The sequence below is a fragment of the Onychomys torridus genome, chromosome 14 (genome assembly GCF_903995425.1).
Source record: "Onychomys torridus chromosome 14, mOncTor1.1, whole genome shotgun sequence".
Lineage (NCBI taxonomy): Eukaryota > Metazoa > Chordata > Mammalia > Rodentia > Cricetidae > Onychomys > Onychomys torridus.
Window position 1 is genome coordinate 52,493,065 of NC_050456.1, and position 68,191 is coordinate 52,561,255.

The 68,191-nt window shown below is 47.0% G+C and overlaps 4 protein-coding genes across 5 annotated transcripts in view; 3 read left to right on the forward strand and 1 right to left on the reverse strand.

The window, feature by feature from the left end:
* Positions 1 to 2,757: 2,757 nt before the first annotated feature.
* Heatr4 (HEAT repeat containing 4) lies at positions 2,758 to 38,379 on the reverse strand. The gene is made up of 17 exons (XM_036205496.1): positions 37,323 to 38,379; positions 30,938 to 31,875; positions 29,471 to 29,661; positions 28,425 to 28,565; positions 26,880 to 27,083; positions 24,816 to 24,959; positions 21,411 to 21,572; positions 19,622 to 19,782; positions 18,921 to 19,025; positions 16,204 to 16,322; positions 15,177 to 15,357; positions 13,928 to 13,997; positions 12,804 to 12,993; positions 12,144 to 12,222; positions 11,732 to 11,891; positions 10,236 to 10,294; positions 2,758 to 3,103 (listed from the first exon to the last, which is right to left on the reverse strand). The coding sequence occupies exons 2-17, from the start codon at positions 31,825 to 31,827 to the stop codon at positions 2,951 to 2,953; spliced, it is 3,009 nt and encodes a 1,002-aa protein (XP_036061389.1). The 5' UTR covers positions 31,828 to 31,875; positions 37,323 to 38,379; the 3' UTR covers positions 2,758 to 2,950.
* Riox1 (ribosomal oxygenase 1) lies at positions 8,260 to 10,144 on the forward strand. The gene has a single exon (XM_036205493.1). It carries the CDS (start codon positions 8,297 to 8,299, stop codon positions 10,088 to 10,090), a length of 1,794 nt encoding a protein of 597 aa, XP_036061386.1. The 5' UTR covers positions 8,260 to 8,296; the 3' UTR covers positions 10,091 to 10,144.
* Positions 37,769 to 43,304, forward strand: LOC118595183 (acyl-coenzyme A thioesterase 1-like). Its single transcript, XM_036205495.1, has 3 exons — positions 37,769 to 38,366; positions 40,103 to 40,305; positions 42,573 to 43,304. The coding sequence occupies exons 1-3, from the start codon at positions 37,781 to 37,783 to the stop codon at positions 43,149 to 43,151; spliced, it is 1,368 nt and encodes a 455-aa protein (XP_036061388.1). The 5' UTR covers positions 37,769 to 37,780; the 3' UTR covers positions 43,152 to 43,304.
* An 18,238-nt stretch (positions 43,305 to 61,542) lies between these two features.
* The window catches only part of LOC118595718 (acyl-coenzyme A thioesterase 1), a 17,991-nt gene continuing 11,342 nt past the window's right edge, over positions 61,543 to 68,191 (forward strand). For both annotated transcript variants that reach the window (XM_036206476.1, XM_036206475.1), the window contains exons 1-2: positions 61,543 to 62,095; positions 67,080 to 67,282. In XM_036206476.1, coding sequence (XP_036062369.1) covers positions 61,558 to 62,095; positions 67,080 to 67,282 — 741 coding nt within the window. In that variant the 5' untranslated portion in view covers positions 61,543 to 61,557. The remainder of the gene's footprint in view (positions 62,096 to 67,079; positions 67,283 to 68,191) is intronic.

Here is a 68,191-nt window from a genome sequence, read left to right on the forward strand (position 1 = left end):
CATACCCGTGAACAACTTTGGAAATGAGAAAGAAGAAAGAGGTGGCCATTGGGATCTGCCAAGCCCAATCCTTCTCCCAGCCTTTTCTCCCTCTCCCCTCACCTGGAAGGTCCTTTCTCCTTGCTCTGCCTGTGGAAGTCTTGCAGTCTCAGACCTGACAGAAGCTCCCAGGCTCTCATGGTGTCCCCAGATCCCTCCTTTAGCTCATCTTCTGTGGCCTCACAAGTCCCTCTAGATTGAGTATATTGTCCTGAAAGACTCTTGTATGTGTGTATTATAAACCCCTTGTAAACTCCTTGAGAACAAGGGCCATTTCTTCTGTTCCTGCTTCATCTCCCATAGTGCTGATGGCCTAAGAGACCCTCTGTATGGCCCCGCTGCCTCAGACTGGAGAGTTTAGCTCAGCTCTCGAGCTCTTGCCAGCAACGCAAAGGGTGCACAATAAAGTCCTTTCACTATTAAACGACAGATCCAAAGATAGAGTGGCTGAGAAAGTACACAAGAAGAATCATTCATTGTCTCAAATCTCTCCTGGGAGCCAGAGCCTGGAATCCTCAGGTTAGATGTGGAAGCAACTTTGATACATTGTATGTGATGGCATCTTAGGTTAGTATTTCATTTTGATGGAATGTATAAAAGGAGCTGATAAAAAAAACATGGAGCTGGGAATGTTCCTCAGCTTTTCTTTAGCATGCTCAGGGTCTGGAGTCCTGGAGTAGTGGAGACCTGGGGTCCTAGGTCAGTACTACAAAAAACAAACAAACAAATAATAAGTATTTGGTTTATACTAAAGGATCAAAGGAAGTAAAGGTTTTCTTGTATGCCATTAATTGGTATTTCCTAAAGCTCTCTCCTGTCATGTTCATAGTCAAGAGTTCACAGTGGGGAAATATTGTTTTTCATATTTTAATGCCGACAGTGCTACCAGAAGAGAAAATGTGTGTGTTTGGGTGTGGGGGAGGGAGGCTGTCTCACATTGCCATTATTTCCTTCCTTCCATTCCCACTCCTTTCTTCCCTCCGCTCCTCACCTTTCTTTCTAACCAGTGCCTCAATGTGCAGCCCTAGCTGGCCTTAAGAGATCTGCCTGCCTCTGCCTCTCGGATGCTAAAATTAAAGCTATGAGCCACCATGCCCAGCCATCTGTCGTTTTTTCTATTGCTGAATGTTGCGGTGCTTTTTAGGGTATAAATAGCAGTCAGTATTTAGGGAAGAGAGCTAGATTCACACCTCTCTTGTATCCCGAGTTTCTCCTTTCCCATGGCTATTTTGAGTTTCAAGTGTACTTACAGAATTCCAACTTCTGACACAGATACAGATTTCAGCTGTGTCTCGAGGCCTAAATCTTTAAAGCATGACATATACTGAAGAGGAGTCAGGAGAATTGCTGACCAGCCATGGGAAGTTCTGGAGCTGTGATCCTAAACCTGTTCACACCCAGAAGCGCAGTGTGAAGGGGGTGTGTTGGCTTTTTATTCTTATTTTTTTGTAATGGGTCAGTGGTATTACCTTTATATTTCCCTATGGGCTGCAGTTAAGGAAACTTCTTAGAGCAAAACTGAACATGGAGACATATAGAGACACACAGGCACAGACACACACACACACACACACAGACACAGACACATACACACAGACACAGACACACTACAGACACACACAGACAGACACACACCACAGACAGACACACACACACAGACACACACCACAGACACACAGACACACACACAGACACACCACATACACACACACACACACACACACACACACACACGCACGCAAAACCACCTGGGAGGTCTCCTGAACAAACAAGACTCTTGGGTTTCGGAGAGCGATTGTGTATATCCTGTGAAAGATTCTGAGTCACACTTCTGCTCTAGGAAGATTTATCAGTCTGACATGCATATAGGATGTGACCTTTCAGGTATGCGGAGAAATATACTCTGTCACTTAGTGTGGAGCCAACATTGTTTAATCCTGTGAAAACAGTGCACAAGAAGAAAGCCAAGAAGCAAACCAAGCCTGGTGCCACATTTCTGTAATCCCGTCTATTAGGGAGGTCAAGACAAAAATGTGTCTTGCTTACAGAGTGAGGTCAACAGTGCCAGCTTGGACAACTGAGTAAACACTGCCTCAAAATTTCAAGAAAAAGTAAAAAAAGGGTCAGGTGTGGTGGCACAAGCCTTTAATCCTAGCATTTGGGAGACAGAGGCAGTCAGATCTCTTGAGGCTAGCCAGTCTACATAGAGAATTCCAGACCAGTCAGAGCTATGTAGTTAAGACCCCATCTTAAATAAACACACACACACACACACACACACACACACACACACACACACACACTTACAGTATAACTTAGTGGTAGAGAACTGTCCTCTAATGTATGAGGCCCCATATTCAATTTCTAGTGACTCCCCTTCCCCACAAAAAAGGATACTAGAGTAGACCAGGTATGGTAGCATAGACCTGTAGTGCCATACTCTGGAGGCTGAGGCAGGAGGACCACAAGTTCATGTTCAGCCTGGACTATATAGTAAATTCCAGGCCAGCTTGGGGTATATAGCTAAACTTGGTCTCAAAAAATAATAGTAAGCTGGGCATGGTGACTCACACCTTTAATCCCGGCACTTAGGAGGCAGAGACATGTGGATCTCTGTGAGTTTGAGGCCAGTCTGGTCTACATAGTAAGTTCCAGGACATCCAGGGCTATGTAGAGAGACTTTATTTAAAATAATCTAACAACAACAACAGTGGCAAAGCTGTTTGATAAATAGTTTATCTTTGTAAAGTGAGGATATTGTACAGTATCAATGGAAGACCCAGAGTGTAGCCTGTCCACTGCTGCTCGTACCTAAGAGTAAGAGATGCATTCAGCCTAGACAGGAGCAGTGTTCCCCGCACAGAGAGAAGATTGGTGCTGGAGGACAACCTCCTCTGAGTAATTTGCCCAGCTAGAGATCAATGTCGGATCCGAAGGGCCCTTTTTCAATCCTTTTTTCCCGGGCAGTCCGTAGATCCCTGAAAAACGGTGAGTGACTTCTTTGTGTGGGGAGTTGTACAATAGGACTCTGTAGCCAGGGATTTGGCACTTTGGGCATCACACTCTGCAGAGAAACATTAACATACAGTCTTGAGTGAGAAAGCAGACCAGTTGACCCAGGTTATTAGAGTAGCTAGACGTTATTCGAGTCAATAAGAAGCTAGAAGCCCCTCCCCCTTGACTCTGGCCAGCCTAGTGTGGAGAAGAGGCCTGGATTGTTCAGTTAACTAAGTTTGGCCATTTGCATGGCAGTTTGAAGGGCTGGCTTGCTTATTTATCCTTCTTTGTTTGATCCCTGGTAGCCACAGAGTGGACAGAGAGAACTGAATCCTGCAAATTGTCCTCTGATTTCTACAGGCCTGCTTGTCCTGGCTAGTTTTATGTCAACTTAACACAAGCTAATCATCTGTGAGGAGGGGACGTCAACGGAGAAAATGCCTCCAGAAGATTGATCTGTCTCAGCTGACTCCAGCTCATGGGAGCTCATGGACAGCTAGGGGCCTGCCTGGGACCAGCCTAGGCCCTCTGCATGTGGGTGACAGCTGTGTAGCTTGGTCTGTTTGTGAGGCCCCTAGCAGCAGGACCAAGATCTGTCCCTGGCAGGTGAGCTGGCTTTTTGGAACCTATTCCCTATGGTGGATTGCCTGGCTCAACCTTGATGCAGTGGGGAGGAGCTTGGTCCTGTCTCAGCTTGATAGGCTATGCTTTGTTGACTCCCGTGGGGGAGGCCTTACCCTTTCTGAGGAGTGGGGGTAGAAAGGAGGTCGGGGGAGGGAACAGGAGGAGAGGAGAGAGGGGAAACTGTCATTGGTACGTTTAAAAAAAAAAAAAGCTTGGGAGGTCTCTTAATGAACAGTTTTGAAACTATAAGCAATGAGCCTTCATGTAATGTATTTGCACATGTGAGAATTTTTTTTTTTTTTGAGACAGGGTCTTATTATTTTGCTTAGGTGGGTCTAGAAGCTGTGGACTCATGTGATCTTCTTTCTTCAGACTCACAAGTAATTGAAACTACAGGTGCACATCATAGAAATGAATTTTTATGTTTTTGTTCTTTTTTTTTTTTTTTTCCGGAGCTGAGGACCCAGGGCCTTGTGCTTGCTAGGCAAGCGCTCTACCACTGAGCTAAATCCCCAACCCCGTTTTTGTTCTTTAAGATACATTTTATTATTTATGTCTGTGTGACTATGCGTGTATATATGTGCACATGTGTGCAAGTACCTATGGACACCAGAAGAGGGCATCAGATCTGCTGCAGCTGGAGTTACAGGCAGTTGTGAGTCATCTAGATGAGTGCTGGGAACCAAACTCTGGCCCCCTAAAAGAGCACCTTTATTCTTAACTGCTGAGTCTTCTCTCTAGGCCTGGGTGAGTGTTTTGACAAGATAGCATCAAGAAGTACTTGATGAAACCTAATGGTGACTTTTGATAATGGTGGCTTGTCCACCAAAGTTTGTATTAGGGTTTAACAATATTAATTGTTGTTAGATCACCACGATATAATGGTTCCCCCATTCTTCTGTATTATATATCGATGTATGTAGGAACACAAAAATGCATATGTATACACTGGCCCATGTAAGCCCTAGACAAATCCTGATGAACGTCTTATTTTGTCTGGTTTCCTTCTCCCTAGTCCCATTCGTAAAAATATTACAGAGCTGGGTGGGGTAGCTCTTGCCTGAGAAGGCTGAGTGAGGTGCAAGGATCACCAGGAATTGGGGGCCAGCCTGGCTACACGCTGAGTTTCCAAACCAATCTGGGCTATGGAGTAAGAGTCTGTTTGACAGCACCCTCCCACCCCCAGTATATTCAGGCCACCATTTCGAGTCACTCGGTGGTAGACACGTATGGAAGTAGTTATTAATAGCCGCTTCTGCAGTGAGAACTAGGCAGAGCCACAGGGAAGGCGATGCAAGGGAAGATAAGTCAGATCCCAAAAGGCAACTCCCAGCTACGGGGGAAATGAGAAGACAGAGACGGCGGCTAGACTCTTTAGTTAAGGAAATCACAACGCGTTCAAAAAAGAAAAGGGTGAGGTCACAGGAAAGACTGGGAGGGGAAGATATCTGCACGGCCTGTGGAAATGACAAACTTAGAGTCTTCTAGTAGCTAAACACAGGCTCCTCAGCTATGCAGGCAGAGAAGCCCAGCATAGCCCCAGTTCACTTCCGCTTTGTCCTGTCACCTGGAAAGCATCCTTCTGAAAAGATAATTCATTCTCCAGTGTCCAATCTGACCTGAGCTTTGTCTGCATCTATCCAGGGGACCCAATGCCAGGATTCTTCCAGCACACTCGGCCTTTAGGACACCTGGGAAGGAAGCTCTCAGGGCTGGGGGTGGGGTGCGGGCGGGGTGTGGCTCAGGGCTTGCTGCTGCACAAGTGCAATGACCTGGGTTTGGATCCTCACCACCCACAAAACAAGCCAGGCCTGTAGGCCCAGCACTGGGGAGGAAAAGGAAGGAGGATTCCGGGAGCTTACTAACCAGTTAGTCTACCCAAGCCCTGAGCTCCAGATTCAGTGAGAGATCTTATCTCAAAAAATAAGATGGCGATCAAAGACAACACCGGACACTGACCTCTGACCTACACATGCACACACACATTTAAAAAAAAGGGGGGGGGAACCTGGAGAGGTGGCTCAGTCATTAAAACCACTAACTGTTCTTTCAGAGGACTCAGGTTCGATTCCCAGCACCCTAGCTATAACCTGGCAGCTCACAACTAAATGTAACTCCAGTCAGTTCCAAGGGGGAATCTGACGCCCTCTTCTAGACATGTGTAGTACATAGACATACATACAGGTAAAACACCCATACACATAGACTAAATCTTAAAAAATATTTGAAATTGAATTTTAAAAAGCAGTAACAGTGGCTGTTAAAGGGGAAGGCTGTTCCTCCCGAGGCCTCTTCTTCTAGGCCCTGCAACCTTGTGCTAAAGCACACAACTTGGCGGGGCTCTGGTTACTTTAGGCCCCCTCCTCTGTGCCGAGCAGTCCCTTCATGACCTTCCATGATGGCTTTGTCTGATACGGCCCTTTATTTGTTTGCCACAGTAGTTAGTAGGTTTCTTCTTCTTCTTCTTCTTCTTCTTCTTCTTCTTCTTCTTCTTCTTCTTCTTCTTCTTCTTCTCCTTCTCCTCCTCCTCCTCCTCCTCCTTCTTCCTCTTCTTCCTCTTCTTCCTCTTCTTCCTCTTCTTCTTCTTTCTTCTCCTCCTCCTCCTTCTTCTTCCTGGTTTTTCGAGACAGGGTTTCTCTGTGTAGCTTTGGAACCTGTCCTGTATCTCACTCTGTAGACCAGGCTGGCCTCGAACTCACAGAGATCCGCCTGCCTCTGCCTCCCGAGTGCTGGGATCAAAGGCGTGCGCCGCCACCTCCACTGCCCGGCTGTAATTTTCTTCTTGCTGTGACAAAACTACCTGAAAAGAAGCAACTTTGGGGAGGAGGGGTTTCTGTGGATTCGCAGTCCATCGTGGTAGGGAAGGCAAGAGCAGGAAGCAGCCAATCACACTTGGTCACAGGCAGCAGAGGATAAAGGCTGCTGTGGAGAGCACTTGCTTTTCCCCTAACCCAATCCAGGCCCCCACCCATTGGGTGGTACTGCCCACAGTTAGAATGGGTCTTCCTAGTTCAACCTAATCTAAACAACCCCTCACAGCTGTGCCCAGAGGCACAGTGTTCACAATCAGTGTTAACCATCGCAGGCCCCGATCAGTTCACTTAAGCTTCCATGGGTGTATGTAAAAATCATTTAAACTACTGAATTCCCACTGCCATCCTGCTCCAATCAAGAATTCTGTTCTGCTAGGCATGGTGGTGTACACACACGCACACACACACACACACACACACACACACACACACACACACACACACACACACGCACACACGCAAAGAATGCTTGCAGAAGCAGAGTCTGCTGAGGGCTGGAAAGAAGGCTTAGTGGTTAAGAATGTTTACTGCCTGATCAGAGGACCAGAGATAGGATTCCATAAACAATTATAACTCCAGCTCCTAGGGATCTGGCACTCCCTTCTGGTCTCTGTGGACACACACACACCCTTAAAAAAAAAAAAAAAAAAGCTAAAACCTTGAAAAACAGAAGGAAGAGGAACAATCTATTGGATATGCTTACTATCTCAGATTGATGAAAGAAGACCTGGAGATTGAGGCCAGGCTGGACTATGTAGCAAAACACTGACAAACGTCCTTTTCAGAGAAAGAATGTTAAGGGTCTCACTCTAACCGCAGCCTTCCAAGAGCTGGGATTACAGGCATGGACCACCACATCCAGTAAGGATTTGAATTGAGGAAGGAGAGAGAAATAAAATGGAGAAAGGCTTAACAATGAAGTGGTGTCCCCCGAAGGATTTCTTTGTGTAATAGCTCTGGCTGTCCTGGAACTCTCTTAGTAGACCAGGATAGCTTACAGTGATCCGCCTGCCTCTGCCTCCATTGTGCTGGGATTAAAGGCGTGCGCCAACAGTGCAGTTTTCTGCAGTGAAGAGAACCAGTAAGAATTGTGATTCACATAGAGTATCAAACTTGGTCTTCATTCATTCCGCTCGGAAACGGTCGAGGAACAAAAATTCCAGCCACAAAATTAACTGGAGGAAGCAGCGCGTGGTGACGCAGGCCTTTAATCCCAGCACTCTAGAGGTAGAGGCAGGGGGGATCTCTGTGAGCTCGAGGCCAGCCCCAGTCTACATAGCTAGAGCTAAGTAGAGAGATCCTGTCTCAAAACAAAACAAAACAAAACAACAAAAAACTCCAAAAAACAAAAAAGAGGAATGAAGTTATTTTCTTCTGGAATGCCTCGCGCCCTGTTTTCTTACACTGCTCGGTCCACAAGGAATCGTTATCTGGTAGAGATTTTTGCCTTTCCAGTGTGTACCACCCAGTTTTTTTTTGTTTTGTTTTGTTTTGTTTTTTGGTTTTTCGAGACAGGGTTTTTCTGTAGCTTTGGAGCCTGTCCTGGAACTCGCTTTGTAGACCAGGCTGGCCTCGAACTCACAGAGATCCACCTGCCTCTGCCTCCCCAGTGCTGGGATTGCCTGGTACCACCCAGTTAAAAGACGGTGACTAACCCGCCGGCGGAAGGACCCAGGGAGGACGGTAGGCGTGGCCTACCCAGGGGGCGGCTGGGAGGTACGCCCCTTCCCAGAAAGCACCGCGGCTGCAGGCGCAGGCGCAGGCGCAGGCGCAGGCGCGCGCGGCTCCCGTCGGCTTTTCCCCGGGGTCTGCACCGCCCCGCCATGGACGAGCTCCGGAACAGCGCCGCGCTGCTGCGGCGCGGGCGGGGGAGGCGCCGGCGGCAGCCGCAGCTCCGCGGCGGCTCGCTTCTGGCCCTGCCGCTGCGGCCCCGGAAGATCCGAAGGCCCCGGCGAGGTGCGGCGTCCCGCGTGGCCGCGCTGAGGGCTCGGGCACTGCCCAGCCTCGAGGCCTCGGACGCCAAGGCGGAGCCGACCGCGGGCGAGAGGGAGGGGCCGGCGGAGCGGCGGGAGACCTCGCGGTCGGCGGAGCCGCGGCCGCTGCCTGTGCGCCCGAGGCCGGCTTCGGCGGCCGCCCCGCCGCGCCGCGCGGAGGGCCGGGCCGCACTCTCCCGCCACCCGGGGCCCCCCGTCCCGCCGCCGGGCCCGCACGGGGACCAGCCGGAGCGGCCCGGGGACTCGCCGCTGCAGCACGTGCTGGCGGAGCTGGACGGCATCCCCAGCAGCCGGAGGCGCGCCGCCCGCCTCTTCGAGTGGCTCCTGGCGCCCATGCCCCCGGACCACTTCTACCGGCGCCTGTGGGAGCGGGAGGCGGTGCTGGTGCGGCGGCAGGACCACCGCTACTACGAGGGCCTCTTCTCCACGGCCGACCTGGACTCGATGCTGCGCTCCGAGGACGTGCACTTCGGGCAGCACCTGGACGCCGCGCGCTACGTCGGCGGGAGGCGGGAGACCTTGAACCCACCGGGCCGCGCTCTTCCCGCCGCCGCCTGGGCCCTGTACCGGGCCGGCTGCTCCCTGCGCCTCCTCTGCCCGCAGGCTTTCTCGCCCACCGTGTGGCAGTTCTTGGCGGTGCTCCAGGAACAGTTCGGAAGCATGGCGGGCTCCAACGTGTACCTCACGCCCCCCAACTCCCAGGGCTTCGCTCCCCACTACGACGACATCGAGGCTTTCGTGTTGCAGCTGGAAGGTCGCAAACTCTGGCGCGTCTACCGCCCGCGGGACCCAAGTGAGGAGCTCGCCCTGACATCTAGCCCCAACTTCAGCCAGGAGGACCTTGGTGAGCCGGTGTTACAGACGGTGCTGGAACCGGGAGACCTGCTGTATTTTCCTCGGGGCTTCATTCATCAAGCTGAATGTCAGGATGGAGCCCACTCTCTGCACCTCACCTTGTCCACTTACCAGCGCAACACGTGGGGTGACTTCCTGGAGGCCGTTCTGCCCTTGGCAGTGCGGGCAGCAATAGAAGAAAACGTGGAGTTTCGCAGGGGTCTGCCCCGAGACTTCATGGATTACATGGGGGCCCAGCATTCAGACTCTAAGGATCCGAGAAGAACAGCTTTCATGGAAAAGGTGCGGGTCTTGGTTGCTCGCCTGGGACACTTCGCTCCTGTTGATGCTGTGGCTGACCAGAGAGCCAAAGACTTCATCCACGATTCCCTGCCCCCTGTGTTGACTGAGAGGGAGAGGGCACTGAGTGTCCATGGGCTCCCGGTTCGCTGGGAGGCTGGAGAACCCGTAAATGTGGGGGCCCAGTTGACAACAGAAACAGAAGTCCATATGCTTCAGGACGGCATAGCTCGGCTGGTGGGCGAGGGCGGCTGTTTGTTCCTCTATTACACGGTGGAAAACTCTCGCGTTTATCATCTGGAGGAACCCAAGTGCTTGGAAATCTGCCCTCAGCAGGCTGATGCCATCGAACTCCTGCTTCGCTCCTACCCAGAGTTTGTGAGGGTTGGGGATCTACCCTGTGACAGTGTGGAAGACCAGCTTTCCTTGGCAACCATGTTGTATGATAAGGGGCTGCTGCTCACCAAGACGCCTCTGGTTCTGAGTTAGTTTCTTGAGGATGGCTCAAAGGGTGCAGTTGTGATTCTCCACTGCCACCGCCACCTTTTTGTTGTTGTTGTTGTTGTTGTTTTGTTTTTTTCCCTTAAAGAAGTCATGTTCTTACCTTGCTAAGCATCAGTGTGGTTATGTTTACCTTTATGGCGGTTTCAGTGTCACAGAGCTCAGACTTTCTTCTGGGAGGAATCTCTTCATCTAGGTACAAAAGGAAACAGAAATTGGAGCAAGGGGGTTAAGCTATTTCTGCAGAAGTAACAATCCCTATCATTTGGGAGCACCAGCTGCATTTCCTGCAGGCTTCAGTGCATGGTGTCACATTGGCTATGCCATCCTGCTTGAGACATGAGGGATTTTTGTATGGAAGTTGCTTCTTTGTGTTCTTTCTTCAGTTTGTGCTTTGGGATGGGGTCAGTATGCTGTGCTGTTTGTATGAATGTTAGAAGATTTATTAAAAAGTGCCAAAGACCGTTTCTCTTTTCTAAGCCTAGATTTTTTGGGTTGGTTTGAAAAATGTAAGACAAGGAAGAAGATAAGGAAGATATGGCTGAGATAAAAGGCAATGTGATATATGATATCAGAGGAGTATATTAACTTTTTTAAAGGTGAGGGCTGGGTAGAGCAAGTGTATGCCTGGCATGTGCAATGCCTTGGGTTCATTCCCAGCATCAAACTCATTAAAGAAGAGAAGCCTATCTGGGGCCATTTGTTAGCTTTGGAGGTAACTTACTCATTTGAGTTAATCTACTTGACCTCCAAACAGGACAATCCTAAGGGAGAAGCTTCCATTACCAGAGTCAGCTTTGAAGCATACATTGTATTTGCTTGGTGCTTGGCTGGCATGGCTCCCAAAAGGACAGTGGCATGTCACCTGTTGATGTGTTTATAGGCTTTAGTCATCCAACTTTTAGCAAGCTGGCCACAGGGAAGATTGGTGTTCAAGTTACTTTCCACTCATCTGTTTTCCCCTAGCAGTTGGATGAAACTTTCCCAAATCTGACAAGTGCATATTCTCGTGATTGGTGGAAGAGAGCCTGGTGCACCAGGAAGAGCACTTGGAACCAGAAGACCCGGGTTTGGGGTGGTGGCTGGTAGGCAACCGGCCGAATGACCTGAGGCTGCGCTTACAGATTTTGTAAGTATATTTTGGTATAGTTCTACTTCTCAACTCTCATCATTTAGATTGTATCTAGACCTCTTAAGATTCTATCATCATAACTGATTGGTTTGGTTTTTAAGGTTGAGAACTTTCAGAAATTATTTTTTTTTCCCTTAAGTTAGAACATAAAATGATTGCTCTTCTTTCAGGTGTACTTTCCAGAGAGGACCATCTTTTATAAGATGAAATGTAAGGTCTTTGGAGGTGCTTAATCAAACATACATAGTAGATACTTGTTTTTCCAAACACTTGCACTTTTCTATTTTCTAGTATGTCCTTTTTAAATCAGTTCGGATAGAGCTACCTTTTAAATGACACACAATTGCAGATGGATGAAAACCTGGGGAAGGGGAGAAGGGATAAGTAGCCTTCCTGACTTAAGTCATACAGGCCTCCCATGAAGTTCCCAAATGTCTAGGTCCTGGGATAGTCTGGTGTGAAGAGTCAAGGGATGGGTTCACCCAAAAGAAACCTACTCTCAAAAGTTTCTTCAAGAAAAGTTTCAAGTTCCAGTGGGCTTTGGCCCTCTCTGGGTGGTGAGTAGACATGTCTTGCTTTTTTCTTCACGTTTCTTATGGCCACTTCCATCTTGAATATTTTCTCCGTCAGCAGGTCCTTTTGATTTAGTGTTCCAATCTAAGGGGGAAAATGTTTTAAAAAGCAAGCAACCAACTGTATTGGAGGAAAAAGCATTAAAATAATTTGATTACATCAAGCGTGGGGTTGGGAGGCTGAGGCAAGAAGATCCCAACTTTAAGGTCATTTTTGAGCTACATAATAAAACTCAACCAAACATAAAAAAAGATAAAGTAATTGACTATATCATGCCTTTTAGTAAAACTCTTGGAGCACTGGGTTTCCTCTTGAAAACAGTTTGTACTTATTTACCTTCTTCTTGATCTCCTGAAGCATTTCTTGATTCCCTTCCTTTTCTAAGTTGAGTGCTGTCATTGTCTGGTAAATTTCCCTGAAAGATAGGAAAAATTGTTCTACCCTGTCCTTAAGAAGATAGCTGCTGTTGAACAGTGTAGGATCTGGAATTAGACAAGAATCCTAAACTCCTCCTCAACAGTTTAAGCGAGTCTTCTTTGTAGAAATAACATGATCATTTACACAGCTGTTGTGCAGTTCCAGAGTGTATATGTGAAGGCAGTGACAGTTACTACTTCTTAAACACCTTTGTGAAAGGTACCAAATGCCATTTCATTAACTGTCATCATAGCTTTATAATGTAGACTTCCATCTGCAGGGGAGGATTGAGACAAAGGGCACAGCACTTAGGAGTGTGGACAAGTGCTCCGAAACCCTGGTTTGGTTGATTCTAGTCTGTTGTAGCTACTGGATAAATGAATGTTGAATACACGGGTAATTTAAAACTCCCTGGAAGAAGAGAAATAACACAGGAACTATGGGAGCTGTGACAATCTACTTATGGAACAATTTTCTGTTACCCACTTAGCCTGGAAAGGCAGAGCATATTCAATGGTCAAGGACTGGAGCGTTGGCAGTCCGGGAAGTCATGGCAGAAAGCAGCGGTTCAGTGCTTACTTAAGAACAGCCTCGTGGTCCTCCAGGAGCAGCACATCTAGAAAGGTGTCCCTGACCTGGTTTCCTTGAAGCTTGAGGGCTAGGATGCTACGGCAAGCTTCCAGCCGCACACCTGGTGCTTCTTCATAGTGGATGGCCCAGAGCAGAAGATCTGTCAGCTGGGGACTCACTTGCCCAATCTGTCCCAAAGCTGTAGAGGTGAGAGGGCAAGTCTGTTCCACTGTCACTGAAGACTTAAGTTGACTATATCCTAGCATCCAGAAGGAATTTGAGTATTGCAGACAGTGTCTTGGGATGGCAGTTAATCATCAGGAGTAAAATGAAAAGTATTTCTAAGTAGTGATATTTAGAAAGGAAGTTGAGAGAGCTAGCAAATCTTTGCTCAGTATGTGTGGAGTTTGATGCCTAGCTTTGGGACAGGGTCTTGCTGTGTAGCTCTGGCTGGCCTCTCATTTGCACTGATCCTCCTGCCTTTGCCTCTTGAGGGCTACGATTACAGGTGTGTACCACCTGCCTGACTGCATTGAGGTAGTTCTTCTAAAGGACTCCTAAGAGAAGTGGTTGATCTTGCCTAGTGGGATATAAACATAGACTAGCTTGCCTATTCAGGAATAGAGAGGGGGCAGATTAAATATGGAAGAGCAGTGTAGTGAAGGTAGACAGATGGGTGGGAGTGGGGGGACAATTAGTTCTCAGGATTACCTAGGGCTGTACCAAAGACCATTTCAAAAAGAGAAGCAGTGCAGAAGTTCCAGGAAAAGCCTGGAAAGAGCAAGTTTTAAGTTCTGTCTTGAACCTGGTTTGACTCTTACTAAATGCTATAGTTGAAATCTCCAGGGAAAGCAAGAAGTATACAACAATGGATATCTACTAGACACTTATCCTTAATTCTGTTGGTGGGGACTGTGTAGTCTGTTCTTTGCTTAACAAGTTTAAATAGACCTAGACTTAGGATCCTTAACTAAACATTTGAAAGAAAATCTTCCTTTCTCAGCCCAGACTTCTGAGAAGCTAAGACAGTCCTTTCCACTATACTCTAGCTGTCTCACTAAAGTTTCTAGGTATTTATGAGCATGAAGAGAGTATTTCAGGTCTAGGGCTTGGAGCTGTCATTTCTGAAATACCTCGAATAGCAAAAGCCTTGATTTTCCAGTAGGGATCTCTGTTCATCAGATTCAGGAGGCATTCAAGCACCTGTAATAGGCAAGGAAAAGTTGAGTGGGAAGAACCAGAGTAAGAATGGACCAGAAGGGGCCTCTGAGATGGCTCAGAGGTTAAGAGCACTGACTGCTTTTCCAGAGGTACTGAGTTCAATTCCCAGCACCCACATGGTGGCTCACAACCATCTGTAATGAGATCTGGTGCCCTCTTCTGATACATAGGCATACTGTATACATAAGAAATCTTTAAAAAAGGAAAAAAAAAAAAAAAAAAAAGAATGGACCAGAAACAGGGACCCCACTTATTTCTAGGGATGCTTTAACTAGAAAAGTAGCCTGTCAATGCTAGTGACAAATGAGCTACAGCCTCAAGTGTCAGCCTGTATAATAAGTAGCCGAACTGTCTACTTTTTGTGTATTTTTCTCAGCACACAGATCTATAGCCATACATACACTAACTACATGCTCTACCAGTGAACTACACTCCTAGTCCCAGACTTCCCTGTCCCCCATACACATTTTTTTTTTTTTTTGAGCTGAGGATCAAACCCAGGGCCTTGCATTTGCTAGTGAGCGCTCTACCACTGAGCTAAATCCCCAACCCCCACACACATTTTTGAGACTGTATTCCTGTGTAGCTTAGGTTGACCTCTGAGGCTTTCTAATGTGTTTGGTTGTTTTGCCTGCATGTGTCTGTCTATGCATCACATAGTAAGTGCCCTCAGAGGCCAGAAGCTGGCATTGGAGCAAGTCCTCTCGAAAAGCAGTCAGTGTTCTTAACTGCTGAGCCAGTTCTCCAGCCCCTCACCTCAAATTCTTGAACCTTCTGCCTCTTGCCTTATCTTCCAAGTGCAAGGATCACACCATGTTCCACTTGGACTTCTTTTGAATACCTCTGTCCAGTTTTCCCCTAATAACGAGTATATAAACTCTACTCATTTGGACTAACCCTTAAGCCTATCAGTGACCAGGTATTAGGAAGCTAGTTAACTGAGATGAGAACAGAGTTGAGAGGGTGGCATGCTCTGGCTTGAAGTTTGGGCCTGCTGGGCTAAATGCCGCTGACTGATTGATGTGGCCTGTGTCTCCTTTCACATTCCTGCCAGACTGTTCATCCCACGTTCCCACAGAATCATGGGTGTACCATGCACAGCAGAGGTAGTGACGCTCTCTTCAGGTCCATCAGATAAGATGACAACATGCCTTGACTTACCATCTTGTCACGGATCTGCAGGGCACCTGCCGCCAAACAAGCTGCCTGTCGAATTGCTATGAACTCATTAGAGAAACAGTTCAGGAAGCTTGGGAGAAGCTTGGCTGTCATGACCTTGAGCACACGGATCAGGGAGAGGGCCTCAATCCGATCCTGGAAATTTCCTTGACTCAGCTTAATCCTGTAAGATACAAGTGGCTTTTATTTCCCTTAAACTTTTCTGTACCTTGTTCCCTTCCACCATGCCCTCAGGAAAGAATTCCAGCTTTGTGGGCCCAGTTATATATAGACATACCTTTTCCTAGTCAGCTTAAAATCTTTAAAATTTTACTGGGTTCAGACATGGGTGTCTTATTTTTGTGAACTCCTATTACCAAGCATATGGTAGACATTTAGGTGTTTGAAAGTGTCAAGCTGCATCTCCTCTTAAAAACACAGTGCTCATTTTGGCAGTCTCTCAATCTGGAATGACTACATCTCCATGGAATTTGGCCTTTCTACTCTAGCCTACACTGAGTATCCCATTTTTCTTTTCTTTTTTTGGGGAGGGGTTTCGAGGCAGGGTTTCTCTGTGTAGTTTTGGTGCCTGTTCTGGATCTCCCTCTGTAGACCAGGCTGGCCTCAAACTCACAGAGATCTGCCTGCCTCTGTCTCCCAAGTGCTGGGATTAAGGGCTGCCACCACCACCACCACCACTTGGCTTCCCATTTTTCTCTAGCAGTTATGGTATATGCCATTGTTCTAGTTTAGTATGTTTTTTTTTTTTTAATTAGGTATTTGTATATTGTGTTTGTGTTCATCAGAATTGTGTTCTTCCTCAAATATCTAAAAGATTGCTTCATGCTTAGTGGGCATCCAATGCTTCTTGGCTAACCATGGTGGTAGTTCTGTAGGGACTGAACTTTCTATAGTGGGACCTAGTACAATGCTGATCATACAGGAAACTCAGCACGTGCTGGCTGGGTCCAGATCATCCAGGCACTCTTAAGAAAGGAAGAGCAGCTGAGCTCATGGTGACTGGTCTTACCTGATCATGTCATGTACCTCTTTGCCAAGGTTCATCTGCCCCAGAGCTTTGGCAGCTGCTTGCCTCACTTCCTTGTTCCAGTCATTCCACATCAGATGGATCAATTTGTGTTTCATATCCTATCAATAAGTATGATAATTGGCTAATTAATTTTGTACCTGGTACCAGCTTTTTCCTATCCTTTAATCTTTCAATCTGGTTGGGCAGATGGTATTTCTATATACAGATGACATAATGGAGGCTTTGATTAGCTTGCCCAAGGATAATCTGGTAAGTGCTTATGCCTGGTCACAGAACCCAGGACTGTTTCCCAAACTCGTCTCTTCCTGCATCATGTTGGCACCAACATAGTGAGTGTGAGAGACTTGAAATCGAAAGTATTGAGTAACCTCATCATTCCAGATTGCCCGATACTTTGTGGGTTTAGTCCATGTATTTACAAACCAGGACAGTTGGTCACCCCATCAGGATACTTTTCTCTTGTTAGAAAGGAAAACATTACTGCAGTTGTGGGTGATGATGGTGTAGCTATGTGTAAACTAGTTTCCCAGCCGAAACATCTTTCTCTACCTCCATCTGGTGTAGTTGGTTGTTTTTACTCTTTGGCTTTTTGCCTCTTTGTAGGCCCACCACCCAGCTCACAAATAAATAATGTACACAGAGACTTTTTCTTACTTCTGAATGACCAGCCTTAACTTGGTGTGTTTCTAACCAGCTTTTTTTTTTTTTTTTTTTTTAGCTGTCCCATCTAACTGCCTCTGGGCTTTTATCTTTCTCTCTTTCTGTATATTCACTCCGTGGTTTGCTATGTGGCTGGGTGGCTGGCTCCTTTTCTTGCTCATTGATCTTTTTTCCAGATTTCTCTTCCCATTTATTCTCTCTGCCTGCCGTCCCTGCCTATCCTTTTTCCTGCCTTGCTATTGGCCATTCAGCTCTTTATTAGACCAGTCAGATGTTTTAGACAGGCAAAGAATCACAGCTTCACAGAGTTAGACAAAAATAAAGGAATGAAACACATCTTTGCATCATCAAACAAATCTTCCATAGCATAAACAAATGTAACAAATCTTAAAATAATATTCTACAATAATCTGGTACCAGATATTTTCCTATTTAGAATTCAGCGCAAAAGGTACCTCCTCAGTAAAGTCTTGTCTGCCTCCTGCAAGCATAGGGAACCCTGTGTATACTATAGTGTCTTATAGCTGCTTTTGTTATAGCTAGTTATAGCATTGCCAAGGTAAGATACAGTCTCTGCACCACTAATGCCCTCCTAATGCTTACCAATGTAGAGGGGATGTGGTCAGAAACTGTTTACTGCATGAGTCAAAGAACTCGGGCACATTACCCTTTTAAATTCCTGCAGTTTATCATGAAGTCCTCATCATCTTTAACTTGTTCCCACCTAGTGTTTCAGCAGCAGGAAATGATAACATGTGAGAAAGAATCAGCCTGTTCTCAAATCTCTTCAGGTTATTGTGCCGAATGACTAGATGGTGTGTTTCTTGAACAGAATGTGAGGGTGAAGAATGGAGGGCACCCACTTGTAGGCAGGAATAGCTGTGTTATGGGCTGTCCTGATACCCAGTGTGATAAAGAGATGGGGCAGCACGAGGACTAAGCACTAAGCACTCGGATAGCTCACTAGAATGTAATAGTAAAAAGAGGTTCAGGTTTCACTTGCTCAGAACTTATTTAGTTGTAGCCAGGCTCCACACCTTCAAGTTCAACCACTTACATTCAGTACGTACCAGTCTCCTGAAAGTTTCAAGAGAGTACCTTATGTTCACTCTGGTCTGAAGTTGTGGAAGCCTGTGTAAGAAAGCTAGGAACTGGCTGTGAACTGTGGATGGGGCAGAGCGCAGAATGTTCTTCCTACAAGGTAGCCTAGAAAGAATTGTATAAACTATAAGTGGGTACACTTGAAAGCAGGGGCATGAAGGGAATGCATGTCCACATTAACTCTGGGGAAAAGCAAAGGCCTGGGAAGAATATTGGCTCTTTTCACATGGCCAAAGATGATGAGACATAACACCAGGTATGCTCCCTCATTGTACTTGTATTTGCTGATCCTAACTGCAAACGTCACCTCATCTTTTGCTTGCTTTAATAATAAAAATGAGAAGTGCTTTGTTTGCATTACTCTTGAGTTCAAAGCCTGGAGTCCCCTGGTACTCCATGCAGGTCTTTGGCATGCTTGTCCTTCTCGCTGGCCACAGAGGGTTCAACATCAGTTCATTCGTATTGTTTAAGTCTTGATGCTTCAATTGCAGTGCCATTGTTATTGAAAGCAGGGACCATGCTTTTGTGTGTGTGTGTGTGTGTGCTGAATATTCTGGGAGTCTACACAGGCATTCGTTTAGCTGGATTGTTGGCTCTGTTCAGTCTGCTCCTCAAATCAAGGACCAATGTTCAGCAGAGGGTGAGGAGGACTGCATCATTGACTGATACTTTTATAGTGTCTACTGGCGCTGAAATCTCTATCATGTTCAGAAGCTCTCTGTCAGGTTGTATGTATATTTGGCAGTGGCTGTATCACAGTTGGTGGGTTGCTACCCCACCAAGAAGCACTGGCTCAGAGTGGGAGAAGTACATGCTACTTAGAGATACTCCACGTTATGAATAAGAGGCAGCAATGAGATACTAGAGAGAAGCAAAAAGCAGGAAGACTCCAGGCTAGCGTGCCAGGCTTTCTGAACTCAAAGACGGAGACTTACAATGCAGATGTTTCCACTGATCCGAGAGAAAGCACGGCAGGCCACAATGCGGTCCTTCCATTGCCTGCTGTTCAGCTCCACAGCCAGCATTGTGTGGATCAGGGTCTGCAGAGAGGAAGACTTGCATGGATAGTCTTGCTCACTCTTAGATACACCAGAATCTCGAAGGAATTCTGTTCTAACATGGCATGCAGCATAGTAAATGCCCCAAGATCACAAAATACTTGTTCCTATTAAGGGACAGGGTGAGTTTCTAAGAGACAGGGCACTTTTCTACCTAAGAAATCTGACTTGAGTTATAAACCATAAAAGAAAACGCAGGTCTAATAATCTGAGCAGAAAGTGAGGGCCTTTCTTCTGACAGTTTCCAGTTCCTGGGGTGGTTTGTATCTGCCTCAGTCTGTGTGGAGTCTCAAGTTTCTATCCAAAAGAAACAGAGTTGTGGTGGTCTTAGTGATAGCTTCTTTGAGAAGCAGAGCCTGTACATCATGACTCAACCTGTATGCTGTTAGAAACTCCTCAGCTAGCTTCTCACATTCCCCTGGATACTTCTCCATATTCAGTTTTACACAGACTTGGTGTACTTGGCCTATGCTCAGCATTCTCAGTCACCTGCATTCTTGATTCATTCTGTGCACTAACTCTAGACACTTCCTCCCCCAAACCTTATTTCCTTCTCACTCTCTGAAGTGGACACATACCGTCTTTCCACTGAGATGGCTCAGGAGGTTACAGGCCTGTTCCTCAGTGGCCTCATTCTTCTTGTTAAAGAGCTGGTAGAGGATCCTCTTGATCACTGGGTAGGTGGCAATGCCTTCCATAGCCAAGCACTGAGCTGCAGCCCAGCTGTCCACACTGTTACCTGTCCCAGTGGGTTGAAAAAACTGAGTTTTTTTCCTAGAGAGAACCACGTTTGAGTTGGCACCTACGACTGTTGCCTGCCTGACATATCGCTCCAGTCTCCCATCAAGTCTGCAATTCCACTTCCATACTTCAACCATATGTTAAGATTTTAAATAAAAACAAAAAACCTGGAAAACATTTTTTGAAGACAGGATTTCATTTAGTCCAGGCTAGCCTTAAACCCTTCATGTAGCAGAGATGACCGTGAACTTTTTGGGGGATGGCAGTACTAGGGATAGAATCCAGGGCATATGGGGCAAAGCCCTATACCACCAAGCTATAGCCCCAGTCCTGACCTTGACTTCTGACCCCCCACCTCGACCTTTCAAGTGCTAGAATTAAAGGTGTGTGCCCCGAGGCTTGACTGAAACATTGCAAGCTCTTCTTGGGTAACAAACACTTCTGATATAGCTAAGAATGAAACTTTCTTTCCATGGAGACTGGGAAGTCCAGAGGGATCTGGGAGGAAGTCCCTTCCTAAAACAGATTAATTAAACAGTGGTTTGCTCATACACAGAAGGCCGGACTAGTCAGCCAGTTTTCCCGTGCTAAGGCAAGGTGCTCATCTCACCTGACGGCTTTGCTAACACCAACATGATAATGCCTAGGTGTTATTGTGCAGAAACTGGAAGCATGACGTGTTCACAGGTGATTTTTAAAATAAAACCAAACTTTCAAAATGTACTCAGCTATTGTTATTTTTTCAATAATAAAATGTTATGTAAGAGGCCATTGTTGTATTTACTTATTGGTTCTGGGGATCAAATTCTGCGTCTTTTTGTTGTTTGTTTTTTGAGACAGGGTTTCTCAGTGTAGCTTTGCGCCTTTCCTGGAACTCTAGTCCAGGCTGGCCTCCAACTCACAGAGAGCCGCCTGCCTCTGCTTTTTTTGGCAGGGGGGGGGGGGTGGGGTGAGGGGTGGGGTGGGATTCTGGGTCTTAATGTGCTGGGCAATCATACTACCATTGAGCTACAAGTCTAGTGCTAAAATTATTGGCAGCATGTATTAACTGTATTTTTTTTTCTTTCCGAGACAGGGTTTCTCTGTGGCTTTGGAGCCTTTCCTGGACTAGCTCTGTAGACCAGGCTGGCCTCGAACTTACAGGGATCTGCCTGGCTCTGCCTCCCGAGTGCTGGGATTACAGGCGTGCGCCACCACCGCCCGGCTAACTGTCTTATAATGGGGTGCTGTTTCAGTGCATGCATGCAGCATTGCATTGATCAAACCCCCCTGCCTTTACCTACTTTCTGCTCCCCACCCCTAACCTGTAGTAATCACTCTTCTCTATTTCCACATGGAGGAAACTGGGTAATTGTCTTTTAGTATGTAGCTTATTATTATAATATCTCCAGCTTCATCCATTTTAGGACGACATGGCTTATAGAATGTATCTGTGAAGGCTTAGTCCAGGAACTAGTTCATGGCACCTGTTTTATAAGGCTACTTAAAAGAACTAATGTCCCCATGTGCTTAACAGAAACTCAAACCCAGAGGCAGCAGACATCCCAGGGTGATTAGAAAAGGAAAAGACTGGGGAAGCTGATGGTGAGGTAGCATCTATTCCACATCCCAGGTCCCAGTACCCACCCTTCACAAGGGCGGTCTGCATGATGTCCCGGGCAGCGGGGTTGTGGGACTGTATGGCATACTGACATACTGCTGCTGCCATCCTCACATTGGGATTCTTGTCAGACAGAACAGCCTCTAGAGCAGGCAGGAGGACCTCTGGCAAGTCCGGAATAATTGGTCCTGCAATAGAAGAGGGTACCAGTCCTTTGCTTTTCTCTCAGCATCCTCACCAAGGTCCACCCTGCATCTATGGCTTACTAAATCACAGTTCAGTTGGTACTCTATGATGGGCAGGATTTTATGTCCAAAGGATTCAGGTGCTGATGTACCAGGTTCCAATCCCTTATCATCTGGTCTCTAGTACTTAAGTCAAAGCTACATCTGGCTAGTTAATAGTAACCTCCACCATTCATCCTAGTAACAAACCCAGCCCATTTACTTATTGTCTAATTCAGTATTTCAACTCTGGTTGAGTTGTGGACAAGTAGGTATCACTGCAGAATCCAGTGGGTCTTTTAGACTTGACTACAAACACTGATACTTGCTATAAGCACTGTGCTTCAGTAGCATAGGACAATCACAAGCTTGTCAGGGGGGTGATGTCAGGCATTCTATCTGGGGTTCTTTTTTTAGTTTGTTCAAATGTCTTTCTTAACCTTTTATTTTTATCTTAGGTGTTTTGTCTGCATACCACATGTATGCAGTGTCTGCAGAGGCCAGAAAGGGCTTTGGATTCTCTGGGACTGGAGCTATAGGTAGTTGTGAGCTGCCATGTGAGTGCTGGAAATCAAACCCAGGTCCTATGGAAAAACAACCAGTGCCCTTAACCACTAAGCTTCTCTCCAAGCTCTGTCTGGGGTTCCTGAAACATTCTGTAGCATTCACTCTGGATGAATTTACATTCCATGAGTATGGTATCTCTAGCAGCTTCACCAGTACCATTCTAAGGGGCATTGAGGGCATGTGTGCAGTAGGGCATCTGGGGAGTCCCAAAGTAGTCAGGTATCTTATCTTTCATTTATAGTTTTTTCCAGCTCTGATGTGATTTATCACCTGGGGCTTATTGTCGCAAGACTTTTTGCCTATAAACATAGGAAAACATTTTAACTCAGTTGTAGAGCACTTGCTTTGAAGGCACAAGGTGCTGGACTCGGTCTCCAGCACTATCAATGAAAACAAAACAGAAACCTAGGAGAGAAGATGGGCACTGAGTTTACATTCTTAAGCAGAAGGAGAAAAAAGTTGTTACCTCTGCCTGCAGATATCATCCCAAGAAACTCCAGAGCCATGACTCAGATTTTGTACTTTGAGTTTGTTTTGTTTTTGAGGGTCTCTTATAGCCCAGGCTAACCTAGAACTCCAGATCTTTCTGCCTGTACTTCCCAAGTGCAAGCATATACTTCCACACTCAGTCCATCTTGTTTAGTTGTTGTTTTTCTTGTTCTTCTCACTTAGGTTGTAGGCCCATATACCATCTGTTCAGAACATGTTAGTTAAGACTCTTCATCTCCAAATCCAAAATCTGAAGTACTCCGAATACTCCACAATACAGACGTGGCACCACAAGTGGGGTATCCACACCTATCCTCAGGTGGCAGGTTCAGTCACAGTGTGGGCACAGTGTAAGTGGTGTATGAAATTACCTTTAGGCCGCATATATAAAGCAATAAGAAATGCAAGTAACTCATGTTTTGACTTGTCTCGTGTCCAAGACAATTCATGTATATTCAAATATTCCAAAATCTGGAAATAATCCAAGCTTTTCTGGTCCTAAGCATTTCAAATAAGGGATATAGATGGAACTGTTTGCATTGTGAGCAAATAGAAGTCTATTGAGTGTTTAAAAAATAATAAGGCTATTTTCTCTGGGTAAGAAGATCGAAATCTAGATGTGTAGGACCTGTGAAAGGGATTACAATTCAGAGGACAAAGGTGTCCTTGTATGGACAGTCATGTGCCATACAATGATGTTTCAGTCAGTGATGGATCACATACACCACAGTGGTCCTATAAGATGTGTCTTCTTGTAACACTGGAGCTGTTTTCATTTAAGTATTTCCCGTTATGTCTGCACAATGATGAAACTGTGTGACACATCTCTCAGAACATATCCGTCAAGTGCTACTGACTATGCAGATTTGGTATGAGATTATAATAATATCTGTTGCTCAAAGAAATAAGACAAAATAGCAATAACAAAAGTGTGCGTAGAAGCATCTGGCAGGGCACCGAGTGCAGCTGAAGGCCTGAGAGCAGGCTTCTCAGAGGAAGTGTTGTCTGCTGGCAGTCCATCAGGTGAGGGCACAGAGTTCCAGCAGAGGGAGCACCGAACATGGAGAACCTGGAGGAGGCTGGGGCTCCAGCTCAGTTGGCAGAGGGCTAGTTCATGCATAAAGGCTTATGTCACAGCACCACCAGATAGCAACACCTGGGGGAATGCCCATGTCTAGAAGTCAATAAATAGGAGAGAAGTGGATGAACCTTTAAAAACCCGACAAGTTGGAAGAGATCAGGCCAGTCCCTGACCTTATCTGCAGGAATAGCAGAAGTGTAAGCAGGCAGTTACTACCCAGCTAGAAGTATGAGGATGGAGTGAGCCTGGGATGCCTCCAGCTCAGAGAAGGAGCAAGTTAGCACAGGTTTCAGGTAAATGATTCTAAGAAGGCACATGCAGTACAGAGGAGTGGGCAGGCGTTTGCATCTAACATTTCATTATTGGGGGGTTATAGTTTGACTCTAGTGGAGGGGAAGTTTTCTTACCTGTTACTGCTAGTAAGGAGAAATTATGTTGACATTGTTTTCCTTAACAGATTACAAACCATCTGTAAAAATGGGAAATTCCTAGCTCATTTTTAAGAGATAAGCTGTCAAATTCACTTACGTAATTTTTTCCACCCTTTCCCTTCCCACCTATCTTTGCTGAGGCTCAAACCTAGGACTTTGTTCATTCCAGGCCAACACTTCACCACTGAGTTACACCTTCAGTCCTTATACTTCAAGATTTTTATTTTCTCTGTATGAGTATTTTGTCTGAATGTCTGAATGTAGCATATGTGTGCCTGGTACCAGTAGAGGCCAGAAGAGGAGATCAGAGCCCCTAGAACAGGAGTGCAGATGGTTATGAGCTGCCATGTGGGCACTGGGAACAGAACCTGGGTCCTTGGGAAGAACAGTCAGTGGCCATAACCACTGAGCAATCTCACCAGCCCCCAGCTTTTAGGATTTTTCTATTATAAAAGAGATTTCAAGGTGTGAAAATGTGGACTGAACTGGAATCCAGGGCTTCAGTCTCATCTCTTGAGATGAGTTTGGCTGTCCAGGCAGACTCTAGGCCTTGATTTCTACATCTGGAAATGAGCTCAAGTAATCTCTAAGGCCTCTCTCAGTTCAGATGTTTCCAAATAGCCGAGTCCTAGCTCTCACCTGAGTCCTCCTTGTTGGTGGCAATTCGAGGCCTTTCCAAAGCCGCAGTAGCACATGTGACGATGGCCTGGATCCTTATGTCATCATACATGTTGACTATGCCCCGCAATAGGTTTTCCACTGTCTCATGATGCCATTCAATAACTATGTCGTAGGGAGAAAAATGGAGAGAGAACCACCTACTTAGGGCTAGAAATTATGCAATAAATGGGCAGGCTTAGATATTGTGCAATAAATGGGCAGACAAGAAGTCTCCTTCCTTAGGACAATGCAAGGGACACATTAGCTTATAATAAAGAATTCAGAGAAAGGCTTCTTTGACAAATTATTTCTGTGATGAGTCATACATTTCTCAGGTAGTTTTCCCCAATCTCATATGCTATTGCTTTTGCTTAAATAACTTTCTGTGGAAAATAAATGTTGAATAAAATATAGTGGTTGGCTGGTTATGGTGGCACACAGTTACTTAGGCTGAAACAGGAGGATCATGAATCTGTTGTGGTATAATTTTTTTGTGCACTGTAAAGATGTGTCTCTGCTTAAGGTGCCTTCTGATTGGTTTAGTAAAGAGCTGAATGGCCAATAGCTAGGCAGGAGAGAATAGCTGGGACTTCCAGGGAGAAAGGGGAACTCTGGGAAGAAGAGAGGGAATTTCACCAGTGGGTCATGGAGGGAGTCAGACATGGAATGGAGGAGAGGTAAAGAGCCATGTGGCAGAATGTAGAGTAATAACAGCAGGTTCATTTAAGTTATAAGAGCGAGTTGGGAACAAGCCTAGGCTAAAGGCCATGCTTTCGTAATTAATAAAAGTCTGTATATTGTTATTTGGGGGCTGGCGGTCTCTAAGACCATTACATGAATCCATGATGAGTTCAAGACCAGTCTAGGCAACATAGTAAGTCTCCCATAGCAAAACCAAAACAACAAAAACAGAGCAAGGAATGAGGTTCTCAGCTGATGGAGGCATTAAGCCTTCTACTTAAAGTTCTCTGAAGGAAGGTAGATTCGTGAGAATCTCATTTGCACAGCCGAGTTCTCCTCAATGGTAGTGTCTTTTGATGGCTGCATATCTTTTGCTGGGGCACTATCTTTTGTCTTTCCTGTCATGAATCATTTATCCAAACATGGGTAAGGCAGGGTCTCTGCCTGTGAAGTTTTCTCAGTGTGGTGTGGTAGGGGCTCCCAAGAGCCAAAGAGAAGAAAACTAGGAAACAGCCATGTGGGCTTGGTCAGTGCTCTTGAGTGTTAGTACAGCTCCATTACATCTCTCTTGCAGTCAGCTGTTCCCCATCCTTCCCTCCCTTTCCACCTCAGCTTTTTTTTTTTTTTTTTAAATAGTTTTCACTGTGGAGTTATCTAAAGTAGCCATCCATTCAGAAGGTAAGTCACTCTATATGGGAGACAAACAAGCCCAAAGAATGTCTAGAAAGCTCTGTTCCAGAATGTCTGTAGCTCTGCATTTGAGGAAAATCCCACAGACAGTGTTAGCACACAATGAACTGCTTCCTGCAAAAGCCCGGTGTCCTGTTCCTCTGATCAGAAAGCCTGCAACACAGTGAGTTCCCGTGCATTACTGAAGTTCCCACACACACCTGCCCATGCATAAGGAGTCCAGTGCAGATGGAAATAATGCTCACTTAAGACAGTGAGTTCCCGTGCATTACTGAAGTTCCCACACACACCTGCCCATGCATAAGGAGTCCAGTGCAGATGTAAATAATGCTCACTTAACACCTGCTGATTGAAAGGCTTTTGTTTGTTTGTTTGTTTGCTTGCTTGTTTTTCAAGACAGTTTCTCTGTGTAGCTTTGCAGCCTGTCCTGGAACTCGCTCTGTAGCCCAGGCTGGCCTTGAACTCACAGAGATCAGCCTGCCTCTGCCTCCTAAGTGATGGGATTAAAGTCATGTGCCACCACCGCCACGTGTGCCTGGCAATTGAAAGGTTCTTATCCAGACCCCTTAATGAGGCAACCAGCCTTTTACATTTTACAAGGCAGGGGACTTTTCAAGACTGGGGAACACATGCTCACAAATATCTGCTGTTTCAGGCCCTTCCTTCACTTACTGAGTGCCCAGGCAGACTTCCACTCCTGCAGCATCTTCCGCAGCACTGTCAACTCCCAAGTCACATCCTCCTTCAGGGGTTGGACTGGCTTCTTCACTCTCCTCGTCTTGGCAGACTCGTCCTTCTCACCCACCTGCAGCAGAAGGCTCTTGACCGGGGTGGGCAAAGCAATCCAACGCTGGGCTCCTTTCTTGAGCTTACAAGCTGTGCAGTGAAGAGGCAGGTCTCACCTGACTGCCTGACTATGGAACGGGTGACTTGGACATGCTTGCAAGTGCCCTACACAGTGTGGGGGTTTGAAGAAGAAGGTCTCCCATAGGCACATGTATTTGAATGCTTAGTCCCCAGGGAGTGGCACCGTCTGAAAGGGTTAGAAGGATCAGGAGGTGTGACCTTGTTAGAGTAGGTGTGGCCTTGTTGGAAGTCTGTCACTGGGTGTGGGCTTTGAGGTTTCAAAAGCCCACACCAGTCCATTCCTTTTCAGCCTGCAGACCAGGATGTAACCATTAGCTACTGCACTAGCACCATGCATGTGGCCAGGCTCCCTGCCATGATGGTAATGGACTAAGCCTCTGAAACTGTACACAAGCCCCCAGTTATAAGCTTTCTTTCATAAGAGTAGCCTTGGTCATGGTGTCTCTTCATAGAACAGTGACTAGTACACCTAGCTACATGCTTGGCCCCAGAGCCCACCTGAATAGTGGAAGTACAAAGAATCATAGGAACTAGAGAGACAGTCTCTTAGAAGGTGGGCACATTTTGTTTTAGAAGTTCATTTCTTGGTCACCTTTGTCTTACAAGATGAAGAATGTTATTCTTAAAAAAAAAAAAAAAAAAAAACAAAACAGAAGAGCTGGGGAAATGGCTCAGTGGGTAAAGCCCTTGTTATGCAAATATGAGGAGCAGGGTTTGAATCTCCAGCACCCAACTACAAGGTAGGCAGCTATGGCAGCCTGCCTGGATTCCAGTACTTGAAAATCTGAGACAGGAGATCTCCAAAAACAACCAGGCTAGCCAGACTAACTGTATCGGTGATATCTGGGGTCAACTGAGAGCCCCTGGCTCAATGGATAAGGTGGATAGGAATTGAGGAGGAAGACTCCTAACTTTAGCTTCAGGCTTCCATACATATGCCTACTCTTGGGTATGGACACATGCACGTACACACACCACCACACACAGAGACATACCAAGAAAAATGAAGAAAAAAAAAAAAAAATCAAAGCTGCTCAGGCCTGAGGCAAGGATGAGTTGAGTATGGAGTGTGGAGCCAGCCCAGGGACACAGAGGTGGGTGAGGAGTCTGAGGGGCTTTCCTGTGGAAGCCCTGAGAGTACACCTGTCTTACTGGTAATTACCCTAAACCATGTATTTACACCTCAGTAAGAGCAGATTCCAACTCCATGCAAGTTCCGCCATCTTGCAGTCGGTAGTTTACAACGTTATGCGATTATTTTTGGTTGTTGGGAAGGGCGCGCCCTCAGTGCCGGTGGAGCCCTCACTTCCATACGCCCTCGTGGCTAGTTTTCTGATCATGTTTCCTTACGTGCTTCAGGAACAGGCTGTAAACTCCACTTTTCTGGGGTTTCAGGGAAGATCTTAGAGAGGTGCTTGTCGTACCGATTGAGGTTTTCCAGGACGATTTGGTCTTTCTTCCCACCAATCTGGTGAACAATCTTCACTCCGTCTATGAGGAGAGATGCAGTGAGTGACCAGTCCCTCCTTTTCCCCTAATCTAACCCCTTGGGACACTGTTAAAGGGTGGTGGTTGCTTAGAAATGCCACAGCCAGTAGTCTCGTGTAGGGAAGCCTTACAAAGACCTAGGAGAGCCAAAGATAGTGTTTTCCATTGGTAAAGCAGAAACTAATTTCTGAACAATGCTAGACATTAAAGAGGGGCATTTCATTAGCCCCTCCAGCTATGGATCCCTTTAAATCGGTCTGTGAAGGTCGTTAAGAAGACCCAGCCAGTAGCGGTTTAGGAGCAAGATGGAAGTGGTGATGAAGAGACGGCGTGGGACATGTACGACCAGATCATGTTCTGCAAGGCCGGGCATTAGAAGGCTAGCCAGGTGGAAGGAAGGGCAGTAACAGGCCGTCATGGAGACCCGTGTGCTAAGCACTGGGCAGCTCTGCGGAGGCTCCCTTGTCTGCGGCACAGAAAGGACGTTGTTAACATCGCTTTCCAAGTATCAGGTTTAGGCTCGAGGGAACTACGTAATTTGCTGAAGGTTACTAAGAAGGAATCAAGCCTGTGTTTAAACAAATCTGCCTGATTCCAAAGCCTGTTTGTTTGTTTTTTTCAAACATCGCAGGTCAATGGGGAGCAGGGGACGTCTAAAATCGAGGAAAGGGTGGACAGAGAAGAACAGGGTGCTCCTAAAGTCAGCTCTAGCTCAAGTTACAAGCCCATCTTCCTTAGTAAGATGGAGAGATAGAGGCAGACAAAAGAAATGCTTGCTGCCCTGCCACAAATCCTGCACTAGCCCTGGGAGATGCACCCAGGGACCCTCAGCTCCGCCCACTATTCCTGTCCCAGGATGCCCTCACTTCCGTGGCCCATACTCCCACCCTGGAGCCCAGCACCATTACCAAAGTAAATCTCCTGCTCGAAGGTGTTGTCTGTAGAGTAAGCGAACTCTCCGGCTTTGGGGTTCACCTGCCGGAAGGGGTTCGGAGTTGGAGACCGGAAGTTGCTTCTCTCTTCTTGGATCTCCTCCGCCGTCATGTTGTTGCCAGGCAGGATTTCAACTGTCTGTACTTCCGGGGAGTGTCCAGGCAACCTTAGCAGTGTTGAGAGAGGGAAAAGTGGGGAGTGTGGAAGGTGACCCCCCTTTCCGTGAGGTCCACGACTCACTGTAGCCCCCTTAAACTCCTGTGCATAGGAACATCTGAGTAACGGCCTGATGACCGGCATTCTCTCTGGTGCCATTTGAAAGCGGAACCTCTGTGTCCCTGCTCAGCCCTTTCCATTTCCCCTTTCCTTTTCTTTCTTATGTGTACGGTGGGGAAATTGAGAAAGGGCCCTGCTATGTGGCTCAGGCTAGACTAGAATTTAGAATGTACCCAGGCTGGCCTCAAACTTGTGACCTTCCTGTTTCTCTGCCTCCCGAGTGTTGGGGTCACAGGCATGTGCCTTCTCTGTTACCTCGATGAATCTGTGGGAGTTTACTGTCTGTTCACGAGGTGGGTATATCTGTTCTTTTATACTATATTCCCATCACTCCATAAACTATCTGAAATATCAGCATCAACAAAAAAATCACGTTTTTGTCCAGTGACTGACTGACTATACTTCCACTTATTTTTGTTTGCTTTTGGATGTCAGGGAGATTATAACAGCTATCTTCACTCTAGCTGGAATGAAAAAGAAGCAATCTGACAAATGTTGGCTCATCTTCTCTCGGATTGCTTGGTTCTTGGCCCTGAGTCTGGTTGTGTGTGGTGTCAGTGAGTCTTATTCAAAGTGAGGCAGACCAAACCCAGTGTCACGAGCCCTCTGCCCTTCTCACTGTCAACCTGGACACATTTCAAGTGGACCATCGGCCTGAGAGCTCAGTTACTGGAAGCTAAGAACAGAACCCGTTAAGACAGTGGCTCTGGACGGGGTGTGGTCTTGTCCTTCAGAGATATCTGGCAGTATCTGGGACATCCTTGGTGGTAAGTAACAACCGAGACATCCTTGGTAACAACAGAGACGTGTTCCTGGTTTCTACTGGACCAGAGATGCTGCTAACATCCTATACAGCACAGGGCAGCCGCTTATGGTAGAATAGCGTCCAACTCAGGATGTCGGCAGCGTAGGGGCTTAGAAACCTCACTTGGAGGAGATCTCAGAAAGCCGGTGGTGATGGTGAACAAGAGGCTGACGGGAAAGTGTATTCTGAAGTACAGAGTGTGGGCTGGGGTGTAGCCAGGGGTAGCGTTCTTGCCCAGCACGGGCAAGGGATGGCTGTGGTTGTCAGCGCCAGGGGAAACACCATGACACCAAAGAAGGGTCCTATGGGGATCCTGAAGGGGAGCCATGGACTGCGCTAGGCCCGCTGGAGACCAGCCTACCTGTAGAAAGCGGGAAGCAGCAGCTCGGGCTTCTTTATTTCTTGGTGGGGCGGGGCGACATTTTCACCCTCAAATTCCGCTCTTTCTTCTGCCTCCAGCTTTCTGAGGAGATCCAGGTCGCTCTCGGAAGTGAGCTCATCCCGAATGTGGCTCCAGTCGTACTGCTGGCGCAGGAAGCTCTGCCATTTATTGGGCGACTGCCCGGGCCTCAGGGGGCGCTTGCTCTGGATCCAGCGCGCCGTCCGCTTGTCCAGCTTCTCCAGCACGATGGCTTCCCAGCCTCGGGCCTCCTTCTCACCAGGTGGGAGCCAGGTTTCCCTTTCCTCCAGACTCTCATCTGGGGAGGGGGACAGGTCCAGTATGTCTGGCTTCAAGCGGGAACGGCGTGGGCGTGGGGGAGGTGGGTTCTGGCCCACGCCTCCGGGCTTTCTCTTTTTCAGCTTCGTTTTAGCCCGCGCCGCCGCCGCGGGGCTTTGGGTCTCCGCCCGACGGGTGGTGTCTTTTGCCGAGAGGGCTGAGGTATGCAGAGCCCTGGCGTAGCCGGGTTTCTCCGTGTGGATCGTCCTGGCTTGCAGAGGCGGGACCAGGTCATCCGTGTCGTAGATGTGCTTAAAACTGTACTGATAGAAAGGCATGCTGGGCAGGCCCCGCTGCCAGCTCACGTCCTGAGAGAAGGAGAGGTTGGCAGCCGCCTTTTTCAAATACTGGTGCTTGAGACGCTCACCGGACCGTGGGCTGAAACGGAGGAGAGGTGGCACTCTGCAGACGGAGGTACACCCCACCTGGTCCGGGGATGTTGCGTAGAGGAAGATCATGCCCCATCTCAGCCGAGGGAGTTGTGACTCAGGGCACCGAGTGGAGGGAGCCTTTTTCTGTCGGGGCCTGGTCATGTTTCTTTTCCAGTCCGCCTGTCCGCACTGCTGGTTCACAAGCAGGGCCTGCAGGCACCCCAGAGAGAGAGAGAGAGAGGGTGAGAACACACTAGGAGGAATTGGAAGCCCACAGCAGAGTAAGGACGTCCCGGGAATTTAGAGAACAATAAGAAAAAGAGTACAACATTCTACATAATTCTTAATCAGACTCTTGCTTCAAATTCTCACGTTTGTCTACAAAGCTCAGGCCTCTGGGCGTTATGAATGATCATGGCTTTTCAACAATACCTCACATTTCCTTTTTTTTTTTTTTTTTTTTTTTAATTCAGACACTTCCATTTCTCTGTTTAAACAGCTTGTAAGTTGTAAGGAGCTGGGTACAGCAGTGCACACCTGATGTTGCCCCAGCTACTAGGAGGCATGGGTAGGGTAGCCGAATGAGCTCAGGCGTTCCAGGCTAGACCCCACTCTTTAGAGAGCAAGGGGTGTGTGGGTGGGTGGCGGGGTAACTTTGTCCTGCTTAAGCCGGCTGGATCCCCGAGCTGTTCTCTGGGCATTCCCCCTCCCTCCCCACAGCGCAGCCTCCTCTGCATGAGATGGCATTTCATCTGTACTTGGCATAACTCGACCTACTTCTGCTAGGCTCAGTTCGTTTCCTGCAGCCCGAAAACTCTTTCTGGGCCAGGCTGCGTTGTCATACTTGACGTTATCAATCAAGGAGCACTATGCCACCCTGGCCGTCCCCGTGACTCAGCAGCAGGCCCTGCCACTGCCAGGGGCAAGCATGCCTGTCACTCTCGCCAACTCCTGTTGGTCCTGAATGGTCCCAACGAGCCAGCAGGCCAGAGGACGCCCCTTTGCTCTGTAGCATGCAGCACATGCCTTCTGTCCCCAGGGCACCGTCCTCTAGGAGTGAGACAGGAAGGTGACCCTGGGAGGTTTCTTTCTGTCGGGGTCATTGCATCTAGACCGTTTGCTCACAGGCCAGAATCGACAACTTCCTTTACATTAAGTCACACAGGAATATTTTTATACCCCTCAGGGATTTTATTTTCAAGAAAACATTAGTTTGCTTCATTTCTTCACAGCCACGAGGCCAACCTGGCCACAAGGGCATCTGACATTTAAATAGTTGGACTAGAAAAATTAGGGCAAAGGCAAAGGCTGGTCACAAGGAGATATTTCTCCTGAAACAGTGCCTGCTCTGGCTGGTTGGAAAATCAACTGTTGGGTGAGATTGCTATTATGGTCTTCATATTCTTACACATTAGTGTGGATTTTGCTCCTATGTTAGGAAGTATTTTGGCCCTGAGCATCGTATTTTTTTTAAATCACAGTTATATAATTTATTTTATTGGGTGGGTACATATGCCAAGGTACACTTGTGGAGGTTAAGTTGGGTAATGTGGGACCCAAGGTCATCAACCTTGGAGGCTAACACCTTTACCCACTAAGCTACCTCACCAACTTCAAAAAGAGGATGAGGATGGGTTTCTCTCCCGTCCATGTAGAGTAACGGAGGGTGTCCCAGACATGCCCCTTAACCTGTGTCATAAGGAATTTTGTATCAGTGTTATTACAAAGAATATCATATTGTTATCACTCTCAAAGAATCTGATATGATGGCTGACTGAAAGGGAAGGAGATACATGATAAGTCCATTTTTAAAGCTCCAGCCTGCATGCTCATACTATGTCTGTCTGTCATCTGTCTGTCTGTCTGTCTCTCTCTGTGTATGGGTGTCTGTCTACCTTCTCCTTCTTCCCTTCATTGGACAGAGTTGATAAGAAGCCAAGCTGTGCTGTGACCTTGCACTCTACCCCTCACAGCTTCAAGAAGGTCCTGCCTAATGCCTGCCCTTGGCATGTAGGCTAGCAGGCTAAATTATATGGTATGGACCGTCCTTCCACCCACTGAAAACCTGTAAAAGTAAGGACTTTCCTTTGTTCCTTGGGAACTGAGGGGCCCCCTCTCCCCTCAGGATTCCTGCCATGCATACGTGGCTGCTCTCTCTTAATGCTCCGCTTCACCAGGCTCTCTCCTAACGCAGCTCCCTCCAGGTTTTGAAGGGAGAGATCTTTCTCTCCGTGTTTCCATGGTGCTGTTTAGATTTTTCCTGTCTGCTCTCCCACTTCAAGACCATGCCATTCCCACTCATCTGTCCCAGGTCACTCTCCAAATAAAGCGTATTCTGAAGGGTAATTGGTCATAGCTACTGTATGAGTTACTTTTCTTCTTTTTCTTCCTTTTTTTTTTTCCTGGTTTTTCGAGACAGGGTTTCTCTGTGTAGCTTTGGAGCCTGTCCTGGAACTTTCTCTGCAGACCAGGCTGGCCTCGAACTCACAGCAATCCACCTGGCTCTGCCCCCTGAGTGCCGCCCGGCACAAGATACTTTTCTGTTGCTGCAGTAAGACATCATGACTATGGCAAACTTCTATTTCATTGGGTTTATGGTTTCCGAGGGTTAAAAGTCAATCATGATGGGTCATTGTGACGGCAAACAGCAGGCATGCTGGCTGGACCAGCAGCTGAGAGCTGACACACCGACGAAAGTATGAGTCTTTTGAACCCTCAAAGTGACAGCCGTCCCCCCACAAGGCCACACCTCCTAATCCTTCCCAAACTGTTCCACAACTGGGAACCAAGTATTAAAACATATGAGTATATGGGGGTTATTCTCATCCAGACCACTGCAGCTTCCTTTCCCAGACAAACCTCCTACCCTGACTGGCCACTTTCTGTTATAACATGGCACTGCAGAAGGGGTTTTAGTGCATGTCCTTTCCCGGTAAGAGGGGCTTCTGGAGAGATCTGGAGAAAAATGCAGCTATACAGCTGGGAAGGAAGAAAGGCCATAAGTGGTTATTGGAATTCTTGCTTCTCATCCAGTGAGAGGCTTCAACTAGACTCTGGAATGGGGGCTCCTTTTTTCTTGGGTTGAATGTTTCCTGTTTTCCATCCTGCTTCAATTATAAGGGAAGCCTGGCTAAAGGGGCCAGCAGAATCAAGGAACCCAGGCTCCTAACCTGGCTTCTTCCAAACTGCCTCTCTGCCTTCCCTTCTCCCTTCTGAACCTCTGACTTCCATCTCTCACCACGATTCACAAGGCTCTACGGCTGTCTGCAGAGAATACACTGGGAAGTGCTGTGTACTGGGAGCCCACTGAGCCTTCTACAAGGCAGATTAACTGAATTTCAAATATCGTGGAGAGTTACCTAGACCAGAGCTTACCTAGACCTTTCTAGCTCCCTAAATAACCATTCCTTTCCCATCTTTCTGTCTAATCTCACATCCTGTGACTACTGGGTGAGACCTTGTGAAACATATTAATTTAGCAAACTACTAACTTTCACCAACCTAAAGGCCCAGTGTTAGCAACTAGTGTTGCTGTAACCCACCTATCTTATGTTTATAACAATATATCTGAAAAGTTTCTGGATTTATTGCTTTTTTCCCCCTAAAAAATCATCATGAAATTGTTACCTTATTGGAACATGGTATTTGGACAAAACCCTGAAATTCCCAGGCTATGGTCACTAATATTTGACTCCAGAATAAACTACCTCTTTTATTCCTTTGAGGTGAGAGCTGTCTGTTTCATTTATAATGCCATAAAAACAGTCTGCTCAGCTGGGCGGTGGTGGTATCACCAGCCTTTAATCCCACCCAGCACTCAGGAGGCAGAGGTAGGTGATCTCTGTGAGTTTAAGGCCAGCCTGGTCTACTTAAAGAGTTCCAGGAAAGCCGGGCTATACAGAGAAACCCTGTCTCAAAAAAAAACAAACAAATAAACAAACAAATAAAAAACCCTAAAACAAAAAAAAAACAAAAAAACAAAACAAACAAACAAACAAAAAACAAGCAAAACAAAAACCCCAAAGCAATAACAACAAAAACCAGTCTGCTCTAGGGCCTTCCAAACCCCAGCCACAGCAAGATGAGACCTGTATAATCGCAGGTCTGTAGCTGCCTGGCTGTTTCTTCTACACAGCTCAGTCTTCTCAGTTGCCTGTCTGCCCTGTCCCCATGCAGCTGACACTGATGAAGACTTCAGATCCTGCTAAAGCTGTGGTGGTTTGAAATTACCTTCCAAGTGGCACAGAGTCCTACAGTACAGTCTTCAAGAGAAGCAAGGTTCTGCCTTGTGAACCTTCCTTGGTTCCTTTGGTTCCTTAGGTTCCAAAGCTGCTTCGATGCTTACAGTGGTCACCAGGCAACGAGCCTTCAGAATCCAAGTCCATTCACAGAAGCTGTGGGTTTGGTTGGGTGTATCTCCAACTACTTAATAAATTTCCTTCTTTGTAAACTGAGATTTAAGAAATTTAAGAAATTGCTTCCTATTTGTTGATTGGCAGCTGACCAGATTTCCTAGTTACTTATTGCAATACAAAACCAAACCAAAAACCAAAAGCAAACTCTCTAAGTATATAGAGCTTCACATACCCCACTCCCTGACCCCCACTCCCGGAGCTCTTACATCCTGCTGAGAAAGAGCCAACCGCAGAACACCTAGATAAATTACTGCTGGCATTTTCCAGAATACCGGGCAGGTTAGAGTTGGGTGACTCCTGACCAGCACAGTGTGATCATTTAAAACTGGGTAAAAAGCTTTGCCTGGGAAAGTTCTTGAGTAGTTGCCCTGGTCTCCTTTTCTATAACTCTGATAAAACTCTGACCAAAACCAACTAGAGGAGGAAAGAGTTTATCTGTCATTCACTTCCGGATGTCAGGGCCGGAACTCAGGCAGGAACCTGGAAGCAAGAACCACTGAGGGCCCGTCTTGCTTTCCTTCTGCTCATACTCAGCCAACTCTCTTTCTTCCTTTTTTAAAATTTTGTTTTGTTTTATGTTTATGGGTGTATTGCCTGCATGTATATGTCTCATATCTCCTGGAGCTGGACTTACAGACAGCTGTGACCTGCCGTATGGGTGTGGGAATCGAACCCCGATCCTTTGGAAGGACAGCTGGTGCTCTTAATCACTGAGCTAACTAACTACCCTCTTCCCTGCCCGATTTCTTATAAAACTCAGGACAGTCTGCCCAGGGTGGAGCTGACCTCAGTGGGCTGGACCCTCCCACGTCAACCCTCCCACAGAGGACAATATGATGGAGGGATCCCTCAACCAAGGTTCCCTGTTCCAACGTGTTTCTAGTTGGGGTCAAGTTGACAAAAACTAAGCACAGTAGTCTTGGGAGCACAGACAAGTACAGCTTATACAATTTCAGGTTTCTGCAATAACAAAGGTGTGCAATTATCCTTGCTATTAAGGTTCAAAGCCTTGGAAGAAGAAAAGTCCATCTCTGGTTGGAAATGATAGCTTATGGAACAGTTGGGAAATGTGTAAAGTCCATGATGAGTAGGAAGTAATGTTTGCCTAGAGGACCAACATGAGAGCACAGTGTAAAAAGAAAATAACCATGACATCATTCGGTTATTTTTACACATGTCTGGAATCCAGGTAAAGGGTCAAACAGCTCATGAAACAAGAAGTCCATTGGTCATGGGACTTACATGTAGGCTAAGCACGTGCAGACAGCACAGAACAAAACATCACGGTGCACATTTTTGAAAGAGCAGTACCAAGATTAGTAACAAGTGTCCATTCCCCCACAACGTGATGAAACTCAATTGCAATCTTGCATTCTTGAGTCTGCAACCTTAGGAATCTGGCGACTGGAGGTCCCGTTGGGTGAGAGGGCTTTTAAGAGCGAGCCTTAGGCCAGCCCACTCTTCCAGGGGCAAAGAGGACCTGAAAAACAGTACTAGGAAGGGGGTTCCGGATATAACGGAGTCTTACGCACAGGCGCCTGAGTCAAAGTCTGTTCTTACTTTTGCTTTTGTTGCTTTGCAGGCTCTGAGCTCTCCAGACTCTGCAAGCCCCCAGCTGAGCCCACTTAGACTGCAGGCAGGCAGCCGGCCGCTAGAGGATCTCTAACCCTTCCCGGAGACCTCAGGGCTGGAGAAGCAAAATGGTGGCCTCGTCTCTCGCGGTCCTGCGAACAAGCAGGTTGTGCCAATGGGGCTGGAAGTGCCGGGCGCGGCTGTCGGGGCCTCAGCCGTTCGGTCCGGGTGGCTGGCCTACTTGGGCCCCTGCGCGGACAAATGCGACGCTGAGCCTGGAGCCCGCGGGCCGCAGCTGCTGGGACGAGCCGTTGAGCATCGCCGTGCGCGGCCTGGCCCCCGAGCAGCCCGTCACGCTGCGCGCGGCCCTGCGCGACGAGAGAGGCGCGCTCTTCCGCGCCCACGCGCGCTACCGCGCCGACGCCCACGGCCAGCTGGACCTGGCGCGCGCGCCCGCGCTGGGCGGCAGCTTCGCGGGGCTCGAGCCCATGGGGCTGCTCTGGGCCATGGAGCCCGAACGGCCTTTGTGGCGCCTGCTCAAGCGCGACGTGCGGACGCCCTTCGTGGTGGAGCTGGAGGTGCTGGACGGCCACGAGCCCGACGGCGGGCGGCTGCTGGCGCGGGCGGTGCACGAGCGTCACTTCATGGCTCCCGGGGTGCGGCGCGTGCCCGTGCGCGAGGGCCGTGTGCGCGCCACGCTCTTCCTGCCCCCAGGTGAGCAGCCCCCCTCCCTCCTCCCCTTGGCTCAAAGTTCCTCTGGGACTGGAAGTGAAGACAAAGGTACCTAGGACTCACAGGGAAAGAGGCTGGACTGGACTGGAAGGAGCCTGTTATGAGGATGCTCTTTCCCTGAAGCCGGTCCTTCGTTCCGCTGCTAAGTCAAAGGGCATCATAAGAGGAGAGACCCCCTAATAAAAAAGTCCGTAGTGTTACACCCACCACCCTCAATTTTGTTTTAGAATTTCTTTAGTTTTTCCTTGTGGTGGCGTGGGAACTCAAACTAGGCAAGCACTCTGCTACTGCGCCCAGTTTTTCAAACATTTTAACATCTTCTTGGTTTTTAGCTGTATGGGGAAGTTCCAACAAATCAGGCAGGAGAATCAACAGGACTCCGAAGCAGGGGTGGCTGAAGCCATCAACTCCCAGGAGAGGCCATTTAATATCATGCCATTGAGATAAGAGTGTGACTCAGTCCTCAGAGGGCTTGCTTAGCCTTGGAGTAGCCCAGGGTTTCATCCCCAGCGCAGCATAAACTGGGCGTGGTGGCACAAGGCGGTAATCCCAGCACTCAAAGGTCGAGGCAGGATATTCGGAAGCTCTGGGCCATTTTTGGCTATATAGCAATACTGGGTCCTGCTGGGACCAGTATTTGGTGGTCTGCCTCAAAACAAAAAATGGCGAAGTAGGCAAAGATCAAGACATTTAAAGGCTGCTTGTGAGTGGTTATGGAGAAGTGCACGCGCATCCACGGTAGTGCTGAAGAAGGACCCACAAGGGCTTCTGTCATTTCGGTACTCATCTGTTCCTGAGCAGGTGCCGCCAGGGGCTTGCTGGGTTATTGTTGAAGTCGGACAGGTGGAAGACAAGCCTCCCATACAAACGGTAAAAATATTAAGGACCCCAAATCAGGCAGAATGAAGATGCAGCCTTTTGGAGCCTGTCCACTTGTTCAGCAGAATGTATTTGAGATGGACGAGTTCTTCTACCCACCGGGCCTCTGTTTTGATTCGTTTGCCAGTTGAAGGACTTTAGGTTCATTTGCAGTCTGTGGAGATTATGAATGCAGTTGTTACAAATGCTTGCATAGACGTTTGTGTCCGAACCAAAATTTTCACTTGGGTAAATAAGTGTGGGATGATTGGGTCACATGGTTAAGAATAGGTTTAATTTTGTTTTTTTTTGTTTTTTTTGTTTTTTTTCAAGTTAGGGTTTCTCTGTGTAGCCTTGGCTGTTCTGGAACTTGCTCTGTGGACCAGGCTGACCTCAAATTCATAGAGATGCTCCTGCCTCTACCTTGAGAGTGCTGGGATTAGAGGCGTGTGCCATCACTGCCTCACTAGCAGTTGGCACTATCAATTTCTGGTCAGAGAGGATAGTGAGGTGTGTATGTGGTGTGTGTGTGTGTGTGTGTGTTGTGGTATGTGTGTGTATGTTTGGAATCAAATTTAGTATGTCATACATGCTAGATAGCAGTCTACCCCTAGACCTTAGTGTATTTTCAATGTTAAAAGTAATACGCTCTTTGTAAAGGTCTGTGGATTTGAGTCTTAGATAGAGTGGGTAGAGAGGAAAGTGGAGTTATCCTAGGCCACTCTAGATGCTAGGAGACAGGAGTTCCTTCAGTCTCCTGATGATCTGTAGAAAACATGCTCATGACGTATTAAGCAACAAATGCCTATTAATTCCACTGGGGACAATTTCAGTAATGTTTGGTTCTGTTTCCACCCCAGAACCTGGGCCCTATCCTGGAATTGTGGACCTTTTCGGAGTTGGAGGTGGCCTTCTGGAGTATCGGGCTAGTCTGCTGGCTGGGAAGGGTTTTGCTGTCCTGGCTCTGGCTTATTATAACTACGATGACCTCCCCAAGGGCTTGGAAACCATGCGCATAGAGTACTTTGAAGAAGCCGTGAACTACCTGCTTAGTCACCCCGAGGTTAGATCACCCTCAAGTTTTATTGGCCCCTGTCAAATCTCCTCATCATGTGCTTGATTTCAGGGAATGAGTGAGTTGATGACAGCCTCTCTCTATTTCACAAAGAGCCCATGACCACTTGAGGTTTCTAGGTTTGATACAAGTAAAGGGGAGGCGAAAAGCAGGGCCATCCCCAGCCGGTGCTCATTCAGATGATGTGCGGCAGCTCTCTCCTGCCTGTGTCCTCAGTCCCTGTCTGTGTCCCTGTGTCCCTGTGTCCCCGGGCCCTTGTGCGAGCACAGGGTGAATTTGACAATCAGCGGCTGGAGACCAGGGTGCTCTGAACTTTCTAGATTCAGCGCAGCGCAGGCTGAGGTGGCAATCCTTGCTTGTTTTATAATTTTATAATCAGAACTTCAAGTGGCTGGAAGCGTTGGCGCTCTTGGAGAAGTGGAGCCAGTGTAGGCTGCGTCTAGAGAAAAGCTGGAGTCTAGATTTTGCCAATTTTTATTTTAAAAATTATTGACATTGTGTGCGTGCGTGTGTGTGTGTGTGTGTGTGTGTGTGTGTGTGTGTTTGTATACACAAGAACATGTGTGTTCATGAGTGTGTGGAGGTCAGAGGACACCTTTATGGGGCCAGCTCTCTCTGTCCACTTTTAGGTGTGTTCTGAGAGTCATACTTATGTTATCAGGCTTATGCGGCAAGTGTTCTACCTACTGAACCATCTCACCAGCCCTGATTTTACCAAATTCTAATCCTATGCCTTTGGGATCTCTGTTTCTTCCTTTAATAAATAGAGTGATTACCCCGTCACTTAATTTCCAGTACTTCAGTGCAGTATAATATTTGAAAGTTTCAAGGGTGTTATGGAAGCCACAAGAGAAGAAAAAGGACTGTTTGAGAGGTCAGGCAAAGAGCCATTTGCTTATAGCCCAGAGGACTCTGGGATTCAGGGCAGGAGCCGTCCTTATGGGATGGTGCCAACCCAAACCACCCAGAAGGTATCGAGCAGGAAAGTACAACAAACATCTCCCCACAGGTTTCTCAGGGGTCCAGGGTAGAGAACAAAGTCACAACTAGTGTGGCCTGGGGCGCAGGGCCGTGAGGAACTAGATGAGGCCCAGATCAGGGAGGACCTGAGGAGGGCCAGCAGAGAGGAGTGGGAAGGAGAGGAGCCGGAAGTAAGTGTGGAGGTCACGCTAGAGAGAGATAGTGGACAGCATCCCAAACACAACTAGAGGTGGCCGCCGAGACTGGGGACTCCCGAGAGCTGCCATGGGAACAGGTAGACTGGGGAGTGAGAAGATCAGACATCCCCCTGACAGCTGCTGTTTCCTCACTGCAGCGTGGAAAGCTGAAGGGGGAGAGCATGGCGGAGCTCAAGAGGCCGAGGAGGCAGGAGAGGATGCGGGGCGGTCCTTTGGAGCTGTGGAAAGCGACACCCCAGTGATGTGTGGCAGGACTGGTGGGCCACGGTGGTGCCCGCGTCAGATAAAGATCAGTCAGCAGGAATGTGCATTTTTGTTAGCTCCACTCAGGCTTGGAGGAAGTGAGCATGTGATTTCACCAGGATTAGCCCCTTTCCGGGCCTGTGACCAAGGGTTGATGGTAATAAAGGAGTGGAAAGTCCTTTGCGAGGGAGCACTACACCAATGAGGCACAGACTCGGAAGTGGAGGGGTGAACATGGGCGATGTGCAGTGAGTGGAGGGTGCAAAGGCCTCAGCAAGGTAGAAAGGAATGTTTCTGGAAGGGCGAAGCAGGAGGGAGCAGAGATGGTGGCAAGAGGGCGAAATGCTTGAGCGTGAGATCCCCTCCCCACACCAAGGTTTCTCTGTGTAGCTTTGCGCCTTTCCTGGAACTCACTCTGTAGCCCAGGCTGGCCTCGAACTCACAGAGATCCGCCTGCCTCTGCCTCCTGAGTGCTGGGATTAAAGGCGTGTGCCGCCACCGCCCCGGCCCCTGAGATGTATTTGAACCTGAAACAATTCATGCTAGTCTCGAGAGGTTTGGGTTATGTAAGTGGGAATGGCTGGTAGAGTTGGGTTAGATGAGAAGGAGTTAAGTCTGTGTGGTAAGGCCATCATGTGGTTGTTGCAGTCACAAAGAATGGTGACCAGTAAATTGTGAAAAGAAAGATATGGAGAAGGAGTAGATAAATGTCCGCGGGTTGTAATCCAGTTGTAACTAGATGGAGCCCAGGTCTGGGCTTTCTTCCTCTTTGCTTTCTGGCTCTCAACAGTATTCCAGGACTAAGCCTCCATTTTTCATTTGTGTCTTTCTCAGGTAAGAGGCCCAGGAGTTGGGCTGCTTGGCATTTCCAAAGGGGGTGAACTTGGCCTTGCTATGGCCTCCTTCCTGAAGGGCATCAAAGCTGCTGTCGTCATTAATGGCTCTGTGGCTGCTGTTGGGAACACCATATACTACAAGGATGAGACTATCCCTCCTGTGTCTCTTCTGAGAAACCGAGTCAGGATGACCAAAGATGGCCTCATGGATGTTGTGGAAGGTCTCCAAAGCCCTTTGGTGGAACAGAAAAGCTTCATCCCTGTGGAAAGATCTGACACGACCTTCCTGTTGCTTGTAGGTCAGGATGACCACAACTGGAAGAGCGAGTTCTATGCCAATGAGATCTCCAAACGCTTACAGGCCCATGGGAAGGAGAAGCCCCAGATCATCTGCTACCCAGAAGCGGGGCATTATATTGAGCCCCCTTACTTCCCACTGTGCAAGGCTGGCATGCACCTCCTGGTGGGTGCTAATATCACCTTTGGAGGGGAGCCTAAGCCTCATGCCATGGCCCAGGTGGATGCATGGCAGCAACTGCAGACTTTCTTCCACAAACACTTGGGTGCTAAGAGTTAGGGGGTGACTCCCAAAATATTACCCATTATCTGTTGGTTTTGGAGAAAACCTCAAATGTACTATCAGAGTACTAGTTCTGGTTAGTTTATCTGGACATATTCTGATTCCTTAAAGTTTTTTCTTTCTTCTTTTCTTCTTTCCTTTCTCTCTCTCCCCGGCTCCTTTTTTTTTTTTTTTTTTTTTTTGAGACAGGGTTTCTCTGTGTAGCCCTGCTTGGAACTCATTTTATAGACCAGGCTGGCCTTGAACTGCCTTAGATCTGCCTGCCTCTGCCTCCTGAGTGCTGGGGCTAAAGGCATGCACCACCATGCCCAGCATAAGTTCGTTCTTTCTTTCTTTCTTTTTTTTTTTAACCTGATTTTTTTCTTTTTCTTTTTTCTTTTTTAATTTAATTTATTTATTATGCATACAGTGTTCTGCCTGCTTCCCTGTAGGCCAGAAGAGGGCACCAGATTTCATTACAGATGGTTTAAACCATCATGTGGCTGCTGGGGAATTGAACTCAGAACCTCTGGAAGAACAGTCAGTGCTCTTAACCTCTGAGCTATCTCTCCAGCCCCATAATTTTTTTCTTTATATAATAATAAGTGCCTATGAATGTTATTGTTTGTTTCTGCTCTTTTGGGGGCCCTCCACCCAGCTCCCAAATAAGTCACACACAGAGGCTTATTCTTAATTATGAATGTCTGGCCTTAGCTTGGCTTGTTTCTTGCCAGCTTCCCTTAACTTAAATCATCCCATCTACCTTTTGCCTCTGGGCATTTTCCATTCTCTTACTTCTATGAATCTTACTCTTACTCTGTGGTTTGCTGTGTAGCTGGGTGGCTGGACCCTTATGTCCTCCTCTCTCTCTGGATACTTCTCTTTCTTTCCTCCCAGATTTCTCCTATGCATTCTCTCTCCCTGCCAACCCCATCTATTTCTCTCTCCTGCCTCACTAATGACCATTCACTCTTCATTAGACCATCAGGTGTTTTAGACAGGCAGAGTAACACAGCTTCACAGAGTTAAACAAATGCAACATGAACAAAAGTAATACACGTTAAAATAGTATTCTTTAGTGGTAATGCACTTGTATTTCTTGTCGAGTGTCCTGAGTTCACTCCTCCGTGCCATAAGACAACAAAGAGAACTTTCTTATAAAAACAGTGCCTATTGGATGGTGAGATGGCTCAGTGGGTAAAGGTGCTTGCTGCCGAGCTGACAACTTGAGATTTTTTTCTCCCACATGGTGGAAGAGAGAACCAGCTCTGACAAGTTGTCTACACACACACACACACACACACACACACACACACACTCATGTAAGTAAAAAAAAAAAAAATCTAAAAATGCTGCTTATCAAAAAGAGTTCTTTTATATCATGAATTAAAGGGGGAACCTTAAGTATAAACATTCTTATTAAAATAAAAATTAGATTATATAGAAAATGATGGTGTCCTTCAATTCTTGGGCCAAGGTCACTATTACTATCTTCTTTTCAAGAAGTGGTTTTGGGGTGACTTAGGGGCCTTTTTTCAGATGCTTAATGAGCACATAGGCATCAGTGAAAAGGTTTTTGTTACACGCTGTGTCCAACAAGAACGTCAATTTTCCAAAGCAAACTAATAACGAGGAAAGAATCCCCTTCAAGTGATGAGCTCCATGCCATGACGACACTTGGGGATGATGAGCATTTAGTCCAGGAAGCAGCAGAGCAGCTAGGGAAGGAAACAGGTTCTAGGAATCCCATGTTGTGTCAACCTTCATCCTGTCTGAGAGTCAAGGAAAGAGAATGTGTGTGAGGAAGCGCTCTCGTCCTCACACATTTAGTAATCCACCAGTCAACTATTGGTCATATGAGCACATATAGATTTCTCTATCAGTTTCTAGGTTCATGATTGAGCCCTTATAACACAAGACAGACAGTTAAGAGAAAACCATAGAAACCTATTCAAATTTATTTATTTATTTAGCCCTGGCTGTCCTAGAACTGATTCTGTAGACCAGGCTGGCCTTGAACTCACAGAGATCTCTTGCCTCTGCCTCCCAAGTGCTGGGATTAAAGGCGAGCACCACCACCCCTGTTCTCAAATTTATTATTATTAATAAATCACACCTGTCTATGGGTGTCTGTGCCTGTAGAGGCTTAGAAGACTTCAGACCCACTGGAGCTAGAGATACAGGTGGTTGTACGTCACTCAACATGGGTGCTGGGAACTAAATTCTAGTCCTCCGTGAGAGCAGTTAATTGTTCAGCCATCTCTCCAGCCTCACAAACTTGTTCAAAAAAAGTGTTGCATGAAATGGTTCAGTGGTACTGGCTGCTAAGCCTGACAACCTGAGTTCAATCCCTAGAACCCACAAAGTGGAAGGAGAGAACTGACTCCTGCAACTTGTCCTCTGATTTCCACACGAGCACTACGACACAACCTGCCCCCCAATATACAAATAAATAATTAAAAAATTTAAAGTGTCGCATAGCACAAGGGCCTTCGGAAATGAAACCCCTGGGGCTGGAGAGATGGCTCAGAGGTTAAGAGCACCGACTGCTCTTCCAGAGGTCCTGAGTTCAATTCCCAACAACCACATGGTGGCTTACAACCATCTGTAATGAGATCTGGCGCCCTCTTCTGTATACATAATAATCAATCAATCAATCAATCAATCTTTAAAGGCATTTGCCACCATGCCTGAAAAAAAAAGAAACGAAAACCCAAGACTAGAGGAGGGGCTCAGTTAAAAGCACACTAAGCACAAGCCGGAGATCAAGCCAGAGTGTGAGTCCTCAGGCAGCATTCCTCTGTGCCTTCTGCTTCAGGGTCCTGCCCTGAGTTCCTGCTCTCCCGTCTCTGAGTGCTGGACTGTTGTGCAATATTCCTTTACACTGTGTGAAGATGTGTCACTGGGATTGGTTTCATGAAAAGCTAAACCACCAATAGGTAGGCAGGAGGTATAGGCGGGACTTCTGGACGGAGGGAGCTCTGGGCAGAAGAAAGGTGGGGTGGCCAGCCAGACAAAGGGAGAATACAAGACATGCAGGAAGAGAGGTAAAAGCCACGAATCACATGGCAATATGCTGATGAATAGAAATGGGTTAATTTAAGTTATAAGAGCTAGTGGGCTAAGCTTTCATAATTAATACGTTTGTGTCTTTTTTTTTTTTTTTTTTTTTTTTTTTTGTGAGCCTGTGGCTCACAGAAAAATCTGTCTACACTGGATTGTGGTCCGGAAGTGTCAGCTAAATAAATCTTTTCCTCCCTAATTTGTTTTTGGTCATAATAGTTGTCACAATGCCAAAATAAAACTAGAACATTAGTTGCCAGAGGCTGGGGGGTGGGGTTAGAGGAAGGAGACTAGGAGGGTTGGTTATAGGTACCATATAGAAAGTATACATTCTTGGGTTCTGTAGCACAGTACAGTGACAATAGTTAATGGTTTATTGAATCCTTTTCTTTCTCTTTTTTAAATTTTATGTGTATCAGTGTTTTGCCTACTTGTATGTCTGTGCACCACCTGCATGCCTGGTGCCTGCAAAGGGCAGAAAGGACATTGGATCCCCTGTAATTTGACTTATAGATGATTGTAAACTGCAATGTGGTTGCTGGGAATTGTACCCTGATCCTTGGAGAGCAACCAGTGTGCTTAACCACTGAGTCATCTCTCTAGCCCTGGTGCTAGAGAGCAAACACACCATGAACAAAGCATACACATTATACCCATGTGGCAGTTTGAATAAGGCCCGCAGAGGCTCATAGATTTGACTGCTTAGTTATTAGGTAGTGGCATTACTTGAAAAGGATTAGGAGGTGTGGCCTTGTTGGAGGAAGTGTGTACCTGGCTTTTGAAAGCCAGCCCAGTGTCTATTCTTCCTGTTGCCTGCCAATCCCGATGTGGAACTCTCAGCTACTTCTCCAGCACCATGTCTGTCTGTATGTTACCATGCTCCCTGCCATGATGATCATGGGCTAAATTTCTGAAACTGTAAGCAAGCCCCAGTTAAATACTTTCTTTTTGAAGAACTACTGTGGTCGGGAGTCTCTTCTCAGTAGTAGAACATTGACTAAGACAATTCCCAAGTCCTATTGTGCATTTCAAAACAGTTATAGGGAAGGATTTTTAGTATTCTCAACACAGAGAAATGATAAATATTTGCAGTAATGAATATAACAATTACAGATTTGAACATTATATACTGTGTATATGTACCTCATAAATATATATATTCATTATGTATCAAAAAGAATGTAAGTTCACCAGGTGTGGTGGTGCACACCTTTAATCCCAGCTCCTGAGGCAGAAGCAGGTGGATCTCTGTGAGTTTGAGGCCAGCCTGGTCTACAGAGTGAGTTCCAGGAAAGTCAGGGCTACATAAAGAGAGCCTGTCTCAAAAACAAAAACAAAACAAATGAACAGAATGAGAAACTGAGCAAAGCTAAGTGGCTGTTTGTGGTTTTTGATCATGTGCATGGTTGCTCCTTCATAATTTCTTGATTGAAGGATATTAGAAATCCTTAGTGCAGAAGTAGCAGAGCAGGGAAGCTGAACTTGGGTAGTCTCCATATCAGACATAAATGAAGGGTGGCTCCTGCACATGTGTGCATGTGCACACATTCAAGCACATGCATACATACTTGTACCAGAATAAAAATAAAATACATCTTTAAAAAAAAAAAGGAAGGAGTGCGTGACCGGTGGAGGTGATGGATGTTTCACCTACTTAAGAAGGCAGCACCTTCAGCTGGATGTCCTGAGGGAAGGAGACTCCCCTTTCTAGAAAAACCTGTCTAGGGACATGATATTTTTAAGATTGTGATAACTTCCACTCACTGCTTTATAACAATAAGCTAATAAGTTTTGAGGCCTGGGAGAAAATGAAGTATTTCTAAAACACTCAGGCAGGTACACCTGGCCATTCTGTTAGATGTCTAACCTGGGATGCTCACCGGTAGGGACAGTTTTGTGCTAATGTTAGTCAGGAAAATTTGACACTTCACCTTTCCTTTCTTCATCTGCATTTGATGACCAGAATGACGTTTTGATGCGGCACACTTGGACAAGATGATCTAAAAATCTGCTTTGTCTATTTGATGGGAAAGAACAAGAGCCATCACTCAGTGGAACATCTAGGTTGAAATTCTTTCTCTGCTAGTGGTGAACAGAGGATCAGATATTTCCTGCACAAGCTGACAGGACTGGAAAGATATGTTTCCTGGCTACAGGTTCAAGAACAACTCATACTGTGTGATTGACAAATGAGCCTCATCTACATGTAAGGAGAGAAGTGAGGCAAATGCAGATCCAAATCTTTCTAGAAGATTTGAAGGCAGAGGGCTTGGAATGGTAGAAACCTCCAATAATGTAAGAGGAAGGACTACCTGGAAGAAAATTTACAGCTAACGCTAGAGGTGGGAAGATGTGGGATGAGTGTGTTGTGTTTCCTGTCCGTTTTCTGGCTTTACAGAAAGAAAGCAGGAGAGGCTGCAAGCATCAGTGAGCCTCCTCCACACCATGTCCTCACTCTCCAGTTCTCTACTCCCACAGAAAGCTGAAGGACACATTTGTTTAGTTCCTCTCCATAAGTCACCCCAGAGTATCTAGGAGGAGAGGGTGGAGCAGATGGAGGCTACCAGAGCTCCTGAGGGGCTGGTACTGAGAAGAGGCCCAGTGACTGTGTGGGATATCCAGTCCACACACAGCCTGCCTCCCTCCCGGGGCTCTAGACTGCATGGACCACTAGGATGAAGGCAGAAGGACAGACTGACAAGGCTGAGTTAGGAGAGAAAGTCTTTCAGGGCTCTCTCCTGGAATGGGAGTTAGGAACCTTGTTACTGTTTGATGAGAACATGGAGGTCACCAGGAGCCTGATTCTGGGAGATGTGAGAACAGCTGCAATCAGGGAATCTGGAATGACCCAAGGAGGCCTCTAAATCAGCTTGAGGTGGGCTGTCCACTGTGCAGTTTACTCTTCACTAAAATAAAGAGAACTGACACTCCATTCCCCACAAAGATTGGTGTAAGCCAACGTTCCACTCTGTTCCTGTAACAAATGCTTGACCCTGGTACCTGGTCAGACATCCTGGTGATTTCCTAACATTACATCAGTGAAAAAAGTCACCAGTGTGGCACCTGATAGAGTTACTCTCCCCAACGTTCGGGGTGACTTAGAAATAGGGTAAAGTTCATACTCTCCCCAACATTCGGGGTGACTTAGAAGTAGGGTAAAGTTCATACTCTCCCCAACGTTCGGGGTGACTTAGAAGTAGGGTAAAGTTCATGGCAAGCTCTCAACTGGGTAACTTCTGTTCAAAGCTCTGGGAAGTGAGCCAACAGCAGGGTCAGTAGGATAATGTCTTTGTACCCAGGCAGCCAGTGGCTGTGTGGGAAACCCTATCTTCCATTTAAGCTAACTTCTCTGAATGGTGATGTCCTCCTTTGAGGACAAAGGATGTAAAGAGAGGACCTCAATACCTTCAGCGGGACAGTGCTAACTTCCCGTGTTCCAAGCCTGAGCTCTTATCTTAGTTAGGGTTTCTATTGCTGTGAAAAGACACCATGACCATGGCAACTCTTATAAAGAGAACATTTAATTGGAGTGGTTCACTTACAGTTTCAGAGATTCAGTCCATTATTATCCTAATAGTGAGCATGGGGCGTGAAGGCAGATGTGGTGCTGTAGCTGAGAGTCCTACATTGTACAGGCAACAGGAAGTCAACTGAGACACTGGGCAGAATACTGAGTATAGGAGGCCTCAAAGCCTGCCTGCCACAGTGACACACTTCTTCCAACAAGGCCACACCCACTCCAGCAAAGCCACGCCTCCTTCCTTTGGGGGCCATTTTCTTCCAAACCACCACAGCTGTCAACCCATTTCCAGGGAGGACAGCTAGGGGAAGTCTCAGGTCCTAAGCAGATGTTTTCACCTGTTATCACAGTAGGGGGTGGGGGGAGAAACATGCCTGTTGACAGCAGCTACACAGGTCCTCTGTGTGGCCTATGTCGGCAGATCATTGTCAGACTGCCCATTTCTAGGAAGATTAGAGATAAGGGCCATGGAAGGGGGTGAAGCTGATAATACAATGTGGAGGGATTCTTTTCTGGTTCCAAATTGTTGTTCAAATCTTAGATGGCCTTTTAATTAAAAACAAAAAACCCAGGGGCAGATATCATGGTGAAAGCTGAAAGATCAGAGAAGCAGAACAGCCAGCCAATAGTTCTTATTTCTACAAAACCCTGAGCCTAAAGAGAGTGAGTTCCTGTTTCCTTATGCCTTATATACCTTTCTCTGCCCTGCCATCTTACTTCCTGGGATTAAGGGTGTCTGTGCTTGCCAAGCAAAGGGAGGAGATCTCAAGTGCTGGGATTAAGGGTGTGTGCCACCACTGCCTGACCTCTATGTCTAATCTAGTGGCTGGCTTTGTCCTCTGATCCTCAAGTAAGTTTATTAGGTAGGTACACAATAGATTACCATATAAGGCACCTTAGAGGCAGGTGGGAAATCCAAGCAGATACAGAGAAAAGAAAGGAGAGGAGAGAGAGACACCAGCTGCCCCCAAAGAAGCAGCAACATGCCAGCAGACCGGTAATGCCACGGCCATGTGGCAACTTATAGATTAATAGAAATGGGTTAAGTTATAAGAGCTATCTAGCAAGAAGCCTGCCACAGGCCATACAATTGGTAATAATATAAGCCTCTGAATAATTATTTTCTAAATGGCTGTGGGGCTGTGGGGATGGGTGGGATCCAGAGAAACCTACCAGCTACACCAAATGCCACCTTGACCTGGGAACCTTTGCCTTTCCCCAGCTGTGAGAATCCTTCCTCTACTGTTTCATTGAGTCGATTTTCTATGACCTCAACCTTTCAGTCTTCCTGCGTATGCCAATCAGTCAGACATTCACTTGACCACTTCAGGTTTTCACTCTTATTATCATTGTGTGTATATGTGTATGGCATGCATATATAATTTGGGCACACGTGCCATGACGCTTTGGATGAAGGTTAGAAGATGATGTTTGGGGTTTGGTCTCCCCATCTACTGTGGATTCTGGGACTGAACTCAGGTCACCAGGCTGGTGCAGTTAATGCTTTCTTCACCTTAGCCTTCTAGCCAGCACTATTTATTTTCTTGAGACAGGGTCTTACTCTATATCAGAGCTGGTTTAAAATGCCCCATACAGCATAGGCTGGCCTTGAACTTACAGAAATCCTCCTAACTCAGCCTCCCAAGTTCTAGGATTACAGAAGTAACCCTACCACAAGAAGCTGGACATTGGTCATGTAGTGCTATCCCAGAGATCCGGAATCTTCCCTCGATGCGTTCTCATTTTTCTTTTGCTTTTGTTGAAGGTAATATTTTCGAGGCCCCTCTACAAGCTCAGATAGTCTGTCTTCCTCTAGATTTGGTTTGTTGTTGTTTGTTAGAACTTTCAACTAAGTTATTCTCTTATCCGACTTGCTGTACATTTCCTTTCCCAGACAATGGAAGAGCATTCAATTCTTCACTAGAGAAGGGTCAGGCCACAGTTAAAGCCATTAGGCTGACATATTTTAGAGCATTAACCGTAAGCCTGGAAGGCATTTTCTTAATTAGTGATCAATGAGGGAGGGCCCAGCCCACTGTGGGTGGTACCATCCCTGGGCTGGTGGTCTCGGGTTCTATAGGAAAGCAAGCTTAGCTGGGTGATGGTGGCGCACGCCTTTAATCTTGCTGCAAGCCACAGGAAAACATAATGGAATTCAGGTACTATCACAAAAGCTACTACTTGGAAAAGTCAAGGACTTCTCCAAAGGTCAAGCCATGGCTTAAGGAGTCTTGGTGATATTTTAGCTTTTCTATATATATTAGCTGGTTCCTAAAATGATTTTCTTGTGTGCTTCCAAGAACTAACAGTGTATTTATCTAAGATGCCTATCAAGCATCCAAGGCCATACGAAGCGGAAACCAGTCTTCTAGGTCAGGCGGATAGCTTTATTTCTTTTGCAATTTAGGGTGAGACCCTCCTTTCTTTTACAGCCTTACTAATAGACCCCTAACTTCTTACCTAACCACTTCTAGGAATGTAGACGGAGCACATAGATCCCTTTTTTTTATATACTAATGGGTCATTAGCACTCAGTTGACCTCCTCTTTTACCATTCCCATTTTGGATTGTAAAAGGAAACCTGGTGGTCACTGCCGGAGGAAAATTCTTACCTGCCTTTATGACCCTGTGAGAATTCAAGCCTGGGGACTTTGCTCGACCAGGGGCTTGCTATTGCTTGGGTTTATAACTGGATTCCTGGAAGACTTCGGAGGAACGTGGAGGATAGAGAGACAGAGAATGGGGAGGGATAAGAAGGATTTTAACCAGAGAACACATGTGGACGAGATGGAAGATGAAGAAGAGTCAGATGGGGAAGTACTAGCTGGGTAAGAACAAGATTAAAAAGGACCTAGATGAGGCAGAATTAAGACGAGAGAATTAAGATAGAAAGAACTTAGAGGGAGCTGTAGATAAATATAGAGAGAAATCAGGTAAGAAAGGAGCTATGCACAAGAACAGAACTGGAGCTGTGTAGGGAGAAAACTATCACAGAATAATAAAGTGTATGGACTTAGGAGTTTCGTGTACATAGATTCATTTATTTTCATTAAGATTAATTATCAGCAGGTTGTAGATTCTTTCCGGACCCTGTGAGGGGACTATTGAGGGACTGGACCCCCATAGTCTCCAATATAATCCCAGCACTTGGGAGGCAGAAGCAGGCAGAACTCTGAGTTTGAGGCCAGCCTGGTCTACAGAGTGAGTCCCAGGACAGCCAGGGCTACACAGAGAAACCCTGTCTTGAAAAAAAAAGAAAAGAAAAGAAAGGAAGGAAGGAAGGAAGGAAGGAAGGAAGGAAGGAAAAGTAAAGAAAGCAGCCCGAACAAGCCATGATCAGCAAGCCAGTAAGCAGCATTTCCATAGCCTCTGCATCAGCTCCTGCCTCAAGTTCCTGCCCTGTTTGAGTTCCTATCCCAATTTTCTTCAGAAATAAACAGTGATATGGAAGTGTAAGCAAAATAAACCCTTTCCACCCCAATTTGCTTTAGTCATGGTGTTTTTTCGCAGAAATGGTAACCCTCGGCCAGGTGGTGGTGTCCCACAACTTTAATCCCAGCAGAGCCAGGTGGATCTCTGTGAGTTTCAAGGCTAGCCTGGTCTACAGAGCGAGATCCAGCTGGTCTACAGAGCGAGATCCAGCATAGCCAAGGCTACACAGAGAAACCTTGTCTCAAAAATAAAACAAAACAAACAAACAAAAAAAAAAAAAGAAAGAAAAAAAGAAGGAAAGAAATGGTAATGTTAGCTTGGCGTTCAAAACAGAGAGCTCCACTCCGATATCGGGTCACAAATGAAGCTTTACTTCAACACGAGCTCGTGGGGCACCAGTGCGAGGACTAGCTGGTGACCCCGAGTTTGAGGCTCACAGGCCTTTTATGAGGCAGTTCTACCAGGGCAGGGGAGTGGGGTCACCCCGAGTGCAGACACCTGGACGCCAGATGTCTCTGCGGTCTTTCTCAGAGTCTGGGTAGGTAAACGAATTCCAAGCTTATCTAGCAAGGGGTTATTTGGCAAGCATTCTTCCCAAGCGATTTATCTTGCAAACGCAACCCCAGGGGTTATTTGGCAAGCATCCTGTTAGCACAGCATGGTGGGCTAACTTTTCTGATATGGGGCGTGGGGGCAGAGTGCAGTATTTCCCACTGAATCTGCAATTAGCAGAGCTAGTGGGGGGGGGGCCTTGTTCCCCTTACAATGGCCTTTCAGTAACCCTCACTAAGACATGGGGGTTTATGAACCCCCAAAACGTAATGGACTATTGACGGGCCCAGTCTTCTGCATAGCTTGTGTGGCCATGACTGAGTTCTTGGCACAACACCCATGTCATATCCAGAGGTCAACCTTTCACAGAACTCCTTTCCAACTCTGCATCTTGTTTCTTCTTCCCCTCCTCCAAGATGTCCCCTGAGCCTCGAAGGGACTTATACAGATGGCCAGTTTAGGGCTGAGCACTCAACGGTCATTATCTCAGCTCTCTGGTCAGCTGTGAATCTTTTTGTTGTTGTTGTTGTTTTTGTTTTTATTTTATTTTTTTATTTTATTATTATTATTTTTTTCAAGACAGGTTTCTCTGTGTAGTTTTGGAGCCTGTCCTGGATCTTGCTCTGTAGATTGAACTCGTGGAGATCTGCCTGCCTCTGCCTCCCAAGTGCTGGGATTAAAGGCGTGTGCCCTCCCTCAGTTGTGAATCTTTGATGAACTGTCATATAATTTACATCATAGCTGTACAGCAAAGCAATAGTGGTAGTTTCTCCCCCAGGGCTTACGACCTCCCCAGTCACGGACTCTGGACTGAGTTTATAGTACCAGCCAAGAATTCCTCCTGTCAGGGCAACCCTAAAATCCAATCAGGAAGCAGATGGTTATTCTCACGATAGTCATGCCACAATGGCTTCAGTGACCCCATCTTGCCGATGAGTTGAACATGAGGCTTGCAGGGTTCACAGCTGTGTGTGACTATAGATGCCTTCTCTCCCCAAACAGCCCATATAGTACTTTACAACACCATGGATGCTAGACAGCGTTGAAGAGACTCCCAGCTCAGTCCCAGCTAGGTTTCTACATGCCCTGCTACCAAGCTGCGTGGAGTCTTCAGCAGTATCATCCAGTTCTGGTCGGGAATCAGGAGCGATGGCCACAGCCTGTGTTATTTTGGGGGCCTCTGTGACCTCTGTGGCCAACACGTCATAAGGAGGTATCCTAGACTTGGCACTGGGACTTTTATTATGGCTTCTAGAAGCAACATTATCCACTCATACAGGTTACCTCCCTTCAGACCCTTGTTGAGAACATATATTTTAATATTGACTTACAAAATAGCTTTCCGTGTGGCCTTTTCATCTGTCACTAGTTTTGGTGATCTTCCCCTTTACTCCCTCTTCTCCCACTCTCCCTACCCCCATCCCCACATCTTCCCACCCCCAGTAAGTGCCCCCTCCACTTTGGTATCCAGAATGTTCTACCACCTTCCTCCCCTAAGGCCACTTCTTCCAAGCCTTAATGGCCATTTTCTAGCTTCCTGGCCTCTACAACTCTTCCACGTTGAACACAGAAATCTAAAAATTCAAAGCCAAGGTCCACATATGAGAAAGAATATGGGGCATTTGTCTTTCTGGGCCTGGGATACCCTGCTCAGGATAATATTTGCTAGACAGGGAGATGGGAAGGAGACAGTGACAAGATGTACTCTTCAAACACACGGCTCCACTTCCTTCAAGAAAGCTCCATACCTAACAGTTCATTCACCTAAGAATTCATCCACGAGTTAATTCATTGAGATTAGATCCCTCGTGACTCACTCACTTCCCAGTAACACCATCAGCACATGTTGCCATTTTGGGAAACACCTTAAGAGAAGGTGCATCTGAACAATAGTAATAGTGGGCCCTCAAGACTCACTCTGACCAGTAGATGGATATTTAGACTGCAAAATAAAATAGAACTAAGACCCACCAGTTAAATTATATCATTGGCCGAATGGATTTAGCTGGTGTACAGAACACTTCATCCTGCATTGCACCAAGGACCTGCTTATCCCTGAGCTATGTTCCCAGCCCTCTTTTTACCTCTTATTTTGGGAACAAGTCTTACCTGTGCTTAGACTCGCCCTAGTACAGCCTGGTCTACAAATCAACTTCCAGGACAGCCAGGACTGTTACACAGAGAAACCCTGTCTTGGCAGGGGTCGGGGTGGGGGTGGAGGGTAGGGGTTGTCTAAGTTCATCCTTGGTTACATAGTAAGTTTGAGGAAAGCCTGGGTTACTTGAGACTCTGCCTCCTCCTCAAAAAACAAAAACAAAAACAAAAACAAAAAACAAACAAACAAAAAAATCCATGCAAACATACACTGACAAACAAATGTAACTAAGGACAAACTAAACTCAAAATCAGTAAGATCAGAACAGAAATAAAGAAATAAACAAGACTAAAAACAAACAAACAACAACAACAACAACAACAACAAACAGTTGGGGCTGGAGAGATGGCTCAGAGGTTAAGAAGTCCTGAGTTCAATTCCCAGCAACCACATGGTGGCTCACAACCATCTGTAATGAGATCTGGCGCCCTCTTCTGGCCTGTAGTCATACATGCAGGCAGAACACTGTACGCATAATAAATAAATAATTTTTAAAAATCAGTTAAAAAAAAGAATTGGTGAAACAAAAAAATGGACAAACCTAGAGCGTAAGCAACCAAGTGGGGGAGGGACAGAGGGGGAGGGAAGACGACCCTGATCTGCAAAGCTAGTGAAACCGAGGCATGGCAATCGGCACCGCAGCAATGGAAAGGATCGCTGGGAAACCGGTTTAAAAGCTACATGTGAATAAGTGAGAAAATAGAGAAGAAACGGGAAAATTTCTGGGCACAGATGACCTATCAAAATCAAACCAGGAGACCACAGAACCTAATAGTCAGCAAGTAATGAGACTGAATCAGTCTACACCAAAGAGAAGTCGGCAGTGTGGCTTCCTGATGAACTGTGCCAACATTTTAAGGGAGAATGAGTGTTGATCCTAATTTTTCACACAGAGCAGCATTTTGCTGTTACCAAAACCTGCAAAGACAAAGGTGAAAGACAGATGGAAGGAAGGAAGGAAGGAAAGAAAACTACAAACCAGGGCATGGGACCTTTGACCTTTCTCTAGCTGTGACCCGCTTCTACCCTCAGAAGGGCCCCCCCTCCTCCCCCCAATAAACTATGGTAGCAGAACGAGGAGGAGGAGCAAGAGGAGAAGGAGAGGAGAGGAAGGCCTGATTTCATTCCAGGGATGCAAGGATGGTCAAACTCAGGAAAACGATCGGATATGAGGCAGTACAAAAATAGTGAAGGGGAAATATGACACAGTCAGTTTTCTAGACACAAACGTCATCCCTTGGCGAAGAAAATGTGACTCTGTGCTTAGAAAATCCTAAGGACCAGTGTAAGACTCCCAAATCAATAAAAAAAATTTCAGCATAACAGCAAGATATAAAAAGAAGGCACAAGATACTCTGTAGCCCAGGCTGGCCTCGAAACTCACACAGATCCACCTGCCTCTGCCTCCCGAGTGCTGAGACCAAAGGCGTGCACCACCACCGCCTGGGCTTAGCCCCAAACTCTTAACCTTCCCGCCTCCTCTCCTCTGCACTGTGGTCACAGCTGCGCTCCATCCTGCCCACCAGTCAGTAGCTTTTTCATACATCGATAATGAAGTCACTGGGAAGAGAAATGAGGAGACTATCCCATTCATAAAGTAGTGAGAATGACCCAGGTGTAAAGCTGAGCAACAGGAGGAAAGACTTCCGCCGTCACCATTTCAAAACACACTGAAGGTAAAAGGTGAGGGCCCAGGAAGACAGAAAGTCCTGTGTGTGAACGGTTCCGAGAGTTGCTATTGCTACAATAGCTGGTGCAGAAAGAGCTCTGCAGATCCAGTGCCGTCTGCATCAAAATGACAGCAACTTTATTGATACAACTAGACAAAACAATCCTAAAACCCACAGAGAAGCACAGAAGGTCCCAAGTAGCCAAAACACTTGTGAACAAAAGGAAAGCTTAGCAGCAATGCAATACAGGATTATAAGACATACTGTGGAGGGGGCTGAAGAACTCAAGGGCACCAGAAACTCTTCCAGAGGACCTGGGTTCAAGTCCCAGCACCCACAAGACAGCTCATAATCACCTGTAACTCCAGTTGAGGAGAATCTAAGGCTTTCTTCTGGCCTCCCTGGGCACTACGTGTGCATGTGGTCCACAGACATACATGCAGGCAAAACATCCACACACATGAAAAATCAGCCAAACAAACAAAAACCACCCAAACACATAAAATATATTATAAAGTATATACTATGGAGTCATAGTACCAAAGCATCATGCTGCTGACATACATGCAGACACTCAGGCCGATGGAACAGGAGCCAAGGCAGATGCTCATCCAAAAGCAGATTCCTACAATTTCAATCCAACATCTTTTATTGCTCCTACTAGTGTGCTCTTTCTGGTCTCCATATGGTTTGCCTCATGTGGCAGTCAGTATTTTACCCGACAGTTCAGCCTCAAGAAATTTCAACTCGCTGCCAGGTATGATGGTGTATCCCTGTAATTCCTCCAGCACTTGGGGACGGAGGCTGGAGGCTCAGGAGTCCGAGGTTATGTCTGTATGCATAACTATCAGCTCCAGTTAGCTCAGAGAGAAAAGAGAGATGCTGATTTCAAGTCTCCTCACATTTATCATAATCTGTCCAAGTGAGACGTAAACAAGTGTCTTAAACCCAGTTCAGCATAGGGATGGGGTTGACCCAGATGCCACAGTTTCTACAGTTTGACATTTCCATATCAGACCCGGAACTGAAAGCCAGCGTCGCTAACCATGGACAAATTCAGGGGACTTTGGAGGGAAATCTGTCAGGGAGTGTCCTGAATCTGAGAAATTCAGCACTAGGTCAGGCAAAGGGTGCTATCTTTCCAACGACATCCTTACCCTAAAGTGGACAGAAAAGCAATGCTTCTGTTTAATTCTGGAGACAGCATATCATATATTTGGGTAGTGAGTTGCTACCAGTCAGGGAGCTGCACTAGAATTACTATAGCTTTCCAGACCTCTCCTGGACCCAGAGAACCTTCAGTGGCAGCTAACATCCTTACAGATGTGGTAATCTCGACACTGGGCCTGCGAAGCAACTACATCTTCCAGCTTTTGAGAGTAGAACCTCCCAGTTAAGTTGTTTGGTCCCCCCTCCCCCTCCCCGTGTCCCCCAACCCCCCAACCCCCATCTATATGTGTCTTCACACCCTCTTGGGCATCATGGGAGGGGAATAGAATCTGCTTTTTCCATTCTGCCTGCACATTTTAAATTCTATGTTGGCAACTAGGGTAGCCAGGCAAGGTTTTTGTCCGTGTCTCCCGCCCTGCCTCCCGTCCCCCGCAAGCTAAGCATTCCCAGAATGAGAGGCCACTATCACGTAGAAACCGGTATTCCAAATACCCAGCAGCAATTGCTTCATTAGCAGGAACGAGGAGAAAGGTCACCAAAACCTGAACCTGGGGTCCAATGTGATAACTTCTTTTTGTTTGCAAATATTTATTGAGCTTCTGTTTGTCGGATGCCTTCCTGTAGCATGAATCTTAAAGGTACTTACTAATAAAAACAAACCTGAAACCAGGTATGGGGGTGAATGCCGGAAGATCAGAGAAGCAGAACAAGCCACAGCCACCTCACCTCGCCAGTTCCTCAGCTGATTCTGTTTCCTCAGACTGGAGACCTCTCAGTCCTCATCCAGAATGAATCTCAGCTGAACTGTTGCTCAAAAGCCCAAAAGCGGTTTACTCAGCTTATACTTCCACAGCACTGTTCATTATCAAAGAAGTCAGTACAGTAGCTCAAGGCAGGAATCTGGCTGGAGGCAGGAACTGAAGCAGAAGCCGTGGAGGAGCATTGTTACTGAATTATTCTTCATAGCTCAATCAGTCTGCTTTTTAAACCACCCAGGACCACCCAACCAAGTTAGTGGCACCACCCAAAGTGCTGGTCTCCTCCTACACCAGTTATTCATGAAAGAACAATGCCCCAGACTTGCCTACAGGTAATCTGTTGGAGGCATTTTCTCAACTGAGTCTCCCTCTTCCCAGATAACCCTGGCTCCTGTCAAATAAACAAAACAAAAACCAACAGCCAGCACAGAATGCATGCTCAGATTCTTTTCTATTTCCTTGTCTACATAAGGTGCCTTCCTTCTGTAAATGGATATTTCTCTTCTGCCCGCCTGTTCCCAAATACCTGGCAGCTGCTTCCCAAATAAGTGACTTGGAGACTTAATATTACTTATAAATGCTTGGCCACTAGCTCAGGCTTATTACCGACTAGCTCTTACACTTCAATTAACCCATAATTCTTACCTATGTTTAGCCATGTGGCTTGTACCTTTTCTTAGTACGACATTCTCATCTTGCTTCCTCTGCATCTGGTATCAAATTCACATTAAATAATATTAACTCACCAGGTGGTGGTGGCTAACACCTGTAATCCCAGCACTCGAGAGGCAGAGGCAGAGGCAGAGGCAGGTGGATCTCTGTGAGTTCCGGGCCAGCCTGGTCAACAGAATGAGATCCAGGACAGGCTCCAAAGCTACAGAGAAACCCTGTCTCGAAAAACCAAAAATAAGAGAGGGAAAAAAAAAAAAAAAGCCTAAAAGCATAACCAGCCTAGTTCCTGGTTTTCACAACTTATGTACCTTTCTGCTTTCTGCTCTCACTTCCTGGGATTAAAGGCGTGAGTCACCATGCCTGGCTGTTTCCAGTGTGGCCTTGAACTCACAGAGATCCAGAGGATCTCTGCCTCCAGAAGGCTAGCATTAAAGATGTGAGTGCCACCATTTTCTGGTCTCTGTATCTAGTGGCTGTTCTGTTCTCTGACCCCAGATAAGTTTATTAGGGTGCACAATATTCTGAGGAACACAATACCACCACACCTTCCACCTGTATGCCCTTGCTTCTCCTGTTCAGGTATGCCAGGCTGAGCTGCAGAGCGGGGGTTCAGCCAAGCAGAGGCACCGGCTGGCAAGATACCAATAAAAGGAGAAGAAATCAAAGTATTCCATCTGACCACACCTTTGCACCATCCCGGGGCACTCGCCTCTGGCTCAGAGGCCTGGTAGTTCCTATAGATCGGGGACCACAGTTCTGCACCCAACACGGTTGTGTCTTTCTGTTTCCAACCTTCCCACGCCTCTGTAAAAAACCGTAATCCGTTTGTGAAACTTCCTCCTATTGCCAAGTTTGGTGGACCACTGGCTTCTGGCTAGAACTCAGACAGAAAGAAACCCAGAAATCCAAATTGACGCGGGCAGCAGTTAGATATGGGGAGCTGGGGGGGGGGGGGGGAGGCACGATGACACAGGACGTGAGATCCTTCTCCCAGTGAAGCCCAGGGTATCAGCAGTGCATGGTCTTCTTATTTAATACTCCCACCAGGCCTTTCAGATAAGGGAAGTGCATCCAGAAAACTGTGTGCCTTTCTAAAGGTCCTCAATATCTAAGAACAGTCGGACTCCAGAAACACTGAGCTGCCCTGGAGAGAGAGATGTAGAGACCAAGAAATTTCGAGGGAAATTCTTGGTCCAGAGGGTTAAGAACTGAACCATGCCTGTTCCTTGGGAACCTCCTGAGTTCCAGCGTGGGACTGCAGCTTCTAATCTTTTCAGCTTCGGCTGTCGTTGTGCTTTGACTTGGACACACTTTGTGGCTTCCCCGGGCGAGTCTTTGTTCTTAGCAAACATTCTCCCTCGCAATTGGGAGTCTAGGATTTGCACAAAGAAGTCTCACGCGTCGCCTCACAGGCTGTGTCCGAGGCCAACCAATGGGAGTGGAGCGGGTCGTCCCGCCCGCGACTACAACTCCAGGAGACCCAGTCCAGCCGCCGCAGCTGGTCCAGCGGGAGATGGCGGCGACGCTGAGCCTGGAGCCCGCGGGCCGCAGCTGCTGGGACGAGCCGCTGAGCATCGCCGTGCGCGGCCTGGCCCCCGAGCAGCCCGTCACGCTGCGCGCGGCCCTGCGCGACGAGAGAGGCGCGCTCTTCCGCGCCCACGCGCGCTACCGCGCCGACGCCCACGGCCAGCTGGACCTGGCGCGCGCGCCCGCGCTGGGCGGCAGCTTCGCGGGGCTCGAGCCCATGGGGCTGCTCTGGGCCATGGAGCCCGAACGGCCTCTGTGGCGCCTGCTCAAGCGCGACGTGCGGACGCCCTTCGTGGTGGAGCTGGAGGTGCTGGACGGCCACGAGCCCGACGGCGGGCGGCTGCTGGCGCGGGCGGTGCACGAGCGTCACTTCATGGCTCCCGGGGTGCGGCGCGTGCCCGTGCGCGAGGGCCGTGTGCGCGCCACGCTCTTCCTGCCCCCAGGTGAGCAGCCCCCCTCCCTCCTCCCCTTGGCTCAAAGTTCCTCTGGGACTGGAAGTGAAGACAAAGGTACCTAGGACTCACAGGGAAAGAGGCTGGACTGGACTGGAAGGAGCCTGTTATGAGGATGCTCTTTCCCTGAAGCCGGTCCTTCGTTCCGCTGCTAAGTTACAAGACCTTTTAAAGAAAGGGACAAGACATTTGTAATATAAAATTAGAACTAGTAATAAACGGGGCGGTGGTGGCACATGCCTTTAATCCCACCTCTTGGGAGGCAGAGGCAGACTGATCTCTAAGTTCGAGGCCACCTTGGTCTACAGAGTGTATTACTGGACAGACAAGGATGCACAGAGAAACTGTATCTCAAAAACCATAGCGATCTTTATTCTTTTAAATGTTAAATCTGTTTTGAGCTATGCATCATAGTCTGACTGGTTGAGACACCAGAGCAAAAGCTGTCTTGAGCTTTGGAGCTCAGGCCAATCTGGTCAACATAGCAAAACCCCTTTACAAAACAAGGGATGTTTCTCTTTCTCTTTTCTTCTTTTCTTCCTTCCTTCCTTCCTTCCTTCCTTCCTTCCTCCCTCCCTCCCTCCCTCCCTCCCTCCCAACCTCCTTCCCTCCCTCCTTTTCTTTTCTTTTTTTTTTTTTTTCCCTCTTCCAAGACAGGGTTTCTCTGTGTAGCTCTGGCTGTCCTGGAACTCACTCTGTAGACCAGGCTGGCCTCGAACTCAAGAGATCCCCTGCTTCTGCCTCCTGAATGCTGGGATTAAAGGCACGTGACAGCACCGCCCAGCCAAGGGATGTTTCTTGTTTCTATTGTTTTTCTTTCCATTCCCACACTACATTAAGATTTATGCCAACTAGCAGTTGAAGTAGAGGAGACCTTTTTCTGGAACTCTGAGATCACTGTGTGGTCTTACATAAAAGGATGCTTACTTGGCCTCTTTAGTAACCAACAGAAACGCCTAATAAAACTACAGACTGTATGGTATAGCTTCAAGAGTAACACAGCTTTCAAAGCCTGACATTTCCAGTTAAAGTTCACTGCCTGGAGGAAAGGTGAATGATTCAGTACATAATTAGAAAGAGTAGGAGTGTTCATTCAGTTATTCTGGGAAGCAACCAGTTTTTAGCTAGGTAGATTAATTGTGTAATTCTACCATTTGTGACACGTGCACACCAGAAAGCTTATTGCTTGGAAATAGTCCATATGTCCCCCCAGTAATGGAGTTGATCAATAAATGGAGGCACATTTCTAGAAGTCAAGATAATTGACCCATAGCTACCCGCTTCTTGTGTTTAACCCAAACTGAAATCATAGGTAAGACAAGCTCTCCAATCGCTGGTCAGTCCCCCTCGTGTGTTCAGCAGCAGGGAGCCCCAGCAGTGGGAGACAGGAGCAGCAATGAGTGGCATCCTGCAGTCCTGCAGGCCTTGGGTATCAGGTCCCTTTGCTTCTGGCCATGGCCAATGTTACATCCTTAGGGGCAAGACCCTGAACCTCTCTACATTGACAACTGTCTGGAATCTGGTGACCAGCACTGCCCCCACCCCCAAGCTTTTGGTCTTTAGTCTCAGCTGACTACTCTCTCTGGTTACCCCTCTATTTCCACTTTTCTTCTTTCCCTGGCTACTCTTAAATTGTTTGGTTGCTTCTTCGGCCAGCTGCCTGAACTCTTTCCCCAGCACAGTGACTGCTGCCATGACAACTCAGGAAGCCTGCCAGTTATGCTCAGCGGATGGAGCTCCAGGCTGACACACTTGCCAGCTGCTTGGAACTTGGGGTATCCATTCAGGACCTGAGGGCCGGGTGCTGGGTACACACCACCACACAGGACTGCTGAGGGGTGAGAGCGAGCGGCAGTCTACCTTGGTGGTTTCACAACTTGCTAAGTGCTGAGCTGTCCCAACCTGGGCGCTTCCTGCCTCTGCCTCTCTACTCTCTTTTGTCCTTATGTGACAGCTTAGCCTACATTGAAAGTAGGCAAGAACAAACCACCCAAGAGAAGCCTTTGCCTAATGTTGCTGCACCAGGGGGAAACAGCATTAGAAAGAGCATCTCTCAGAGGGCTGAATAGCCTGCTTACATTGTTAGAGAAGGATCATCAGACCCATTACCGCCTAGCCTCTTAGCCGATCACAATCAATCACCGAGGTTTGTGTTTTAGACCAAACACAGATTTGCCTTCAGGTACTATGAGACCCTCACTCTATTCTCTAAGACGAAGATATAGATAGATAATATAGATAGACCCAGGCCAGTTTCAAGCTCCCAGAAATGACGGGGCCAGCCCCAGGAATTTAAAAGTATAGCCACCTGGTAGCAACTAATTAACAAAAGAGTGCCCCAAAGGCTGGACAAAAGCCAGGCCATTTGGCGGTGACTGATTAACCACGGGATGTCCCAATACTGGAGATGGCACGTCTCAACTCCAGAGACAGGCTGTAAAAGTTCTAACAGAGCAAACGGACAAACTAAAATAAGCTAACACCGAGGCCTGGGAAGATTTAGCCAATTAGAATTGTACCCATACTAACTCCTCCACAACCTAAAGGGATTCGTGGTTTTTGCCTTTAAAAAACCAGCCTCACAAAGAAAGAGCAACTCCTCCCTGCCTCTCTGCACTGTGACGAGTGAGTGCTTGGGACAGGTTCCCTGCCAGGCTTGTACTGTGCTGTACTGTGCCTACAATAAACCTTGCTATTGCATTCTGGACATCCTTGGTCTTTGGTGGTCTCTCTGGGGTGTTTTGGGCATAACAGTACAACTACCAGACTAGCAGGGGAAACGCCTCCCTTCACACACACCAGGGTGGAAATGGTTGTAACAAAAAGTCTGGTACAAGTTGTTTCAAAGGGCCCTGGCCACAGCCACACCTTCTGGTGTGTTGGTGGTGGTTTTTTGTTTGTTTTTTATCTCTTTGCTCTTTGTGGGGCCCACCACCCAGCTCCCCCGCAAAAAAAAATGGCTATTGGCCGTTCAGCTCTTTATTAGACCAGTCAGGTGTTTAGACAGGCACAGTAACACAGCTTCACAAAGTTAGATGCAACATAAAAGAATGCAGCACATCTTTGCGTCCTTAAAGAATTGTTCCCCAGCACAAACAAATGTAACCTGTCTTCTACAACAATAACACCCAGCCCTGGTCTTTGTGTGGTCAGGCTCATGGAGTGTTCAAGATGGCTGGTGCTGGCACAGAGTAGGTGGGCTGTAAGATTGTTACTCCTCTTGTTCAAGGTGGCCAAGACTGCAAAGAAGAATTCAGTAGCAGTTGACTAGGGAATCAGATTGCCCTACCCCCAACATCTTTGATCATTTATAGGAAGATGGACAGCAGGAGAAGAACATCAGGTTTATTATATACCTCAACCTCAAGACTAACACTGATTTTTAACAGACTTAAACTGCGCTTATCACCTGCCCATGCCCAAGGCACAGGTGGAGTCTCCCATCAGTCTCAGTTCCATTAAGATAAAAGTCATGAAGTAGGTAAACTAAAATCTGTGTTTATTTATTTGAACATGCGGAAGTCATAGTCTGGAGTTTGCTTGAGCTCTCACTTCCCACCATGTGGGTCCTGGAGATTGTACTTGGGTTTTCAGTGTGACAGCAAGAGCCTTGTTCGATAAAAACAAAATACGTAAGGCACGCATGTAAGAGGTGGGGATATCATCTATGACTTCAGTCCATAAAACCCACAGTGGTGCAGAAGGACCAGACAAAAGTAGTGCTTTCTGGTGCCTGTCAGGTGTTTGCTGAGAGGCTAAATCAGGGGACAGAATGAATATATACTGTGAAAAGGGATTCATTAGGTGGGCTATGTAGTTCAACATCAGCTATTTACACTGGAGAGGCTGAGAACATAGTTGTCGTTCCTTACCCCCTGCTGGGTGCCTCCACCATCCCAATCTGATGAGGAAAGCCTCTAGGATCCCTAGAGAGCCATCCTGGACGGCCAAAGAATCTGGGTTTCCAGTGTCAGCCAAGGCGGCAGCAATTAAGGATAGATACACTTACCAGAAGACAGAGCAGGCAAACAAAACCTTTGCCTCAGGACTGCTAGGTATCTGGACTGCCAGCAGAAGGTGCTGCCTACCTAGGGGGAGGGTCTTTCCTCCTCTTTTAGTCCTTTCTGGAAATGCCCAGGGGTATGTCTTAGAGATCCCAGATCCAATCAATTTGAAATCATGATTAACCATAACATCGAGTTATTTAAATTAGACATGTGAAAGACTAACCCTCTTCTATAAATGGTGAAAATATGTAGGACATGAAATCATGCAGAATAGACATGCAGCCTTTAGAGTCTATGTCCGTCACCCAGCAGGAAGCATTTGGAATTCATGTGGTCTTCTACCCATCAGGCCTTTCTGTTTCTTCATAAGGCTCGGTTCTATGGCGGTAGCACGGTTTGTATCCATTCATTAGCTGGAGGACTTTGGGTTTGTTTACAGTCTGAAGGGTGTGAATAAAGCTGCTACGAACCCTTGAATACTGTGTTGAACTGTGTTCTTGTATGAACACGGTTTTTCATTTCATCTCTCATTCATTTCATTCATCCTTCAGAGGGCAATGACTGGGTTATATGATTATGTATAGGTTTAACTGTGAGCCACCGCCCACTGCTTTCTACAGACTTCACTGCTGGTTTTGCATGACACCAGCAACATGTGTTATGATGTTGGCATCGTCATTATAATGGTTGTTTGTGTGTGTATGTGTGTTCTGGGCCATGCATGGTGGTGCTCATTCCCCACCGCCCTCCGTCTTCTAAATGTCTTTGTAAACACTGTGGAGCTTTGAGGCTTTAGGTATGGAAGGGGATGTAGATTTAGCCCAGGCTAATGTCTAGGTGCTTGAGGGACAGGTCTGCCATATTTTTCACTGTCTGTTGAAAACCTTATCATCCTCACATAAGCAATAAATGCCTGTTAATGTCACCGCAAACACTTCTTAGTATGTTTAGTGATGTTTCTTCCCCAGAACCTGGACCCTTTCCGGGGATCGTGGACCTTTTTGGACTTGGAGGTGGCCTTTTGGAGTATCGGGCTAGTCTGTTGGCTGGGAAGGGTTTTGCTGTCCTGGCTCTGGCTTATTATAACTACGATGACCTCCCCAAGGGCATGGAAACCATGCGCATGGAGTACTTTGAAGAAGCCGTGAACTACCTGCTTAGTCACCCCGAGGTTAGATCATCCTTAAGTTTTATTGGCCCCTGTCAAATCTCCTCATCATGTGCTTGATTTCAGGGAATGAGTGAATTGATGACAGCCTCTCTCTATTTCACAAAGAGCCCATGACCACTTGAGGTTTCTAGGTTTGATACAAGTAAAGGGAAGGAGAAAAGCAGGGCCATCCCCAGCCGGTGCTCATTCAGATGATGTGCGGCAGCTCTCTCCTGCCTGTGTCCTCAGTCCCTGTCTGTGTCCCTGTGTCCCCGTGTCCCCGGGCCCTTGTGCGAGCACAGGGTGAATTTGACAATCAGCGGCTGGAGACCAGGGTGCTCTGAACTTTCTAGATTCAGCGCAGCGCAGGCTGAGGTGGCAATCCTTGCTTGTTTTATAATTTTATAATCAGAACTTCAAGTGGCTGGAAGCGTTGGCGCTCTTGGAGAAGTGGAGCCAGTGTAGGCTGCGTCTATCGAGAAGCTGGAGTCTAGATTTTGCCCATTTCCCACTCCACAGCCTTGGTACTTCTCTTTCTCCTTGGATAAGTAGATACCCCAGTTTCATCTTTGTTGCTGAGATTAAAAATAACCCCCCCACACAAAAGCAACTCGTGGAGAAAGGGCTTATTTTAACTCACAGTCCCAGCCCATGTTCATTAAAGTGGGGAAGTCAGAGGGGCAGATGCTGGTCATGTCATACTCATAATCAGGATCAGAGAGCCAAGAGTGCATGCATGCTGACCCTCAGCTCTCTTTTTCCAGTTTTGTACAGTCCAGGGCTGGCTCAAGAGACAGTCCCACCTACCTTCATGGTGTGTAGTCCTACCTCAGTTAGTGAAATTAGGAAATTCCCTTAAGGGGCTGGAGAGATGGTTCAGGGGTTAAGAGTACTGGCTGCTCTTCCAGAGGTCCTGAGTTCAATTCCCAG

Bases quoted from the DNA above. Each gene is read 5' to 3' on its own strand.
- Heatr4 (XM_036205496.1), bottom strand. From the start codon at position 31,827: ATGACCAGGCCCCGACAGAAAAAGGCTCCCTCCACTCGGTGCCCTGAG. The intron at 16,323-18,920 runs GTAAGTCTCCGT...ACTTATTGATAG, and splicing joins TCAGTGGAAACATCTGCATT to GATATGAAACACAAATTGAT. The intron at 12,994-13,927 runs GTATTTCAGAAA...TCACCTCTACAG, and splicing joins CAAGGCTTTTGCTATTCGAG to CTTTGGGACAGATTGGGCAA.
- Riox1 (XM_036205493.1), top strand. From the start codon at position 8,297: ATGGACGAGCTCCGGAACAGCGCCGCGCTGCTGCGGCGCGGGCGGGGG.
- LOC118595183 (XM_036205495.1), top strand. From the start codon at position 37,781: ATGGTGGCCTCGTCTCTCGCGGTCCTGCGAACAAGCAGGTTGTGCCAA. The intron at 38,367-40,102 runs GTGAGCAGCCCC...TTTCCACCCCAG, and splicing joins CACGCTCTTCCTGCCCCCAG to AACCTGGGCCCTATCCTGGA. The intron at 40,306-42,572 runs GTTAGATCACCC...TGTCTTTCTCAG, and splicing joins ACCTGCTTAGTCACCCCGAG to GTAAGAGGCCCAGGAGTTGG.